General features: G+C 39.0%; 5 long non-coding RNA genes across 8 annotated transcripts in view; 2 read left to right on the forward strand and 3 right to left on the reverse strand.

Moving 5' to 3' along the window:
* Nucleotides 1–4070: 4070 nt before the first annotated feature.
* LOC146706331 (uncharacterized) lies at nucleotides 4071–34290 on the reverse strand. 3 transcript variants are annotated; one of them, XR_014921511.1, is made up of 4 exons: nucleotides 34036–34290; nucleotides 10729–10847; nucleotides 8729–8866; nucleotides 4071–5828 (listed from the first exon to the last, which is right to left on the reverse strand). It is a non-coding gene; the product is annotated as an uncharacterized LOC146706331 (long non-coding RNA). The 3 variants fall into 3 exon arrangements; XR_014921510.1 differs by lacking the exon at nucleotides 34036–34290 and having other exon boundaries at nucleotides 4071–4602; nucleotides 4680–5828; nucleotides 10729–11010; XR_014921509.1 differs by lacking the exon at nucleotides 34036–34290 and having other exon boundaries at nucleotides 10729–11010.
* A 14-nt stretch (nucleotides 34291–34304) lies between these two features.
* LOC146706332 (uncharacterized) lies at nucleotides 34305–36695 on the forward strand. Its single transcript, XR_014921508.1, has 3 exons — nucleotides 34305–35552; nucleotides 35721–35784; nucleotides 36183–36695. It is a non-coding gene; the product is annotated as an uncharacterized LOC146706332 (long non-coding RNA).
* Nucleotides 36696–44077: 7382 nt separating this feature from the next.
* On the reverse strand, nucleotides 44078–50805 carry LOC146706333 (uncharacterized). Of its 2 annotated transcripts, XR_014921514.1 has the most exons (3): nucleotides 49592–50274; nucleotides 47582–47719; nucleotides 44078–44730 (listed from the first exon to the last, which is right to left on the reverse strand). It is a non-coding gene; the product is annotated as an uncharacterized LOC146706333 (long non-coding RNA). The 2 variants fall into 2 exon arrangements; XR_014921513.1 differs by lacking the exon at nucleotides 44078–44730 and having other exon boundaries at nucleotides 47071–47719; nucleotides 49592–50805.
* Nucleotides 50806–64895: 14090 nt separating this feature from the next.
* On the forward strand, nucleotides 64896–67291 carry LOC146706334 (uncharacterized). Its single transcript, XR_014921512.1, has 3 exons — nucleotides 64896–66147; nucleotides 66316–66379; nucleotides 66778–67291. It is a non-coding gene; the product is annotated as an uncharacterized LOC146706334 (long non-coding RNA).
* Nucleotides 67292–71134: 3843 nt separating this feature from the next.
* LOC146706335 (uncharacterized) overlaps nucleotides 71135–72089 on the reverse strand; it is a 2486-nt gene continuing 1531 nt past the window's right edge. Inside the window, exon 2 of the long non-coding RNA XR_014921753.1 lies at nucleotides 71135–72089. This exon is cut by the window's right edge and continues 281 nt beyond it. This is a non-coding gene — a long non-coding RNA (uncharacterized LOC146706335).

Here is a 72089-nt window from a genome sequence, read left to right on the forward strand (position 1 = left end):
GCAAAACTGTTAAATGTAATGGATACTATTGCCCCCATTAAGGTGAAGGTTATCTCTGGAAGGAAAAAGTCTCCATGGAGAAACTCCACACTAGTGAAAAATGAAAAAAGAGAGTGTAGGAAAGCTGAGCGCAGATGGAGAAAAACAAACCTCCAGGTTCACTATGACATCTATAAAGAGAAACTTCACAATTATAATTTACAACTGAGGAGTGCAAGAAGGTCCTACTTCTCTGACATCATCACTAAAAACAGCCATAATGCTCGTGTCTTATTTTCTACAGTTGACAGGCTAACAAACCCTCCTGTGCCAGTGGCAGCTGAACTTCATTCAACCATGGCCTGCAATGACTTTGCCAAATTCTTCACAGACAAAATCCAAAAGATTAGACAAGCAGTTGGTACATCAACAGCAGATCCAGGATATGTACTGTGTCCACTGAAAAACTGTTTAAACACCATCAAAGAGTTTCACCCGATTAACAGCAAAGACCTGGAGGACATCTTAGGTCAACTGAACTCCTCCTCTTGCTGTTTAGATGTCCTGCCAACAAGTTTTTTCAAAAAGGTCTCAAAGACTTTAGAGTCAGACCTGTTACAGATCGTCGACTTTTCCTTAATGTCAGTTGTGTTTCCAGAACCACTAAAAACTGCTGTAATCAAACCTATACTGAAAAAGGACAATCTTGACAAGACACAAATGAAAAACTACAGGCCGATCTCAAATCTCCCATTTTTAAGTAAGATCATTGAAAAAGCAGTTTCTCAACAGCTCAGTTACTTCTTAAAACAGAATAACTGCTATGATGCCTTCCAGTCAGGTTTTAGACAGAACCACAGCACTGAAACCGCTCTGACAAAAGTGTTTAATGACATATGTCTGAACACAGACAGTGGAAAAATGTCAGTCTTAGTTTTACTGGATCTCAGTGCAGCATTTGATACAGTTGACCACAACATATTACTCAAATGACTGGAGAACTGGGCAGGTCTTTCAGGAACTGTACTAAACTGGTTCAAAACATACTTAGAAAACAGGAAATACTTTGTATCAATAGGTAACTTCACATCTGAGCAGACAAGTATCACATGTGGAGTTCCCCAAGGTTCCATCTTGGGACCCCCTCTGTTTAACATTTACATGCTCCCACTGGCACAGATTATAAAGAACAACAAAATAAACTACCACAGCTATGCAGATGACACACAAATATATATCACAATGTCACCAGGAGACCGAGGCCCTGTACAGGCTCTTGGTAAATGCATTGAGGAAATTAATGACTGGTTGTGCCACAATTTTCTCCAACTAAACAAAAACAAAACTGAGGTAATAGTCTTTGGCGCCAAAGAAAAACGATTACAGGTCACCAGAGAACTTCAATCTATACATCTAAAAACCACAAACCAGGCGAGAAATTTGGGTGTAGTGATGGATGCAGACCTAAACTTAGAAAAACACATTAAGACAATAACAAAGTCAGCTTACTATCACCTCAAGAATATTTCAAGGATAAAAGATCTGATGTCTCAACAGGACCTGGAAAAACTAGTCCATGCATTCATCTTTAGTAGGCTTGATTACTGTAACAGCATCTTTACAGGTCTACCTAAAAAATCAGTCAGACAACTACAGCTCATTCAGAACTCTGTTGCTCGAGTCCTCACTAAGACCAAAAAAGTGGACCACATCAGTCCAGCTCTGAGGTCTTTACACTGGCTGCCTGTCCGTCAGAGGATAGACTTTAAAGTTCTGATGCTGGCCTATAAAGCTCTGAATGGTTTAGGACCAAAATACATCAATGACCTCCTGACCCAGTATGAACCTTCCAGATCCCTCAGGTCATCTGGATCTGGTCTTTTATCAGTTCCCAGAGTCAGAACCAGACACGGAGAAGCTGCATTCAGCTTTTATGCTCCTTATATCTGGAACAAACTCCCAGAAAGCCTCAGATCAGCTGAAACACTCAGTTTATTTAAATCCAGGTTGAAGACTCATCTATTCTCAGCTGCATTTGAATAAAGCACCAAATCCACACTTTTAAGCTTAAATTTCAAAACTTACATTAACTACTGATCTTATCTATTTCTGATTTTATCTGTTTTGATTTTATATACTGTTTTGTTTGTTTGTTAATTAGTTAAGCTTAAATTTCAAAACTTACATTAACTACTGATTTTATCTACTGTTCTGATTTTATCTGTTTTGATTTTACATACTGCTTTGTTTGTTTGTTTGTTTGTTAAGTGGGTTAGAGCTCTGGGTAGCTCCCCAGCTGGGTCTAGACTGGGTCTAGAGAGTATTTTAAATTCAGGGAATTTAAAATAGAAAGTAGCTCGTCCACAGAAGGACTGGTAGCTCCCCTTACGATAAGGGTTCAGATCGCGCGAACAGGTGTGAAATGTGTGTGTTTAGTTAGTTAGTTTGTTTGCTTGTTTTAATCAATTTTAAATCATACTTTTTATTTGTTTTTGTTTCTAATGTCTCTCTAAAGCACTTTGAATCACCTTGTTGTTGAATTGTGCTATACAAATAAATTTGCCTTGCCTTGCCTTTGTTCAAAATCACTACCCTTTCAGCTTGTTCGTGGCCACCAACAGATTAGGTCTGTTATTTTCATGTTTATTTTGCCATTTTATCTGCATAAAGCTTTTAAGTAACTTCAGTTCTTTTCATAAATATAAAATAATTATTACTTTTTACATTTTTAACCCTTTAAACACCAGTTTGTTTGTCCACTGCGACTAGCTGGAAGACAACCTCAAATCTTGCAATTTTATATAATTGAGTTGCTACTGAAATTTCTTGTATTATTAATAGTAGAGTATGGGTCATGTAATTGATTCACATCAACATTGATTATAATGCATTGTTATTTTTGTGCAGAGAGAGCAAAAACATGAAAACTCCCTCTCAGCTTGTTCGTGGCCAAAAATGGCCACCCCTTGTTTACAACTACAAAATGCTATAAAATTCATATATATTAAGAAAAATTTCCACTTTTTTTTACTTGATTTTTTAGATTAGCATCAGTGCTGTTCATGAAAATCAAAATTTCATTCAAATTCAGAATTCTAACCCTTTAAATACCAGTTAGATCACATAATCCTAGGAACTCATAAATGGAAAAAATCACAAAACCCCAATTTTTTTCCAAATAAAACATGCAAACTGAATTATTTTCTAACCATGATGGAGGTTAGATGCATAGCAATAAGTAAAAGTATCAATGAGTTTTATGTATCTTTGTTTTTTTTGGTGCAGTAACAGAAAAACAAAAAAACTCCCTCTCAGCTTGTTCGTGGCCAAAAATGGCCACCCCTGTTTACGTTTACAAAATACTATAAAATTAATATATATTAAAACATTTTTCTACTTTCATTGACTTGACATTTCACACCTGAGCCTCAACTCTCGTGGCCCGGTACCAAAGGACTCACGGACCGGGGGTTGGGGACCGCTGATCCAGATGAAGACGTGAGCCAAAGATCCTTTAAGTTTCATCTGATGAACTTACCTTTTCCTACATATGAAAAATGATGTGGTGTGAAGTAAATCGGGTTTGTATATATGTAGCCTCAGATGAGCATGAAATTTCATTTTTGACCTGCTTAATAGCAGTCTCAAATATTAAAGTCTTGGTGTTACAAAATCAATTGACATGTGCAGCAGCTGAAATAAGACACCAAAGGCCACTCTTAATACAGACAGAAGTCGGGTAGTCAAAAATCTCTTATTCTGCTTTTTGTATTCTGAACTTCTTGAGTGGACAGCCAACAATCCTACAAATAGACTAGAGGATGTGCTTGAAATGTTTGTTAAAACAAATAACTGGACCTTACTTGTTAAGCTCAATGTTCTGACTGTCACATGGAGTCTTTCAGGTTGTTTTACGTTTACTATCACAAATGAATGTTTTTTTCCCCTAATGAATATACATTTTAGGTCTAAAGTGTCTAAAATCTGCAGTTTTGGAATTTTTCATGTGGATAACAAAATTAAAAAACAGAAAAAAAACACTCCAAAAAAAAACAAGTGATACATGTCACGAAGGACTGACATAATTTGATTCATAAGACTTTATTTGATATTCACACACACCATATTAACGGTTTCAGATAGTTCATCAGCCATATTGATCAGTCTAAGGCAGGTGGTTTTGTATGCTGAATAAAAATCCTGTCGACAAACGTCAAATGTTACGTACGGTTCAAAATGACTCCCGTACAAGACTGTAGTAAGGTCTACTATTGACCAGTAAGAAACCACCACACTCACACTGCAATGGGGTCCACAAGATTTAGTTTTCTTCGTCCAAGTCAGACTACAGGCTGAGGACACAACTCCGGCCTGGAATCCAAGGCCCAAAGCCATGAACTTCTTCTTTTTGCATGTTGTTGTAAGTTAAAATCCTAATAAAACATCTAATTATATATTTACCTGCTGACTGCAAAACAGCCACCACACCTCCGGCTGTCACTTCTCCTCCATTAGAAGCTGCAGCAGACGACATCATGCCTGCAGCGCAGGAGCCTGCAGCTATTCCAGCTGAGTTGAAACCTGCAGCTCCCAGAAGAGCAGGAGCAGTGACTACAGCACCTACTGCAGGAAGACAAGACATGTATCAGACATGGATCGGGCTTTGATTCAAATTAGTTAAAGATAAATAAACTGCTTACTTGCTCCTGCAGCAGTACACACAGCTGTCACTATAACACAACATAAGAACACACATTAACATCTAACTGGGCCATAGCTCAGCACACAGCTGATCAAGGATTTAGATCAAGTAACTGAGCTACAGAGAAGACGGGGAGGCTCTACGCTACGATGGAGTTTTAGAGCCACAAGAAAAAAGTTGTTGATATGGACATTACTGTCCCACAACAAACTGCTATAATTACTGTTTCTGCTACAAAATTCCTTATTTAGATGAGTTAGTGAAACAAATTGATCAGCCATTGTGTGATACAACATTCAACTTCTTTATTACACGAGGATGTAACCATCGATAACCTTGCATCTGTCCATTAGATCGTGGCTCAAGAGTTGGCAGTTTGTCTTGTAATTGGAAGGTTGCCGGTTCAAGCCACGGCTCGGACAGTCTTGGTCGTTGTGTCCTTGGGCAAGACACTTCACCTACCGCCTACTAGTAGAGGCCAGAGGGCCCGATGGCGTGATATGGCAGCCTCGCTTCTGTCGGCCTGCCTCAGGGCAGCTGTGGCTACAACTGTAGCTTGCCTCCACTAGTGTGTGAATGTGAGAGTGAATGAATAGTGGAATTGTAAAGCGCTTTGAGGGTCTTGAAAAGCGCTATATAAATGCAATCCATTATTATTATTACCAGCCCTTTTTTGGTACAACCTAATACTTATCACCACACTGCGTTTATGAGCTAAAACCAGGGAGTTTTAGCTCATGAGCTAAAACTCCTGGTGAAAAGCATTTTAAAGTTGTGTTCTGGTTATTTTAGCTCATGTTTCCTTCTTGCTAAAACCAATTCTGAAGTACGGTTTCACCAACTCAGATGATATACAGTAGCAACCATGGCAGCTTGCCTTGAGACAGCTGTAATCTCCACATTTTGACTTTATTCTCAAAATGATCGATAATACCTTTCTTAACTTTGCCCTAATACTACATCGTATTATCCTCACTGCAGCACAGTTACATGTAATTGTTTCAGGAAGAAACACTTGGTTACTGATCATCAGGATGCTTCACAATGAATACATGTATTGATATGTATTTATGAGTTTTAGAGACAAAAATAAATAAATAAGCAAATAGGTTTGTTACCTGCCCGGCTGTGATGGCTAAGGCTGTCACTGAAACACAAGAAAGAAAATAAAAGATCTCACCACAGCTCAGTCTGGAATAATTAAGACATTATCTGTAATGCTAGAATCATCAACTCATATAATGTAGAGATGATCTGAAAAAGGCAGCTGTACTCACACTGTATATACATAACACTATTTATACCAATTCCATGTGCAATACTCAACTGTATATACATAACACTATTTATTACATATTACTTACGTCTTGTATATTGTACATTTTATATATATATATGTTTTTCCTCATGTTAATACTGTCCATATGTACATAGCGCTGCAGAACTGTACCCCCCCCCCCCCCCCCCCCCAGCATGTTTACACTGAGTATGAGATGCTCTGTACAACTGTATAGTGACAATAAAGGCATTCTATTCTATTCTATTCTATTCTATTCTATTCTATTCTATTCTATAGACCCATTGTTCCACTCAGGATGAGGAACCTAAGATTGGACTGTGTCTTAAACAGAAGTGAGCATCAGCTGTTATTTCCTGGATAATGAAACTGAATGGGCGTCACTGGGTCTATGAAGTAAATAAACTTCCTTTAGTCATCATAGAACAAGTGATTGTGAGGCTGGATCTCAGGAGGTTTGACATAGTTATTTATTTTATTTATTTTATGTTTTTTATTATGTATTTCACACACGTGTTATTTCAAGGATTGTTCTTTCTATTTTAATCCTTATGTTAAATCAACTGCTTAAAATAAACACAAACAAAAAGGAGGTTATGATACGGAGCGTGTTTGAATGTTATTTGGGTCACTGAAAATGTGTCTGCATTATGTGTGTCCATTCTTTGGGGTGTGGTATGCAACAGAAGAAAGACCGCAGGTACCAATTAGTGTAGAATTTCCTCACATACTTGAGTCATACCTTGATTCTGGTTTAATCTTGTTAAGAAAAATAGTGAGAAACAGAAATGGAAATAAAATGGGTGAGTATAAAAGGCTTATCACAGCAGACACAAGAGCAGAAGGTGAGAGGAGTTATAAAAACAACCAACGTTTGAGAAGCCCTGGACAGGAGATCCTATGAAATGGCAGCACTGGAGATCATGACAAGACACACGTTCAGGAAAGTTTATTACACTGCATTTAATCCCAGTCATTTTCAGAGAGAGATTAAAGGTTGAAGACTGATTTATAACAAGTCCCCACACAAACATAGATAAAGCACTAAAAGTGCCTCACTGACGAGCAAGAAGTGCAATAAATAACTGAGAAGTGATACATGCTGTATGGGCGTCGCACATATGACGAGTTAGGAGTGAGAACGTGTTGATCTGCAGGGAAGCAGGAGACTGTTGTTATAGAGTGGATTGAGGATTTTTATTCTTTATTTCTATTTTTCAAGACTTTGTGAATTGTCTTTTTTTAAATAACTTGGCTTACCCTTTTTGGTTTTGTTAATATTGGCAATAGTGTGAAGTACTATTGTTGGGTTAGAATATATTTATTATATAGGTCATCCAGTTAAGGTAAATGTCATGTTTTGAATTGTTAGAATCTGATGAGCATTATTTTATTTTATTTTTTGTTGTTTTGTTTTTCTGTTTTCCCCCTGAGAGATTACCACCTTAACGTGGTCAGGCGGTGTGATGGCTGCAGTTACAGCCACACAGTGGTAATATCAGTGTAGAGGCTTACACACAACACTGCATTCACATTGGTCTTTCTTTAAATATAAGGTTTAATTTACAGGATAATAAATAACTGGTTTTGGTCTCAGTTAGGTTTTTGTGTGCTTTACCCCTTTTTGTGATTTTTGTGGGCTGATCAGCCACTATTTAAGTTTCCCCCGTTGTCTTCTTTAGTGAGGTCAGTTTGTTTGAGGTATCAGTATTGGTTGTTGCTAACTTTGAGTAGAGTTCTGTTATTTTGACCTCTTTTATGGGCACATATGATTTTTTTTTTTTGTATAATTTAACCAACTATGTTGTTGGGTTAAGTTAAAAAAAACATGGGGGGGGGGGGGGGGGGGGGATGACTGTACTGCAGTGGCCCTGAGAGGCCAAATGCAAACCATCAAAAAGGAAAGTTATGAGTTTAATGTTAAAATACGAGAGCGTTTCTCTCGTATCTGTCCTGATACTGCTATTTCATCTGCTATAAACAATAACCATACACTATTATTGCAATCTATACTACAGCTCAAAAGTCTGTAGAGAATTAGAAATGTCTTATTTTCTGACAACAGTAAAAATCGTTTAGAAGTTTTACTAAATTAATCAGAAGCGTAAAGAAATATAAATAATTAACGGTAACATTTATCATAAATCACAAATGAGATTTAGTGGAATATCTACTTAGTGTTGTTGAGACTCTCCAATTCTTTTTGTCTCGGTAGAGATCACGCAGAGATGTTTCCAAATTTCACACAATCCTTTTATTACCCATTTTCCTTACAGATGCATCTGGAGATCAGCACACTGCATCCTGTGCAGTCCTACTCTAAAGGCTGATCTGAAGAGTTTCACACAACAGCTACAGTTATAGTCTCTGGTCTCCAATTTCTACAGTAAATCCCCCACAATGGAAAAACACTGGTAAAGTGGCCTGGGGTGCTGACACCCTGACCCCCATCTCCTTTTAAGGTAATGTACATTGGCAATTGTCTGCCCCTCACCCTCAGTAAATCTTGCTACTGTCCTGTGTTTGGGGTTAATTGCCCCACTTCCCTGCACCCCAGTTCTTTGTTCCCATCCCAGGACTATTTTCTATTTTCTAATCTTAAATCCTATCAACAACAAAATCATACTACGACACACACTAATAAACTACATTCACTATGACCTCAATACCTATTACACAGTCCATTATTTCTACAGTGTACTGTTATGAAAACAACAGAATGATGATGAGACACTGTGGTAAAGTCTTACAGGTATATTTGCAGATAGTTATCAATACAGGATAAACACTGTGGGCTCCAGGAGACGGGGCAGAGGTAGGGAAGGTTGTCTGGAGGCACACTCAGACACTGTCACAGAAGGTCATGGAGATCCGTAACACTGAAACGTCTGCACAGAAACAAAGAGTGAGCAACCCATCTTGCCTCAATGATTACCGCCCAGTAGCACTCACCCCCATCATCACTAAGTGCTTAGAGCGACTGGTCCTAGCACACTTCAAATCCTGTCTCCCCCCCACCCTGGACCCCCACCAATTCGCATACCGCCGGAACAGGAGCACAGAGGATGCAGTCTCCATCGCAATGCACTCTGTCCTCTCACACCTGGACAACAACAACACCTACGCCAGAATGCTGTTTATAGACTTCAGTTCAGCATTCAATACAATCCACCCCTCACAACTCATCAGGAAACTGACAGACCTGGGTATCAGTTCCCTCATCTGCAAATGGTTACTGGACTTCCTGACCAACCGCCCCCAACATGTCCGGCTGGATAACCGCTGCTCATCTACCATCACAATGAACACCGGTGTACCACAAGGCTGTGTGATGAGCCCTTTCCTCTACTCCCTCTTCACCCACGACTGCAGACCTGCTGATGGTTCCAACACCATCATTAAGTTTGCAGATGACACCACGGTGATTGGCCTCATCAGTGACAACGATGAGGCCGCCTACAGGGAGGAGGTGGATCGTCTGGCTGAGTGGTGCGACAGAAACAACCTGCTGCTTAACACCGAGAAGACCAAGGAGCTCATCGTGGACTACAGGAGGAATGCTGACCCACATCCACCCATCCACATTAAGGGGACGACTGTGGAGCGTGTGAGCAGCTTCAAGTTCCTGGGAGTCCACATCTCCGAGGATCTCACCTGGACGACCAACTGCTCCAAGCTGGTCAAGAAGGCTCACCAGCGCCTCTTCTTCTTGAGGACTCTGAGGAAGAACCACCTGTCCTCAGACATCCTGGTGAACTTCTATCGCTGCACCATCGAGAGCATCCTGACCAACTGTATAACAGTCTGGTACGGGAACTGCTCTGCCTCGGACCGGAAGGCGTTGCAGAGGGTCGTGAAAACTGCCCAGCGCATCGCCGGAGCACCACTTCCTGCCATAAAAGACATCTACAGGAAGCGGTGTCTGAAAAGGGCTGGGAAAATCATCAAAGACCCCAGTCACCCATCACATGGACTCTTCACCCTCCTGCCCTCTGGGAGGCGCCACAGGAGCCTCCGGACTAAGACCACCAGGTACCGGAACAGCTTCTTCCCCACAGCTGTCAGACTCCTGAACTCTGCCTCCTGACATCTGACCCACGTTAAACTCATGGACTGAACATACACACACCCACAATGGACAACTGTACCCTCAAACACAATAATAACATGGACTGAACCACCACTCACAACCACTAGCACTTTATACAGCCTCTGTAGAAACTATCTACACCCTCACTTATCTTAACTGCACTACTGTATAGCTCTGTGTAAATAATCATTCTGTACATTCGATAATTTTTAATCCTACAACTGTTTACAACTTGCATAGTTCCCATTTCTGTATAGCTGTATATCCCAGATTCTGTAAAGTTATTTATTTCATATTCTGTATAGTTTTTCATATTTATATCCTGTTCATATCCTGTACATAGCTTGTACTCACTACAGCCTGTACATACTTATAGTTATAGAATATTCACAACATACTTCATACCGTGTACATTATAACATACCATAATAGACCCATTTCTGTAATATACTCACATATCTATATTATTGCTAATATATATTGTAATATATCTATATCACTAAAGCACTTCTGGATGGATGCAAACTGCATTTCGTTGCCCTGTACCTGTGCATGTGCAATGACAATAAAGTTGAATTCTATTCTATTCTATTCTATTCTATTCAATTCAAAGGCAAGAACTGATGGAAAATGTGAAATGACTGTGGCATAATACGTTACCTTGGTACTGCAATGATCTGGTTGTTTAGAAGCCAGCATGAAGACCTCGCGAGGAACAGGCGAGTAATCAGCTGATTGTTCACAAGTGACTGAGGGACGGGAAGGTGGAGGAGCATCCCCTAAAAAAGACAAGCACACGGACAACAACACAGGCATACACCGAAAGAGGAGAGAGAAAGAAGCAGGCCAGCAAAAGAGAGCAAGGGAACCATGACATCTACTGAGGCCCATTTTTATTTGGTACATCGTATCACCAGATGTCAGTTTGTGATGTTAGATCCCAACTTGCAGGGAAGAAATCTTTTTCCAAAGATATCAGCACAAACCAAAATCATTGTGTGGATTAAAAAGAGCAAATTGTTGAAGTTTGTGATGGATCATTCCATTTTCTGTTTGCACTTGTCAGATGTGTTGCAGGTATATAACCATGTGATCAGTCCATACAGCAGTGATCGTTACTACAAATGGGCCCATGTATAAGTGTGTAGATATTTCCTAATACATCATGGGTGATTTAACATAAATGATTCATTAAACACACATCTGTGTAAACATTACTGATAAATTTCATGTAATATTATGTTAAAGTAAATGTAAATTATTAATTAAAAGATGACTGTTTCAATCTGACCACAAACCTTTGAGCAGTAGTGTCACGCTTATCAGTGGCTCATGATTGCTTAAGGCCTATGTCTGTACTTGACCACAGAGGCAGAGCATCATTCAACCTGCCAGCTGCCTATCTTGGGAGCTTTTCAAGGATGACAGACTCCACTTTCTCTGCAGCAAGACAGCTCATAACTTTTTTACAGTGTCTCCCTGTCCTCAGACTTCTATATATTCTTCTGTAATACATAACTATACACTATCATTGCAATCTACACTACAGCTCAAACGTTTGAAGTCAATTTTCACCTGGTTTATAACCATGTGATCTGTCCACACAGGAGTGATGGTTACTAAAAATGGGCCCATGTATAAGTGTGTAGACATTTCCTAATGCATCATGGGTGATTTAACATAAATGATTCATTTAACACACATCTGTGAAAACATTTCTGATCATTTTCATGTAATATTATGTTAAAAGTAAATGTAAATTATTAATTAAAAAGACGACAGTTTGAATCTGACCACAAACTTTTGAGCAGTAGTGTGTGTTGTATGCATGTGTCTGTCTGTATCTGATCAGGATTTTGTCATCAGTGTCAACAAAACGCTCATTTTTTTTAGCTGTTTCTATCATCAAAATTGAGTTGGAGTGTTTTAACACTGATGGCAATCTCTCCCTAACAAGTCCACTTTATTGCGTGCTCATTTTCTCCTATTAGTGGTTCATAGGAGTCTAACTAATGAACTGTATGCATGTTTCCTAATCTGTCACACTTATCAGTGGCTCATGGTTGCTTAAGGCCTATGTCTGTACTTGACCACAGAGGCAGAGCATCATTCAACCTGCCAGCTGCCTATCTTGGGAGCTTTTCAAGGATGACAGACTCCACTTTCTCTGCAGCAAGACAGCTCATAACTTTTTTACAGTGTCTCCCTGTCCTCAGACTTCTATATGTTCTTCTGTAATAGATAACTATACACTATCATTGCAATCTACACTACAGCTCAAACGTTTGAAGTCAATTTTCACCTGGTTTATAACCATGTGATCTGTCCACACAGCAGTGATGGCTACTAAAAATGGGCCCATGTATAAGTGTGTAGACATTTCCTAATGCATCATGGGTGATTTAACATAAATGATTCATTAAACACACATCTGTGAAAACATTTCTGATAAACTTTGCCTAATTTTATGTTATAGCAAATATAATTTTAAAATTAAGACAAGAATGTTTGAATCTGACCACAAACTTTTGAGCAGTAGTGTGTGTTGTATGCATGTGTCTGTCTGTATCTGATCAGGATTTTGTCATCAGTTTCAACAAAACGCTCATTTTTTAGCTGTTTCTATCATCAAAATTGAGTTGGAGTGTTTTAACTCTGGTGGCAATCTCTCCCTAACAAGTCCACTTTATTGCATGCTCATTTTCTCCTATTAGTGGCTCATACGTATATAATTAGGAAACATGCATTAAGTCAGTGGTCCTCAACCTTTTTTGCGCCACGGACCGGTTTATGCCCAAAAATATTTTCACGGACCGGCCTTTAAGGTGTCGCGGATAAATACAACAAAATAAAACTAGTACCGTTACCGAAAAAAAGAAGATTTATTCATAACACACTTGAAAAGACCCAGGGACAACGAGTTAATGATAAAAACGATAACAAAATAACGCTGAATACCGATAAAAACCCTGAAAACCATACATTTCACACCTGAGCCTCAACTCTCGCGGCCCGGTACCAAACGACTCACGGACCGGTACCGGTCCGAGGCCCGGGGGTTGGGGACCGCTGCATTAAGTGCACTAATTTCTCACACTTATCAGTGGCTCATGGTTGCTTAAGGCCTATGTCTGTACTTGACCACAGAGGCAGAGCATCATTCAACCTGCCAGCTGCCTATCTTGGGAGCTTTTCAAGGATGACAGACTCCACTTTCTCTGCAGCAAGACAGCTCATAACTTTTTTACAGTGTCTCCCTGTCCTCAGACTTCTATATATTCTTCTGTAATAGATAACTATACACTATCATTGCAGTCAATCTACACTACAGCTCAAAAGTTTGAAGTCAATTTTCACCTGGTTTATAACCATGTGATCTGTCCACACAGGAGTGATTGTTTCTAAAATTTGGCGCACGTATAAGTGTGTTGACATTTCCTAATGCATCATGGGTGATTTAACATAAATGATTCATTAAACACACATCTGTGAAAACATTTCTGATAATTTTCATGTAATATTATGTTAAAAGTAAATGTAAATTATTAATTAAAAGACAACTGTTTGAATCTGACCACAAACCTTTGAGCAGTAGTGTGTGTTGTATGCATGTGTCTGTCTGTATCTGATCAGGATTTTGTCATCAGTTTCAACAAGACGCTCATTTTTTAGCTGTTTCTATCATCAAAATTGAGTTGGAGTGTTTTAACTCTGATGGCAATCTCTCCCTAACAAGTCCACTTTATTGCGTGCTCATTTTCTCCTATTAGTGGCTCATACGTATATAATTAGGAAACATGCATTAAGTCAGTGGTCCTCAACCTTTTTTGCGCCACGGACCGGTTTATGCCCGACAATATTTTCACGGACCGGCCTTTAAGGTGTCGCGGATAAATACAACAAAATAAAACTAGTACCGGTACCGGAAAAAAGAGAAGATTTATTTATGACACACTTGAAAAGACCCAGGGACATCGAGTTAACGATAAAAACGATAACAAAATAACGCTGAATACCGATAAAAACCCTGAAAACCATACATTTCACACCTGAGCCTCAACTCTCGCGGCCCGGCACCAAACGACTCACGGACCGGCACCTTTCCGAGGCCCGGGGGTTGGGGACCGCTGCATTAAGTGCACTAATTTCTCACACTTATCAGTGGCTCATGGTTGCTTAAGGCCTATGTCTGTACTTGACCACAGAGGCAGAGCATCATTCAACCTGCCAGCTGCCTATCTTGGGAGCTTTTCAAGGATGACAGACTTCACTTTCTCTGCAGCAAGACAGCTCATAACTTTTTTACAGTGTCTCCCTGTCCTCAGACTTGTATATATTCTTCTGTAATACATAACTATACACTATCATTGCAATCTACACTACAGCTCAAACGTTTGAAGTCAGTTTTCACCTGGTTTATAACCATGTGATCTGTCCACACAGGAGTGATGGTTACTAAAAATGGGCCCATGTATAAGTGTGTAGACATTTCCTAATGCATCATGGGTGATTTAACATAAATGATTCATTAAACACACATCTGTGAAAACATTTCTGATATACTTTGCCTAATTTTATGTTATAGCAAATATAATTTTAAAATTAAGACAAGAATGTTTGAATCTGACCACAAACTTTTGAGCAGTAGTGTGTGTTGTATGCATGTGTCTGTCTGTATCTGATCAGGATTTTGTCATCAGTTTCAACAAAACGCTCATTTTTTAGCTGTTTCTGTCATCAAAATTGAGTTGGAGTGTTTTAACTCTGGTGGAAATCTCTCCCTAACAAGTCCACTTTATTGCATGCTCATTTTCTCCTATTAGTGGCTCATACGTATATAATTAGGAAACATGCATTAAGTCAGTAGTCCTCAACCTTTTTTGCGCCACGGACCGGTTTATGCCCAAAAATATTTTCACGGACCGGCCTTTAAGGTGTCGTGGATAAATACAACAAAATAAAACTAGTACCGGTACCGAAAAAAAGAAGATTTATTCATAACACACTTGAAAAGACCCAGGGACACCGAGTTAACGATAAAAACGATAACAAAATAACTCTGAATACCGATAAAAACCCTGAAAACCATACATTTCACAACTGAGCCTCAACTCTCGCGGACCGGTACCGGTCCGAGGCCCGGGGGTTGGGGACCGCTGCATTAAGTGCACTAATTTCTCACACTTATCAGTGGCTCATGGTTGCTTAAGGCCTATGTCTGTACTTGACCACAGAGGCAGAGCATCATTCAACCTGCCAGCTGCCTATCTTGGGAGCTTTTCAAGGATGACAGACTCCACTTTCTCTGCAGCAAGACAGCTCATAACTTTTTTACAGTGTCTCCCTGTCCTCAGACTTCTATATATTCTTCTGTAATAGATAACTATACACTATCATTGCAATCTACACTACAGCTCAAACGTTTGAAGTCAATTTTCACCTGGTTTATAACCATGTGATCTGTCCACACAGCAGTGATGGCTACTAAAAATGGGCCCATGTATAAGTGTGTAGACATTTCCTAATGCATCATGGGTGATTTAACATAAATGATTCATTAAACACACATCTGTGAAAACATTTCTGATAAACTTTGCCTAATTTTATGTTATAGCAAATATAATTTTAAAATTAAAACAAGAATGTTTGAATCTGACCACAAACCTTTGAGCAGTAGTGTGTGTTGTATGCATGTGTCTGTCTGTATCTGATAAGGATTTTGTCATCAGTGTCAACAAAACGCTAATTTTTTAGCTGGTTCTATCATCAAAATTGAGTTGGAGTGTTTTAACTCTGGTGGCAATCTCTCCCTAACAAGTCCACTTTATTGCGTGCTCATTTTCTCCTATTAGTTGCTCATACGTATATAATTAGGAAACATGCATTAAGTCAGTGGTCCTCAACCTTTTTTGCGCCACGGACCGGTTTATGCCCAACAATATTTTCACGGACCGGCCTTTAAGGTGTCGCGGATAAATACAACAAAATAAAACTAGTACCGGTACCGGAAAAAAAGAAGATTTATTTATGACACACTTGAACAGACCCAGGGACACCGAGTTAACGATAAAAACGATAACAAAATAACGCTGAATACCGATAAAAACCCTGAAAACCATACATTTCACACCTGAGCCTCAACTCTCGCGGCCCGGTACCAAACGACTCACGGACCGGCACCTTTCCGAGGCCCGGGGGTTGGGGACCGCTGCATTAAGTGCACTAATTTCTCACACTTATCAGTGGCTCATGGTTGCTTAAGGCCTATGTCTGTACTTGACCACAGAGGCAGAGCATCATTCAACCTGCCAGCTGCCTATCTTGGGAGCTTTTCAAGGATGACAGACTCCACTTTCTCTGCAGCAAGACAGCTCATAACTTTTTTACAGTGTCTCCCTGTCCTCAGACTTCTATATATTCTTCTGTAATAGATAACTATACACTATCATTGCAATCTACACTTCAGCTCAAAGGTTTGAAGTCAGTTTTCACCTGGTTTATAACCATGTGATCTGTCCACACAGCAGTGATGGTTACTAAAAATGGGCCCATGTATATGTGTGTAGACATTTCCTAATGCATCATGGGTGATTTAACATAAATGATTCATTAAACAAACATCTGTGAAAACATTTCTGATCATTTTCATGTAATATTATGTTAAAAGTAAATGTAAATTATTAATTAAAAAGACGACAGTTTGAATCTGACCACAAACCTTTGAGCAGTAGTGTGTGTTGTATGCATGTGTCTGTCTGTATCTGATCAGGATTTTGTCATCAGTGTCAACAAAACGCTCATTTTTTAGCTGTTTCTGTCATCAAAATTGAGTTGGAGTGTTTTAACTCTGGTGGCAATCTCTCCCTAACAAGTCCACTTTATTGCGTGCTCATTTTCTCCTATTAGTGGTTCATAGGAGTCTAACTAATGAACTGTATGCATGTTTCCTAATCTGTCACACTTATCAGTGGCTCATGGTTGCTTAAGGCCTATGTCTGTACTTGACCACAGAGGCAGAGCATCATTCAACCTGCCAGCTGCCTATCTTGGGAGCTTTTCAAGGATGACAGACTCCACTTTCTCTGCAGCAAGACAGCTCATAACTTTTTTACAGTGTCTCCCTGTCCTCAGACTTCTATATATTCTTCTGTAATAGATAACTATACACTATCATTGCAATCTACACTACAGCTCAAACGTTTGAAGTCAATTTTCACCTGGTTTATAACCATGTGATCTGTCCACACAGGAGTGATGGTTACTAAAAATGGGCCCATGTATAAGTGTGTAGACATTTCCTAATGCATCATGGGTGATTTAACATAAATGATTCATTAAACACACATCTGTGAAAACATTTCTGATAAACTTTGCCTAATTTTATGTTATAGCAAATATAATTTTAAAATTAAGACAAGAATGTTTGAATCTGACCACAAACTTTTGAGCAGTAGTGTGTGTTGTATGCATGTGTCTGTCTGTATCTGATCAGGATTTTGTCATCAGTTTCAACAAAACGCTCATTTTTTAGCTGTTTCTGTCATCAAAATTGAGTTGGAGTGTTTTAACTCTTGTGGCAATCTCTCCCTAACAAGTCCACTTTATTGCGTGCTCATTTTCTCCTACTAGTGGCTCATACGTATATAATTAGGAAACATGCATTAAGTCAGTAGTCCTCAACCTTTTTTGCGCCACGGACCGGTTTATGCCCAAAAATATTTTCACGGACCGGCCTTTAAGGTGTCGTGGATAAATACAACAAAATAAAACTAGTACCGGTACCGAAAAAAAGAAGATTTATTCATAACACACTTGAAAAGACCCAGGGACACCGAGTTAACGATAAAAACGATAACAAAATAACGCTGAATACCGATAAAAACCCTGAAAACCATACATTTCACACCTGAGCCTCAACTCTCGCGGCCCGGCACCAAACGACTCACGGACCGGCACCGATCCGAGGCCCGGGGGTTGGGGACCGCTGCATTAAGTGCACTAATTTCTCACACTTATCAGTGGCTCATGGTTGCTTAAGGCCTATGTCTGTACTTGACCACAGAGGCAGAGCATCATTCAACCTGCCAGCTGCCTATCTTGGGAGCTTTTCAAGGATGACAGACTCCACTTTCTCTGCAGCAAGACAGCTCATAACTTTTTTACAGTGTCTCCATGTCCTCATACTTCTATATATTCTTCTGTAATACATAACTATACACTATCATTGCAATCTACACTACAGCTCAAACGTTTGAAGTCAGTTTTCACCTGGTTTATAACCATGTGATCTGTCCACACAGCAGTGATGGTTACTAAAAATGGGCCCATGTATAAGTGTGTAGACATTTCCTAATGCATCATGGGTGATTTAACATAAATGATTCATTTAACACACATCTGTGAAAACATTTCTGATCATTTTCATGTAATATTATGTTAAAAGTAAATGTAAATTATTAATTAAAAAGACGACAGTTTGAATTTGACCACAAACCTTTGAGCAGTAGTGTGTGCTGTATGCATGTGTCTGTCTGTATCTGATCAGGATTTTGTCATCAGTGTCAACAAAACGCTCATTTTTTAGCTGTTTCTGTCATCAAAATTTGAGTTGGAGTGTTTTTACACTGATGGCAATCTCTCCCTAACAAGTCCACTTTATTGCGTGCTCATTTTCTCCTATTAGTGGTTCATAGGAGTCTAACTAATGAACTGTATGCATGTTTCCTAATCTGTCACACTTATCAGTGGCTCATGGTTGCTTAAGGCCTATGTCTGTACTTGACCACAGAGGCAGAGCATCATTCAACCTGCCAGCTGCCTATCTTGGGAGCTTTTCAAGGATGACAGACTCCACTTTCTCTGCAGCAAGACAGCTCATAACTTTTTTACAGTGTCTCCCTGTCCTCAGACTTCTATATATTCTTCTGTAATAGATAACTATACACTATCATTGCAATCTACACTACAGCTCAAACGTTTGAAGTCAATTTTCACCTGGTTTATAACCATGTGATCTGTCCACACAGCAGTGATGGCTACTAAAAATGGGCCCATGTATAAGTGTGTAGACATTTCCTAATGCATCATGGGTGATTTAACATAAATGATTCATTAAACACACATCTGTGAAAACATTTCTGATAAACTTTGCCTAATTTTATGTTATAGCAAATATAATTTTAAAATTAAGACAAGAATGTTTGAATCTGACCACAAACTTTTGAGCAGTAGTGTGTGTTGTATGCATGTGTCTGTCTGTATCTGATCAGGATTTTGTCATCAGTTTCAACAAAACGCTAATTTTTTAGCTGTTTCTGTCATCAAAATTGAGTTGGAGTGTTTTAACTCTGATGGCAATCTCTCCCTAACAAGTCCACTTTATTGCGTGCTCATTTTCTCCTATTAGTGGCTCATACGTATATAATTAGGAAACATGCATTAAGTCAGTGGTCCTCAACCTTTTTTGCGCCACGGACCGGTTTATGCCCGACAATATTTTCACAGACCGGCCTTTAAGGTGTCGCGGATAAATACAACAAAATAAAACTAGTACCGGTACCGAAAAAAAGAAGATTTATTTATGACACACTTGAAAAGACCCAGGGACACCGAGTTAACGATAAAAACGATAACAAAATAACGCTGAATACCGATAAAAACCCTGAAAACCATACATTTCACACCTGAGCCTCAACTCTCGCGGCCCGGTACCAAACGACTCACGGACCGGCACCTTTCCGAGGCCCGGGGGTTGGGGACCGCTGCATTAAGTGCACTAATTTCTCACACTTATCAGTGGCTCATGGTTGCTTAAGGCCTATGTCTGTACTTGACCACAGAGGCAGAGCATCATTCAACCTGCCAGCTGCCTATCTTGGGAGCTTTTCAAGGATGACAGACTCCACTTTCTCTGCAGCAAGACAGCTCATAACTTTTTTACAGTGTCTCCCTGTCCTCAGACTTCTATATATTCTTCTGTAATAGATAACTATACACTATCATTGCAATCTACACTACAGCTCAAAGGTTTGAAGTCAATTTTCACCTGGTTTATAACCATGTGATCTGTCCACACAGCAGTGATGGTTACTAAAAATGGGCCCATGTATAAGTGTGTAGACATTTCCTAATGCATCATGGGTGATTTAACATAAATGATTCATTAAACACACATCTGTGAAAACATTTCTGATCATTTTCATGTAATATTATGTTAAAAGTAAATGTAAATTATTAATTAAAAAGACGACAGTTTGAATCTGACCACAAACCTTTGAGCAGTAGTGTGTGTTGTATGCATGTGTCTGTCTGTATCTGATCAGGATTTTGTCATCAGTGTCAACAAAACGCTCATTTTTTAGCTGTTTCTGTCATCAAAATTTGAGTTGGAGTGTTTTTACACTGATGGCAATCTCTCCCTAACAAGTCCACTTTATTGCGTGCTCATTTTCTCCTATTAGTGGTTCATAGGAGTCTAACTAATGAACTGTATGCATGTTTCCTAATCTGTCACACTTATCAGTGGCTCATGGTTGCTTAAGGCCTATGTCTGTACTTGACCACAGAGGCAGAGCATCATTCAACCTGCCAGCTGCCTATCTTGGGAGCTTTTCAAGGATGACAGACTCCACTTTCTCTGCAGCAAGACAGCTCATAACTTTTTTACAGTGTCTCCCTGTCCTCAGACTTCTATATATTCTTCTGTAATAGATAACTATACACTGTCATTGCAATCTACACTACAGCTCAAACGTTTGAAGTCAATTTTCACCTGGTTTATAACCATGTGATCTGTCCACACAGGAGTGATGGCTACTAAAAATGGGCCCATGTATAAGTGTGTAGACATTTCCTAATGCATCATGGGTGATTTAACATAAATGATTCATTAAACACACATCTGTGAAAACATTTCTGATAAACTTTGCCTAATTTTATGTTATAGCAAATATAATTTTAAAATTAAAACAAGAATATTTGATTCTGACCACAAACTTTTGAGCTGTAGTGTGTGTTGTATGCATGTGTCTGTCTGTATCTGATCAGGATTTTGTCATCAGTGTCAACAAAACGCTCATTTTTTAGCTGTTTCTATCATCAAAATTGAGTTGGAGTGTTTTAACTCTGGTGGCAATCTCTCCCTAACAAGTCCACTTTATTGCGTGCTCATTTTCTCCTATTAGTGGCTCATACGTATATAATTAGGAAACATGCATTAAGTCAGTAGTCCTCAACCTTTTTTGCGCCACGGACCGGTTTATGCCCGACAATATTTTCATGGACCGGCCTTAAGGTGTCGCGGATAAATACAACAAAATAAAACTAGTACCGGTACCAGAAAAAAAGAAGATTTATTTATGACACACTTGAAAAGACCCAGGGACACCGAGTTAACGATAAAAACGATAACAAAATAACGCTGAATACCGATAAAAACCCTGAAAACCATACATTTCACACCTGAGCCTCAACTCTCGCGGCCCGGTACCAAACGACTCACGGACCGGCACCTTTCCGAGGCCCGGGGGTTGGGGACCGCTGCATTAAGTGCACTAATTTCTCACACTTATCAGTGGCTCATGGTTGCTTAAGGCCTATGTCTGTACTTGACCACAGAGGCAGAGCATCATTCAACCTGCCAGCTGCCTATCTTGGGAGCTTTTCAAGGATGACAGACTCCACTTTCTCTGCAGCAAGACAGCTCATAACTTTTTTACAGTGTCTCCCTGTCCTCATACTTCTATATATTCTTCTGTAATAGATAACTATACACTATCATTGCAATCTACACTACAGCTCAAAGGTTTGAAGTCAGTTTTCACCTGGTTTATAACCATGTGATCTGTCCACACAGCAGTGATGGTTACTAAAAATGGGCCCATGTATATGTGTGTAGACATTTCCTAATGCATCATGGGTGATTTAACATAAATGATTCATTAAACACACATCTGTGAAAACATTTCTGATCATTTTCATGTAATATTATGTTAAAAGTAAATGTAAATTATTAATTAAAAAGACGACAGTTTGAATCTGACCACAAACCTTTGAGCAGTAGTGTGTGTTGTATGCATGTGTCTGTCTGTATCTGATCAGGATTTTGTCATCAGTGTCAACAAAACGCTCATTTTTTAGCTGTTTCTATCATCAAAATTGAGTTGGAGTGTTTTAACTCTGATGGCAATCTCTCCCTAACAAGTCCACTTTATTGCGTGCTCATTTTCTCCTATTAGTGGTTCATAGGAGTCTAACTAATGAACTGTATGCATGTTTCCTAATCTGTCACACTTATCAGTGGCTCATGGTTGCTTAAGGCCTATGTCTGTACTTGACCACAGAGGCAGAGCATCATTCAACCTGCCAGCTGCCTATCTTGGGAGCTTTTCAAGGATGACAGACTCCACTTTCTCTGCAGCAAGACAGCTCATAACTTTTTTACAGTGTCTCCCTGTCCTCAGACTTCTATATATTCTTCTGTAATAGATAACTATACACTATCATTGCAATCTACACTACAGCTCAAACGTTTGAAGTCAATTTTCACCTGGTTTATAACCATGTGATCTGTCCACACAGCAGTGATGGCTACTAAAAATGGGCCCATGTATAAGTGTGTAGACATTTCCTAATGCATCATGGGTGATTTAACATAAATGATTCATTAAACACACATCTGTGAAAACATTTCTGATAAACTTTGCCTAATTTTATGTTATAGCAAATATAATTTTAAAATTAAGACAAGAATGTTTGAATCTGACCACAAACTTTTGAGCAGTAGTGTGTGTTGTATGCATGTGTCTGTCTGTATCTGATCAGGATTTTGTCATCAGTTTCAACAAAACGCTCATTTTTTAGCTGTTTCTGTCATCAAAATTGAGTTGGAGTGTTTTAACTCTGATGGCAATCTCTCCCTAACAAGTCCACTTTATTGCGTGCTCATTTTCTCCTATTAGTGGCTCATACGTATATAATTAGGAAACATGCATTAAGTCAGTGGTCCTCAACCTTTTTTGCGCCACGGACCGGTTTATGCCCGACAATATTTTCATGGACCGGCCTTTAAGGTGTCGCGGATAAATACAACAAAATAAAACTAGTACCGGTACCGGAAAAAAAGAAGATTTATTTATGACACACTTGAAAAGACCCAGGGACACCGAGTTAACGATAAAAACGATAACAAAATAACTCTGAATACCGATAAAAACCCTGAAAACCATACATTTCACACCTGAGCCTCAACTCTCGCGGCCCGGTACCAAACGACTCACGGACCGGCACCTTTCCGAGGCCCGGGGGTTGGGGACCGCTGCATTAAGTGCACTAATTTCTCACACTTATCAGTGGCTCATGGTTGCTTAAGGCCTATGTCTGTACTTGACCACAGAGGCAGAGCATCATTCAACCTGCCAGCTGCCTATCTTGGGAGCTTTTCAAGGATGACAGACTCCACTTTCTCTGCAGCAAGACAGCTCATAACTTTTTTACAGTGTCTCCATGTCCTCATACTTCTATATGTTCTTCTGTAATACATAACTATACACTATCATTGCAATCTACACTACAGCTCAAACGTTTGAAGTCAGTTTTCACCTGGTTTATAACCATGTGATCTGTCCACACAGCAGTGATGGATACTAAAAATGGGCCCATGTATAAGTGTGTAGACATTTCCTAATGCATCATGGGTGATTTAACATAAATGATTCATTTAACACACATCTGTGAAAACATTTCTGATCATTTTCATGTAATATTATGTTAAAAGTAAATGTAAATTATTAATTAAAAAGACGACAGTTTGAATCTGACCACAAACCTTTGAGCAGTAGTGTGTGTTGTATGCATGTGTCTGTCTGTATCTGATCAGGATTTTGTCATCAGTGTCAACAAAACGCTCATTTTTTAGCTGTTTCTGTCATCAAAATTGAGTTGGAGTGTTTTAACTCTGGTGGCAATCTCTCCCTAACAAGTCCACTTTATTGCGTGCTCATTTTCTCCTATTAGTGGTTCATAGGAGTCTAACTAATGAACTGTATGCATGTTTCCTAATCTGTCACACTTATCAGTGGCTCATGGTTGCTTAAGGCCTATGTCTGTACTTGACCACAGAGGCAGAGCATCATTCAACCTGCCAGCTGCCTATCTTGGGAGCTTTTCAAGGATGACAGACTCCACTTTCTCTGCAGCAAGACAGCTCATAACTTTTTTACAGTGTCTCCCTGTCCTCAGACTTCTATATATTCTTCTGTAATAGATAACTATACACTGTCATTGCAATCTACACTACAGCTCAAACGTTTGAAGTCAATTTTCACCTGGTTTATAACCATGTGATCTGTCCACACAGGAGTGATGGCTACTAAAAATGGGCCCATGTATAAGTGTGTAGACATTTCCTAATGCATCATGGGTGATTTAACATAAATGATTCATTAAACACACATCTGTGAAAACATTTCTGATAAACTTTGCCTAATTTTATGTTATAGCAAATATAATTTTAAAATTAAAACAAGAATGTTTGAAACTGACCACAAACTTTTGAGCAGTAGTGTGTGTTGTATGCGTGTGTCTGTCTGTATCTGATCAGGATTTTGTCATCAGTGTCAACAAAACGCTCATTTTTTAGCTGTTTCTATCATCAAAATTGAGTTGGAGTGTTTTAACTCTGGTGGCAATCTCTCCCTAACAAGTCCACTTTATTGCGTGCTCATTTTCTCCTATTAGTGGCTCATACGTATATAATTAGGAAACATGCATTAAGTCAGTGGTCCTCAACATTTTTTGCGCCACGGACCGGTTTATGCCCGACAATATTTTCATGGACCGGCCTTAAGGTGTCGCGGATAAATACAACAAAATAAAACTAGTACCGGTACCGGAAAAAAAGAAGATTTATTTATGACACACTTGAAAAGACCCAGGGACACCGAGTTAACGATAAAAACGATAACAAAATAACTCTGAATACCGATAAAAACCCTGAAAACCATACATTTCACAACTGAGCCTCAACTCTCGCGGACCGGCACCTTTCCGAGGCCCGGGGGTTGGTGACCGCTGCATTAAGTGCACTAATTTCTCACACTTATCAGTGGCTCATGGTTGCTTAAGGCCTATGTCTGTACTTGACCACAGAGGCAGAGCATCATTCAACCTGCCAGCTGCCTATCTTGGGAGCTTTTCAAGGATGACAGACTCCACTTTCTCTGCAGCAAGACAGCTCATAACTTTTTTACAGTGTCTCCCTGTCCTCAGACTTGTATATGTTCTTCTGTAATAGATAACTATACACTATCATTGCAATCTACACTACAGCTCAAACGTTTGAAGTCAATTTTCACCTGGTTTATAACCATGTGATCTGTCCACACAGCAGTGATGGCTACTAAAAATGGGCCCATGTATAAGTGTGTAGACATTTCCTAATGCATCATGGGTGATTTAACATAAATGATTCATTAAACACACATCTGTGAAAACATTTCTGATAAACTTTGCCTAATTTTATGTTATAGCAAATATAATTTTAAAATTAAAACAAGAATGTTTGAAACTGACCACAAACTTTTGAGCAGTAGTGTGTGTTGTATGCATGTGTCTGTCTGTATCTGATCAGGATTTTGTCATCAGTGTCAACAAAACGCTCATTTTTTAGCTGTTTCTATCATCAAAAATTGAGTTGGAGTGTTTTAACTCTGATGGCAATCTCTCCCTAACAAGTCCACTTTATTGCGTGCTCATTTTCTCCTATTAGTGGTTCATAGGAGTCTAACTAATGAACTGTATGCATGTTTCCTAATCTGTCACACTTATCAGTGGCTCATGGTTGCTTAAGGCCTATGTCTGTACTTGACCACAGAGGCAGAGCATCATTCAACCTGCCAGCTGCCTATCTTGGGAGCTTTTCAAGGATGACAGACTCCACTTTCTCTGCAGCAAGACAGCTCATAACTTTTTTACAGTGTCTCCCTGTCCTCATACTTCTATATGTTCTTCTGTAATAGATAACTATACACTATCATTGCAATCTACACTACAGCTCAAAGGTTTGAAGTCAGTTTTCAGCTGGTTTATAACCATGTGATCTGTCCACACAGGAGTGATGGCTACTAAAAATGGGCCCATGTATAAGTGTGTAGACATTTCCTAATGCATCATGGGTGATTTAACATAAATGATTCATTAAACACACATCTGTGAAAACATTTCTGATAAACTTTGCCTAATTTTATGTTATAGCAAATATAATTTTAAAATTAAGACAAGAATGTTTGAATCTGACCACAAACTTTTGAGCAGTAGTGTGTGTTGTATGCATGTGTCTGTCTGTATCTGATCAGGATTTTGTCATCAGTTTCAACAAAACGCTCATTTTTTAGCTGTTTCTATCATCAAAATATAGTTGGAGTGTTTTAACTCTGGTGGCAATCTCTCCCTAACAAGTCCACTTTATTGCGTGCTCATTTTCTCCTATTAGTGGCTCATACGTATATAATTAGGAAACATGCATTAAGTCAGTAGTCCTCAACCTTTTTTGCGCCACGGACCGGTTTATGCCAAAAAATATTTTCACGGACCGGCCTTTAAGGTGTCGCGGATAAATACAACAAAATAAAACTAGTACCGGTACCGAAAAAAAGATTTATTCATAACACACTTGAAAAGACCCAGGGACACCGAGTTAACGATAAAAACGATAACAAAATAACGCTGAATACCGATAAAAACCCTGAAAACCATACATTTCACACCTGAGCCTCAACTCTCGCGGCCCGGTACCAAACGACTCACGGACCGGCACCGATCCGAGGCCCGGGGGTTGGGGACCGCTGCATTAAGTGCACTAATTTCTCACACTTATCAGTGGCTCATGGTTGCTTAAGGCCTATGTCTGTACTTGACCACAGAGGCAGAGCATCATTCAACCTGCCAGCTGCCTATCTTGGGAGCTTTTCAAGGATGACAGACTCCACTTTCTCTGCAGCAAGACAGCTCATAACTTTTTTACAGTGTCTCCCTGTCCTCAGACTTCTATATATTCTTCTGTAATAGATAACTATACACTATCATTGCAATCTACACTACAGCTCAAACGTTTGAAGTCAATTTTCACCTGGTTTATAACCATGTGATCTGTCCACACAGCAGTGATGGCTACTAAAAATGGGCCCATGTATAAGTGTGTAGACATTTCCTAATGCATCATGGGTGATTTAACATAAATGATTCATTAAACACACATCTGTGAAAACATTTCTGATAAACTTTGCCTAATTTTATGTTATAGCAAATATAATTTTAAAATTAAGACAAGAATGTTTGAATCTGACCACAAACTTTTGAGCAGTAGTGTGTGTTGTATGCATGTGTCTGTCTGTATCTGATCAGGATTTTGTCATCAGTTTCAACAAAACGCTCATTTTTTAGCTGTTTCTGTCATCAAAATTGAGTTGGAGTGTTTTAACTCTGATGGCAATCTCTCCCTAACAAGTCCACTTTATTGCGTGCTCATTTTCTCCTATTAGTGGCTCATACGTATATAATTAGGAAACATGCATTAAGTCAGTGGTCCTCAACCTTTTTTGCGCCACGGACCGGTTTATGCCCGACAATATTTTCATGGACCGGCCTTTAAGGTGTCGCGGATAAATACAACAAAATAAAACTAGTACCGGTACCGGAAAAAAAGAAGATTTATTTATGACACACTTGAAAAGACCCAGGGACACCGAGTTAACGATAAAAACGATAACAAAATAACTCTGAATACCGATAAAAACCCTGAAAACCATACATTTCACAACTGAGCCTCAACTCTCGCGGCCCGGTACCAAACGACTCACGGACTGGCACCTTTCCGAGGCCCGGGGGTTGGGGACCGCTGCATTAAGTGCACTAATTTCTCACACTTATCAGTGGCTCATGGTTGCTTAAGGCCTATGTCTGTACTTGACCACAGAGGCAGAGCATCATTCAACCTGCCAGCTGCCTATCTTGGGAGCTTTTCAAGGATGACAGACTCCACTTTCTCTGCAGCAAGACAGCTCATAACTTTTTTACAGTGTCTCCATGTCCTCATACATCTATATGTTCTTCTGTAATACATAACTATACACTATCATTGCAATCTACACTACAGCTCAAACGTTTGAAGTCAGTTTTCACCTGGTTTATAACCATGTGATCTGTCCACACAGCAGTGATGGATACTAAAAATGGGCCCATGTATAAGTGTGTAGACATTTCCTAATGCATCATGGGTGATTTAACATAAATGATTCATTTAACACACATCTGTGAAAACATTTCTGATCATTTTCATGTAATATTATGTTAAAAGTAAATGTAAATTATTAATTAAAAAGACGACAGTTTGAATCTGACCACAAACCTTTGAGCAGTAGTGTGTGTTGTATGCATGTGTCTGTCTGTATCTGATCAGGATTTTGTCATCAGTGTCAACAAAACGCTCATTTTTTAGCTGTTTCTGTCATCAAAATTTGAGTTGGAGTGTTTTTACACTGATGGCAATCTCTCCCTAACAAGTCCACTTTATTGCGTGCTCATTTTCTCCTATTAGTGGTTCATAGGAGTCTAACTAATGAACTGTATGCATGTTTCCTAATCTGTCACACTTATCAGTGGCTCATGGTTGCTTAAGGCCTATGTCTGTACTTGACCACAGAGGCAGAGCATCATTCAACCTGCCAGCTGCCTATCTTGGGAGCTTTTCAAGGATGACAGACTCCACTTTCTCTGCAGCAAGACAGCTCATAACTTTTTTACAGTGTCTCCCTGTCCTCAGACTTCTATATATTCTTCTGTAATAGATAACTATACACTATCATTGCAATCTACACTACAGCTCAAAGGTTTGAAGTCAATTTTCACCTGGTTTATAACCATGTGATCTGTCCACACAGCAGTGATGGCTACTAAAAATGGGCCCATGTATAAGTGTGTAGACATTTCCTAATGCATCATGGGTGATTTAACATAAATGATTCATTAAACACACATCTGTGAAAACATTTCTGATAAACTTTGCCTAATTTTATGTTATAGCAAATATAATTTTAAAATTAAAACGAGAATGTTTGAATCTGACCACAAACCTTTGAGCAGTAGTGTGTGTTGTATGCATGTGTCTGTCTGTATCTGATCAGGATTTTGTCATCAGTGTCAACAAAACGCTAATTTTTTAGCTGGTTCTATCATCAAAATTGAGTTGGAGTGTTTTAACTCTGGTGGCAATCTCTCCCTAACAAGTCCACTTTATTGCGTGCTCATTTTCTCCTATTAGTTGCTCATACGTATATAATTAGGAAACATGCATTAAGTCAGTGGTCCTCAACCTTTTTTGCGCCACGGACCGGTTTATGCCCGACAATATTTTCACGGACCGGCCTTTAAGGTGTCGCGGATAAATACAACAAAATAAAACTAGTACCGGTACCGGAAAAAAAGAAGATTTATTTATGACACACTTGAACAGACCCAGGGACACCGAGTTAACGATAAAAACGATAACAAAATAACGCTGAATACCGATAAAAACCCTGAAAACCATACATTTCACACCTGAGCCTCAACTCTCGCGGCCCGGTACCAAACGACTCACGGACCGGTATCGGTCCGAGGCCCGGGGGATGGGGACCGCTGCATTAAGTGCACTAATTTCTCACACTTATCAGTGGCTCATGGTTGCTTAAGGCCTATGTCTGTACTTGACCACAGAGGCAGAGCATCATTCAACCTGCCAGCTGCCTATCTTGGGAGCTTTTCAAGGATGACAGACTCCACTTTCTCTGCAGCAAGACAGCTCATAACTTTTTTACAGTGTCTCCCTGTCCTCAGACTTCTATATATTCTTCTGTAATAGATAACTATACACTATCATTGCAATCTACACTACAGCTCAAAGGTTTGAAGTCAGTTTTCACCTGGTTTATAACCATGTGATCTGTCCACACAGCAGTGATGGATACTAAAAATGGGCCCATGTATATGTGTGTAGACATTTCCTAATGCATCATGGGTGATTTAACATAAATGATTCATTAAACACACATCTGTGAAAACATTTCTGATCATTTTCATGTAATATTATGTTAAAAGTAAATGTAAATTATTAATTAAAAAGACGACAGTTTGAATCTGACCACAAACCTTTGAGCAGTAGTGTGTGTTGTATGCATGTGTCTGTCTGTATCTGATCAGGATTTTGTCATCAGTGTCAACAAAACGCTCATTTTTTAGCTGTTTCTGTCATCAAAATTGAGTTGGAGTGTTTTAAAACTGATGGCAATCTCTCCCTAACAAGTCCACTTTATTGCGTGCTCATTTTCTCCTATTAGTGGTTCATAGGAGTCTAACTAATGAACTGTATGCATGTTTCCTAATCTGTCACACTTATCAGTGGCTCATGGTTGCTTAAGGCCTATGTCTGTACTTGACCACAGAGGCAGAGCATCATTCAACCTGCCAGCTGCCTATCTTGGGAGCTTTTCAAGGATGACAGACTCCACTTTCTCTGCAGCAAGACAGCTCATAACTTTTTTACAGTGTCTCCCTGTCCTCAGACTTGTATATGTTCTTCTGTAATAGATAACTATACGCTATCATTGCAATCTACACTACAGCTCAAACGTTTGAAGTCAGTTTTCACCTGGTTTATAACCATGTGATCTGTCCACACAGGAGTGATGGCTACTAAAAATGGGCCCATGTATAAGTGTGTAGACATTTCCTAATGCATCATGGGTGATTTAACATAAATGATTCATTAAACACACATCTGTGAAAACATTTCTGATAAACTTTGCCTAATTTTATGTTATAGCAAATATAATTTTAAAATTAAAACAAGAATGTTTGAATCTGACCACAAACTTTTGAGCAGTAGTGTGTGTTGTATGCATGTGTCTGTCTGTATCTGATCAGGATTTTGTCATCAGTGTCAACAAAACGCTCATTTTTTAGCTGGTTCTATCATCAAAATTGAGTTGGAGTGTTTTAACTCTGATGGCAATCTCTCCCTAACAAGTCCACTTTATTGCGTGCTCATTTTCTCCTATTAGTTGCTCATACGTATATAATTAGGAAACATGCATTAAGTCAGTGGTCCTCAACCTTTTTTGCGCCACGGACCGGTTTATGCCCGACAATATTTTCACGGACCGGCCTTTAAGGTGTCGCGGATAAATACAACAAAATAAAACTAGTACCGGTACCGGAAAAAAAGAAGATTTATTTATAACACACTTGAAAAGACCCAGGGACACCGAGTTAACGATAAAAACGATAACAAAATAACGCTGAATACCGATAAAAACCCTGAAAACCATACATTTCACACCTGAGCCTCAACTCTCGCGGACCAGCACCTTTCCGAGGCCCGGGGGTTGGGGACCGCTGCATTAAGTGCACTAATTTCTCACACTTATCAGTGGCTCATGGTTGCTTAAGGCCTATGTCTGTACTTGACCACAGAGGCAGAGCATCATTCAACCTGCCAGCTGCCTATCTTGGGAGCTTTTCAAGGATGACAGACTCCACTTTCTCTGCAGCAAGACAGCTCATAACTTTTTTACAGTGTCTCCCTGTCCTCATACTTCTATATATTCTTCTGTAATAGATAACTATACACTATCATTGCAATCTACACTACAGCTCAAACGTTTGAAGTCAGTTTTCACCTGGTTTATAACCATGTGATCTGTCCACACAGCAGTGATGGCTACTAAAAATGGGCCCATGTATAAGTGTGTAGACATTTCCTAATGCATCATGGGTGATTTAACATAAATGATTCATTAAACACACATCTGTGAAAACATTTCTGATAAACTTTGCCTAATTTTATGTTATAGCAAATATAATTTTAAAATTAAGACAAGAATGTTTGAATCTGACCACAAACTTTTGAGCAGTAGTGTGTGTTGTATGCATGTGTCTGTCTGTATCTGATCAGGATTTTGTCATCAGTTTCAACAAGACGCTCATTTTTTAGCTGTTCCTATCATGAAAAATTGAGTTGGAGTGTTTTAACTCTGATGGCAATCTCTCCCTAACAAGTCCACTTTATTGCGTGCTCATTTTCTCCTATTAGTGGCTCATAGGAGTCTAACTAATGAACTGTATGCATGTTTCCTAATCTGTCACACTTATCAGTGGCTCATGGTTGCTTAAGGCCTATGTCTGTACTTGACCACAGAGGCAGAGCATCATTCAACCTGCCAGCTGCCTATCTTGGGAGCTTTTCAAGGATGACAGACTCCACTTTCTCTGCAGCAAGACAGCTCATAACTTTTTTACAGTGTCTCCCTGTCCTCAGACTTCTATATATTCTTCTGTAATAGATAACTATACACTGTCATTGCAATCTACACTACAGCTCAAAAGTTTTAAGTCAATTTTCACCTGGTTTATAACCATGTGATCGGTCCACACAGGAGTGATGGTTACTAAAAATGGGCCCATGTATAAGTGTGTAGACATTTCCTAATGCATCATGGGTGATTTAACATAAATGATTCATTAAACACACATCTGTGAAAACATTTCTGATAAACTTTGCCTAATTTTATGTTATAGCAAATATAATTTTAAAATTAAGACAAGAATGTTTGAATCTGACCACAAACTTTTGAGCAGTAGTGTGTGTTGTATGCATGTGTCTGTCTGTATCTGATCAGGATTTTGTCATCAGTGTCAACAAAACGCTCATTTTTTAGCTGTTTCTGTCATCAAAATTGAGTTGGAGTGTTTTAACTCTGATGGCAATCTCTCCCTAACAAGTCCACTTTATTGCGTGCTCATTTTCTCCTATTAGTGGTTCATAGGAGTCTAACTAATGAACTGTATGCATGTTTCCTAATCTGCCACACTTATCAGTGGCTCATGGTTGCTTAAGGCCTATGTCTGTACTTGACCACAGAGGCAGAGCATCATTCAACCTCAATTCAAATATTATTCCTTAAAACTTGCATAGATCACCAATTATGAATGACGATTGATTAAATATTAACTGGTGTATGGATTGCAACAATAATAGCGAGTGTGTAGATTATATTACCTTTCCTCAGTTTATCACATTAAATCTCAGCTTACTAGTGACCCAGCATTTTTCTAAGTACAGAAGTGCTAAACAACATCATTTTTTCAAGTAATATAAAAATCATCTTTATATATTACCTTTTTAAACATCCCATTTTTCTTTCTAATGTCATTAAAACAATTTTGCACATTTGAATAACAGTAGTCAGACCTCCAGATCTTTTAAGCTTTCAGTTTTTTTCTCAGTGTCACACATGGATTAGTTTTCGTCTCTTTCAATAAGAAAGTCAAATCTTCAAACCCTAAAGCAATCTTTGTTTCTTTCAATCATTCCAATATTTTTCATCTTCTGTTATATAATTGCAGTTAACCAGGGCTTAGCTACTCTGATCTACAGGAATTTTGGGGGTGTGGATACCCATTTTCTTTTTTTCATAGGTGCGGAGCCTTTTTCTACAAAATTACGAATAAACTGCATTTTTTAAAATTACCTTTAACATAAATGTAGACTGACAAGTAACTCAACCGATCACACAGTGATCAGTAGAGAAGAAAGAAAATAACCCATTTCAAAATTTCTAGTTCAGATCAAACTTATTGTTCTGATTAAGGAAACAGTAAATCTGGCCACATTATTGTCCCGATCCTCCAATTTTCCCTTTCCAATGTGACTAAATTAAATTAAATTTTTTTTTAAATAAAAGCAGTTGCACACCCAGATATTTCTTACAGTAAAAATCCTCCAACAACCTTTCAAAAGAAATTTTTTTGTCTTTCCTCAATTTTGAGACCAACTGAACCCACAAACCTGAAGCTGCAGACCCCAAACTAACCAAATTTAATGTTTCCTTAATCAGCACAGTAATTTTTAAGTCTTTATGTGTTATGTTTACTCACAGTTTTGATGCTTGCTTCTTCGACTTGACCCACGATTAGCTCTGCACCATCGCTCTGCTGTTTCCTCTCTCCTCATGCTTCTCCTTCATGCGTCCTATCCTCAAATATAATCCAACCTGCCTCCTTGTTTCCTCCTTGACTTGTATTCGCAAAATTTCCAGTTAAATTAAGAGTAATCCAGAAAAGTTTTCCTGCTTCAAAAGCTCTTCCAGTTGCCTGTCTTCTTGTCCTCCTTCAAATGTGCATTTTATGAATTTGTATTTATTTGACTTCATATTGCCATGACAACATAACACAGAGCATCATGGTAGATTAAAGCAGGTGGTTCTGTCCGCTACAGAAATGCTGATAAACTCAATTTATTTGAGTTGTCTTAACTTAGAAAAACTAAGTAAGATGGAAGTTTTTCTTCTCAGTGTGGAAGGATGAAAGATGTGTTTTGAAAATGCCACGTCACTACCGTCCTCCTCCCTAGCACGGATCAGTCCGCATGTTCATGGTGCCAGCATTTTTTATGGAATATGTTGAGCAAACCTAGAAAAGCGTCAGCTCAAGGGATTATTGTTGTCATTGCTGTGGATCTTTACCTGATACACTGACTTGGTGAGTAAATGTTTACTCTTATTCAAACTGATTTTGTGGCTTCTCTTAGTTTAGCACCAGGTTTATAATCGTGCTAGCTAGTTAGTGTTAGCCTAGCGTTGCTGCTGCGGCTGGGCTCATGTTACTTAAAAATTAACACCACAGCCTTAAAAACCTTATATAAAAATATGTCTGTGAAATTTTCTGTTGATTGTTTGAAATAAAAAAGTGAGATAAGAGCCCAGACAAAATTCTTCGGGGGTGTGAAAACAATAAGCCAAGAGTTAGCTGTGCTTGCGGACTCTTATCAAGCCTTGACCTCCCGGTCAGCTGGGTAACAGAGCTCTCCGAAAACGTGGAAGCACTTTTGCAAATATGTGATATTTTGATAAATTAAGTAGATATTTGAGCATTACACAGCTACATTCTCCGCTGAAAATATCTTAAAAGGTTATTTTGTGACCCAGAAAGGGTAATCTAGGGGAAAGGAGGATCGCATATGTCGGCCATGGTTTTCGGAGCCTGTGCGTACTTGTAAGCTCGCCAATGGCGGAGGAGCGCGGCTTATTGCTTTTTCTGGGTCACAAAATCAACTTTTAAGATATTTTCAGGCGAGAATGTAGCTGTCGAAAGTTCAAATATCTGCTCGATTTATCAAGACATCACATATTTGCAAAAATGCCCCGACGTTTTCTGAGACGTCCATTTTTTTCATGCTTTGTGGCACCTTGAACATCTGTGGCATCTATTAATGTCAAATCTAGCCTTTATTTAACAACATAAGCAAACTCTATGTTACAATGATTGCACAGCCATTAAGGATCAAATCGGTTTCTGAAAAATGTTCTGTTTTTTCTCCCTCTGCTTGCTTCTTACTGTCTTTGAGGCTCGGGACCAGCACTCCTGCTGTTGGACAGAAAGACATCAACTCAGTGGTAAGTATTTTGGTTTTCCAATATATTAGCAACTGTCAGTGACATTTATATTAATCAGGCTGAACTTTAATCATACTTTAGATCAGCCTGTTTTACTTATTGTTTTATTTGTTTTTTGGTTTGGGGAAGTTGTTTCTTTACTGATCTTTTCCTGTCTTCTGTTATTAGACTTGAGATATGACTGCACTAGGCTGTTGCTGGTGACTCCAGTTAATTCTACAAGACATGCTGTGTAAGTAAACAAACAACAACAGTTTGGTCTGCATTTCTTGAAAGATCACATCCCCCAAACTTAGTTTAGAGGGTCTACACTGAATATAGTGAAGTCTGCAAGTTTTCTAACAGCAAAATTTGTTTTGTGCCCAAATCATTTTGCACATCATTAGAATGAAAGTTATTGGCCATGTTTGCATAGCCCTTTTTAAAATGATGCTTTCATGACATTATTGTGTGTCGGGTGGGGGTCAGGGCTATCCAGACTGACAATTGGGACATTGAATGTCACCTCTCCGGTGGGGAAGGAGCCTGAGATTGTCCAAATTGGAGTCTGTTTTATACCAAATGCAGAAAAAAATGTTTTAAGAAAGCAATTAAGTTCATGTTCCAAAAAATATGATTGTTTGCTTGCAGGACACCAGGAGAGATGAGTCCTCCGTCACAGATGGTGTGGTCAGTGAAGATGGTCGCCTGCAGGTTCAAGCTCATTGCATCTCCAACCCACATCCACTGCCACTGTACTTAAGGGAAGTTAAAGACTTTCTTCTGCACCTACATTTGGATCACCTCGATCCATGATAGTCATTCAGGCAGTAATGCCTGGACTGGAAACAAGCCATCCTTAAAATATTACAACATTCCAGCTCATGTGTTGGAATGCAAAACAAATGTGTTGTTTAAATTAGAGACTGCACTTGTGACAGAACAACACATATTTTTATTTTGATTATATAAGTAATGTAAGTACAAAACAAAGTTGTGGTAGGCCTAAACTTATTTTCAGAATAATTACATCTGCGACTTTGTTTCATTGTAAGATTATAACAGTGATGGCAATATAATTGTTTGTTGTTCAGCAGAACAGTGTCCAGTATGTTGGCTGTTATACTTTGTTGTGTTTGAAAATAAAAGTTGGTCTGATTTTAACATCCTTACAAAAAGTGTTGTTAATTATTTTTAATCATATTCAGGTTACCACAAATTTTTTCATTTAGTTGAACTTGAAATGTTTGTCAGTAAGTAAACAATTAGCACTGTACAGTCAGAAATATCAAGTTATTCTTAATACTGCAGACTTGCACTGTATAAGTTGTCCTAACAGGCATCTTAAGTAAGCTTTACTTAGTTTTTTTGAGGCAATGAGTTTCCTTAATTTTTTTGAGTTCTGGGAACTAACAAGGCTTTACAGTGTACTCAAAATGAGTAAGTTGCCCTAACTTGGTCAACTTACGTAAACTTGATCCAATTTTCTTGAGTTCTGGGAACAAATGAGCTTGTACAGAGTACTCAAAATAAATAAGTTGTCCTAATTTAGTCATTTTTAGCTAAGCTTTACTCAATTTTTTTGAGGCAACGAGTTTCCTCAATTTTTTTGAGTTCTAACTAATTAGATTTTACAGTGTGTAAGAGCAGGAATTTAACTACAAACTCTCATAGTTCCCGTCAGTATCATTCATTCTGCTCTGCCTCAATGGTCACAGTGGCTAGTTTAAGTACGTTTGCCCCATAGAAATCCACTGATGTTCAGTGAGTCCCTTTGATACATGTTTAGACCTTCATAATTTTCAGGGTGCATGAGTGTTACATCTCCATCTCATCCTAAACATTTTACCAACATGTAAAAGGCATACGTCCACAAGATTTTGATTTGTTTAATTGAAACTTGTTTTATTCTGAATAAACGTGTGAGATGGCCCTCGGGCCTCTAAATCCACGTCCAGGTTTGGGTGACTACTTGGATTAGGGGAGTATTATTTAGAGCAATGTTTGTCACTTTGGTTAATTGCTAAACTCAGGCCGTTTTTGTTCAGTCTTTTTCTAACTGAACTTTCACATTTAACATGCTAACTGAAGCCTGTAGAGTCTGAGCTGTAGCTCTTTTATTTTCTGTATTGTACAGTCTGACTTAGGGGTGGATTTGCTGGGATTGGTGACTGCGTTGCATGTTTTGAATAATCTTCTTCAGAGTAGACTTTTGGTGTAAGCTGATAGTGAATGAAAAAAGCTATAAAAAGCTGCTGTGGTTTTAATTTTCCAAGAGAGGTAATGCACATAATGCAGAGACGAGCGCACGGGGGATATCCAAATTCTAGGAAGCCTGCTGCTGTACACAGGCGGATTCTTCTCAGTCAGAGTTCTTAACAACTTGACTGTTTTCTCCAACCACACACAGAGTGCTGTTTCCATTCTGGGAAGTCTACTCATTGGTGTAGGCAGCTCTTCAAATTATAAGTAGCTATATATGAGCAGCTATATTAGCTTTGACTTATCATATGTTAAATATTATACTTTCCTGGTTTAAAATTTATGATGGCTCAAAATTCAAACCTTACAAATTAAAACCCTGAATCATCACCACCTGTGTGAACTACAAGGGTGCCATCCTTTTTCTTTTCAATCCATTAAGTACCACATTTTACACACTGAGCAAGAAAGGAAGTGAGCTCTTCATGGTGACCCCAGAAATGTTAATGTATCACTTTCTAGCATACTACTGACACTGCTCGACATCTTCTTTTCTTTTTTTTTTTGCCTGTCCCGTTTGGTTCTTTTGCCATCAGAATTATTGTGTAAAGACAAAGAAAGATGCCCAACAGATTTACTTTACCAAATGGACCATCCCAGCCTTGCCTTAATGATCTATTTGATTCACCTTTGCTTTTATTGTTTATTTTGTTTTATTTTCACTTGCTAAACATGGGACAGATTTGACTGCGGGAAAGAAAATGGAGAAAGAAAGAGGGAAAGAAAAACAGCGGGGAAGAGGAACGTGATAAAGGACAAAAAAGAAAAACAAACAGACAAAAAAATACATATATCAATCACCTGGATCACCTGTCAGGAAAGAAAAAAGAGAAAACGAGCAAAAAAAAAAGAGAGCAATATAATAAATAACATCATCGCGATGATCTATGTGAATATAACAGTAAATACTAAATATTGAATATTATTGTGCAGCACGTAAGATCGACAGCGCACAGTGTGCTTTGAGGTAGGAGCCAGAGTGACGGGGGGGGGGGGGGGGGGGGTGTCACTGCTCGACATCTCACAGTACAGTATAAGAGTCCCGCCACAAGGAGACACAAAAGGCTTTCAAACCAACAGTTTCTGCTTCCAAAGTGGCGCCAGCCGTCACCACTGATCATCGTACTTATGTAACATAGACTGTGGATGCATGTTTAAGTTGATACATCACTTAAAGCCACCACTGTTCAGGCATCACATCTGTCCATTAGGTTTCCCTTTCATACTCAACATTTTTATCCCTGGGTACTAACTTTTTTGTTTTTGCTGACTGTTTATTTATTTGTTTGTTTGTCTAATGCTCTTGTTGCACTGCTAAATAGGCTGTAGCCAACATGATTTATAAAGGGATTATAAAATCTAAGAAATTACTGCATTATTTCACCTACTCTTATTAAACTCACTTTCCTAAAAACTGATTGCAGCTTCTACTTTGTTTAGTCAATGTTATGTCTCTAAATTATTTCATATCATTCATGGGAGATATGCTTGATAAATGATAAGTTAACAAGTCACTGCTACCAGCCTAATCAATTCATTGGGGCGACCTGCGTGTTGTGTTGCATTGTCTGATTTGGTCATAGTGTGTAAACACCTCTAGAGGCCACTGTTGTATAGCTGCTGCAAACTGAACGTGCCCGTACCAGAGGTTATACTTAAAATGGCAGCTGCCAGGAAGTCTCTTTGGACATTTGTGTTCGCCCTTTATGAAATAGATATGTTGTATTACAAGGTACTAATGCACCCTTGCATTGGTAAAATAAATTCTACTAGAATAGCTGATACTCCCTTACAGAAGATTTATTTTGACCTTTCTAAAGCCTTCTTTAAAAATTAGAAAATAAAATGAAAACAGGCATATGAAAAAAAGCCTACTAGAAATACTACTCTGCATTACATCCTAACACTTGGCTAAATCCTAATATGTAATTATGGTTTAATAGTTTATTTCACTAAATGTGATTATGCACTGAAAAAAAACATGTTGGTTTAGATAATTCAATAGTGGACACTGGTTGCACACAGATGTTTTGCTTTGGCACGAACTTAAACTATTGAGGTGAATTAACACAAGTTATTCATATTCAATAAACCTGTGCAATTTGTGTTGATAAAATATGATTGAAACATGTTTTGGTGAAGTAATTTGAGCTCCTGGATATTTTAATCCTTCACAATTTTCACACTTTATTCCAACACTATTCAGTAACTTTTACCCAAATACTATTTGGTCACTGAAATACTATGTTATCTTGTCTGTGAAGGTTCTCAGTCATCCAGGTCATCGTAGTCAAAGGAGCTTGCAACTTCTTTAAGTTACGTCTTCAAGTAACTTAAAGAAGTCCAGATGCTTTTCTTTGCAAGTTTCTTTGACTACATGTTATCTTCAAATTACATGTTGGTATTACATTCCAAATATTTTCCAGTGAAAGCCTTATAACAGATTGTATTGTTCTCTTCCAAGATGGTTGCCAGCATCCACTAGTAACCTTTCAAAACAAAAACGCTAATATCACTGCAGTGACAGTAGGTAAACCAGGGGTCTCAAACTCACGGCTCAGGGGCCACCTGCGGCCCACGTCACCCCTACTTGCCACCCTTACTGTTGACGTGAAGAAAGGAAATGCAATTTGGCCCTTGAAGTTAGTTTTTGTTACGGGGGATTTTGTGGAAATTGAAAATAAGTTGTTTAAAAAGCAAAAATGTTTTAAAATGAGGGCAATATGAGCAGAGAGTAAAAACATGTTGAGGGATTGGCTGTATTAGTTCAGTGAGAGAGTTATATGTAAAGAAAACAATTTTCACTAGCAGTCAAAAACTAATGTGTTCACTTATGTCTGCATTTTTATTTTGTTAAATATGGACAAAACTATTGTAGAAATGCTTCCACGTGTCTGGCCAGAAAGAGAGTATCTTTCCTTTTTATTTGTTAGTTCAATAACAAGGTTTCAGTTAGTTAAGAGTGAGAAGTGTTTTGCATTCACATTTGCAGTTTTGTTATACAATATTTGAAACTTAAAACAAACAAACAAAACACTACATTTTCTGAAAGATTTGTGGGTGTTTTCTTGTTTGTTTGTTTTTGTACTACTTGAACACTAAAGTGGCCCTCCAATGACATGACAGTACCAGCAGTGGCCCACAGCTCATTTAAGATTGACACCCCTGCTTTAAGGTGTTATTATGTGGATATGTTGGTTTTATTTAGTTGCTGTCAACAAGTGGAAGGTAACCTAATGAAGCCTGTTATGTCTTTCTGTGGCTCAGAAGTTGGAAATTTCAATAACAGTGCGTTATCCAATTACTCAGATTGTCAGAGGAGTTCACATTTCCCTATATACTCGATTAAAATACCCCATCTTCGATCCATCCCATACAGGTCACCCTGACAACACTGAGCAGTCCCTTCAGTGACAGGCTGCTGCTCCTGCCAGACTGTACACTGCACAACAGCAGTGAATGTACACCACATATGAACACACTGGGGTCTTTACATATATCAGTGTGCAATACTAAATACCTGCTACTATTAACACCCAAACACTGCACTATGTTTCATTCTTCTTCTACTAGTAATCTGTATAATTGCATCATATATGTGTATATATGTATGTCTGTATATGTATGTGTGTGTATTTGTGTGTGTGTGTGTGTACGTGTGTGTGTGTATGTGTAGATAGATAGATAGATAGATAGATAGAGTGATTTACATATATAAGTACATATCTATTCATTGTACCTGCATAGTCTATATTTCTTCTATTTTTGCAAAGCATTATTGCTGTTAGGTATGCTGCATGTGTTCATTTGTTCCTGCCTTGTGTACTCTGCTGCAGTAACAATTTGAATTTCCCAACTTATCTGAACTGTATCTAAACCCAGCTGATATCTGGCTACATTTTCTGCTGAGCATCCAAATCACACTGGACTGAAGTTTACACTGTATAATGCCTGATTTCTTGTAAATATTTAACGAAATCTATCTGACCCCAGTAGGCACTCCCACACTCCGCGACCCGCCAGGGAAAGGGGGCCCAGGCCCATCCAGACCGGGCCCAGTGCAGCAGCGCCTCCCGGCCCCACAGAGCCCGGGACAGTCCACCCAACCCCACCACAGAGAAAACTGCACCCACCCCACCATCCACTCATCTTCCAGACTACATAAGACAATAAACGCCCAGGCTGAGATCTTCCTCCACCTCTCCTGTATCTCCCCCTCCTGCAGAGAGAGTTCCTGAAGAGAGGAAAGCTCCTGCAAGATGTGACTATCTCCCCCACCAGTTGAAGAGCCCCCCAGGTGGCTCGACGCACCGGCGGCACCCTGCTCCAGGGCTGGGCCCCCATGCACCCACCCGCCCACAACCCCGGCAACACACCAACCAGGACCCAAGCCCCCGAGGCCCGGCCCGGGCCCCAGCCCAGAGACGGAGCGCCCCCAGAACCTCACGCCCATCCCGGACCCACCCAGGGGCAGCAAAGGCCACTCTTAATACAGACAGAAGTCAGGTAGTCAAAAATCTCTTATTCTGCTTTTTGTATTCTGAACTTCTTGAGTGGACAGCCAACAATCCTACAAATAGACTAGAGGATGTGCCTGAAATGTTTGTTAAAACAAATAACTGGACCTTAGTTGTTAAGCTCAATGTTCTGACTGTCACATGGAGTCTTTCAGGTTGTTTTACGTTTTCTATCACAAATGAATGTTTTTTCCCCTAATGAATATACATTTTAGGTCTAAAGTGTCTAAAATCTGCAGTTTTGGAATTTTTCATGTGGATAACAAAATTAAAAAACAAAGAAAAAAAAACACTCCAAAAAAACAAGTGATACATGTGATGAAGGACTGACATAATTTGATTCATAAGACTTTATTTGATATTCACATACTGTAAGCAGAAAACAGCTTTAACAAAGCAAACTTGATGGAAAGGACTAACACCAAGCTTATCCATCGTTAAAACTGAAAAATCAAACCAAAGTAATAAATTACAGATCTCCCTTAAATGTAAAGTGAACTTTCTAATAGGCTCTTCTGGCCTTTGTCTGCAGTCATAAAACATGGCACGCAAGGTACCCACAGCTGTTTTGTCCCCGTACAGTTCTTTAAGTTGAAGAAAGATCTTATCTGGCGTATCCCGCTCCACTTGCTCCAAAATAAGAATTTCACGTTGTGGTTCTCCTAATGCACTCAGCACAAAATCACACTGCTGTTCTATAGACCACTTTTGAGCATGGAGCATTGCACTAATCTGGCTCTCCCGGTCTTCGTAATTCGTGTTAAGCCACAAAATTCTGGTACACAGGGTGCACCAATAAAAAATGGTGACACCATATTAACGGTTTCAGATAGTTCATCAGCCATATTGATCAGTCTAAGGCAGGTGGTTTTGTATGCTGGTCAAAAATCCTGTCGACAAACGTCAAATGTTACGTATGGTTCACAATGACTCCCGTACAAGACTGTAGTAAGGTCTACTATTGACCAGTAAGAAACCACCACACTCACACTGCAATGGGGTCCACAAGATTTAGTTTTCTTCCTCCAAGTCAGACTACAGGCTGAGGACACAACTCCGGCCTGGAATCCAAGGCCCAAAGCCATGAACTTCTTCTTTTTGCATGTTGTTGTAAGTTAAAATCCTAATAAAACGTCTAATTATTTATTTACCTGCTGACTGCAAAACAGCCACCACACTTCCGGCTGTCACTTCTCCTCCATTAGAAGCTGCAGCAGACGACATCATGCCTGCAGTGCAGGAGCCTGCAGCTATTCCAGCTGAATTGAAACCTGCAACTCCCAGAAGAGCAGGAGCAGTGACTACAGCACCTACTGCAGGAAGACAAGACATGTATCAGACATGGATTGGGCTTTGATTCAAATTAGCTTACTTGCTCCTGCAGCAGTACACACAGCTGTCACTATAACACAACATAAGAACACACATTAACATCTAACTGGGCCATAGCTCAGCACACAGCTGATCAAGGATTTAGATCAAGTAACTGAGCTACAGAGAAGACGGGGAGGCTCTACGCTACGATGGAGTATTAGAGCCACAAGAAAAAAGTTGTTGATATGGACATTACTGTTCCACAACAAACTGCTATAATTACTGTTTCTGCTACAAAATTCCTTATTTAGATGAGTTAGTGACACAAATTGATCAGCCATTGTGTGATACAACATTCAACCTCTTTATTGCACGAGGATGTAACCATCGATAACCTTGCATCTGTCCATTAGATCGTGGCTCAAGACTTGGCAATTTGTCTTGTAATTGGAAGGTTGCCGGTTCAAGCCGCGGCTCGGACAGTCTTGGTCGTTGTGTCCTTGGGCAAGACACTTCACCTACCGCCTACTAGTGGAGGCCAGAGGGCCCGATGGCGTGATATGGCAGCCTCGCTTCTGTCGGCCTGCCTCAGGGCAGCTGTGGCTACAACTGTAAAAAAAAGTGCTATATAAATGCAATCCATTATTACTAGCCCTTTTTTTGGTACAACCTAATACTTATCACCACACTGTGTTTATGAGCTAAAACTCCTGGTGAAAAGCATTTTAAAGTTGTGTTCTGGTTATTTTAGCTCATGTTTCCTTCTTGCTAAAACCAATTCTGAAGTACGGTTTCACCAACTCAGATGATATACAGTAGCAACCATGGCAGCTTGCCTTGAGACAGCTGTAATCTCCACATTTTGACTTTATTCTCAAAATGATCGATAATACCTTTCTTAACTTTGCCCTAATACTACATCGTATTATCCTCACTGCAGCACAGTTACATGTAATTGTTTCAGGAAGAAACACTTGGTTACTGATCATCAGGATGCTTCACAATGAATACATGTATTGATATGTATTTATGAGTTTTAGAGACAAAAATAAATAAATAAGCAAATAGGTTTGTTACCTGCCCGGCTGTGATGGCTAAGGCTGTCACTGAAACACAAGAAAGAAAATAAAAGATCTCACCTTAGCTCTGTCTGGAATAATTAAGACATTATCTGTAATGCTAGAATCATCAACTCATATAATGTAGAGATGATCTGAAAAAGGCAGCTGTACTCACACTGTATATACATAACACTATTTATACCAATTCCATGTGCAATACTCAACTGTATATACATAACACTATTTATTACATATTACTTACGTCTTGTATATTGTACATTTTATATATATATATGTTTTTCCTCATGTTAATACTGTCCATATGTACATAGCGCTGCAGAACTGTACCCCCCCCCCCCAGCATGTTTACACTGAGTATGAGATGCTCTGTACAACTGTATAGTGACAATAAAGGCATTCTATTCTATTCTATTCTATAGACCCATTGTTCCACTCAGGATGAGGAACCTAAGATTGGACTGTGTCTTAAACAGAAGTGAGCATCAGCTGTTATTTCCTGGATAATGAAACTGAATGGGCGTCACTGGGTCTATGAAGTAAATAAACTTCCTTTAGTCATCATAGAACAAGTGATTGTGAGGCTGGATCTCAGGAGGTTTGACATATTTATTTATTTTATGTTTTTTATTATGTATTTCACACACATGTGTTATTTCAAGGATTGTTCTTTCTATTTTAATCCTTATGTTAAATCAACTGCTTAAAATAAACACAAACAAAAAGGAGGTTATGATACGGAGCGTGTTTGAATGTTATTTGGGTCACTGAAAATGTGTCTGCATTATGTGTGTCCATTCTTTGGGGTGTGGTATGCAACAGAAGAAAGACCGCAGGTACCAATTAGTGTAGAATTTCCTCACATACTTGAGTCATACCTTGATTCTGGTTTAATCTTGTTAAGAAAAATAGTGAGAAACAGAAATGGAAATAAAATGGGTGAGTATAAAAGGCTTATCACAGCAGACACAAGAGCAGAAGGTGAGAGGAGTTATAAAAACAACCAACGTCTGAGAAGCCCTGGACAGGAGATCCTATGAAATGGCAGCACTGGAGATCATGACAAGACACACGTTCAGGAAAGTTTATTACACTGCATTTAATCCCAGTCATTTTCAGAGAGAGATTAAAGGTTGAAGACTGATTTATAACAAGTCCCCACACAAACATAGATAAAGCACTAAAAGTGCCTCACTGACGAGCAAGAAGTGCAATAAATAACTGAGAAGTGATACATGCTGTATGGGCGTCGCACATATGACGAGTTAGGAGTGAGAACGTGTTGATCTGCAGGGAAGCAGGAGACTGTTGTTATAGAGTGGATTGAGGATTTTTATTCTTTATTTCTATTTTTCAAGACTTTGTGAATTGTCTTTTTTTTAAATAACTTGGCTTACCCTTTTTGGTTTTGTTAATATTGGCAATAGTGTGAAGTACTATTGTTGGGTTCGAATATATTTATTATATAGGTCATCCAGTTAAGGTAAATGTCATGTTTTGAATTGTTAGAATCTGATGAACATTATTTTATTTTCTTTTTTGTTGTTTTGTTTTTCTGTTTTCCCCCTGAGAGATTACCACCTTAACGTGGTCAGGCGATGTGATGGCTGCAGTTACAGCCACACAGTGGTAATATCAGTGTAGAGGCTTACACACAACACTGCATCCACATTGGTCTTTCTTTAAATATAAGGTTTAATTTACAGGATAATAAATAACTGGTTTTGGTCTCAGTTAGGTTTTTGTGTGCTTTACCCCTTTTTGTGATTTTTGTGGGCTGATCAGCCACTATTTAAGTTTCCCCCGTTGTCTTCTTTAGTGAGGTCAGTTTGTTTGAGGTATCAGTATTGGTTGTTGCTAACTTTGAGTAGAGTTCTGTTATTTTGACCTCTTTTATGGGCACATATGATTTTTTTTGTATAATTTAACCAACTATGTTGTTGGGTTAAATAAATAAAAAAATGGGGGGGGGGGGGCTGTACTGCAGTGGCCCTGAGAGGCCAAATGCAAACCATCAAAAAGGAAAGTTATGAGTTTAATGTTAAAATACGAGAGCGTTTCTCTCGTATCTGTCCTGATACTGCTATTTCATCTGCTATAAACAATAACCATACACTATTATTGCAATCTATACTACAGCTCAAAAGTCTGTAGAGAATTAGAAATGTCTTATTTTCTGACAACAGTAAAAATCGTTTAGAAGTTTTACTAAATTAATCAGAAGCGTAAAGAAATATAAATAATTAACGGTAACATTTATCATAAATCACAAATGAGATTTAGTGGAATATCTACTTAGTGTTGTTGAGACGTCGGTCTCTCCAATTCTTTTTGTCTCGGTAGAGATCACGCAGAGATGTTTCCAAATTTCACACAATCCTTTTATTACCCATTTTCCTTACAGATGCATCTGGAGATCAGCACACTGCATCCTGTGCAGTCCTACTCTAAAGGCTGATCTGAAGAGTTTCACACAACAGCTACAGTTATAGTCTCTGGTCTCCAATTTCTACAGTAAATCCCCCACAATGGAAAAACACTGGTAAAGTGGCCTGGGGTGCTGACACCCTGACCCCCATCTCCTTTTAAGGTAATGTACATTGGCAATTGTCTGCCCCTCACCCTCAGTAAATCTTGCTACTGTCCTGTGTTTGGGGTTAATTGCCCCACTTCCCTGCACCCCAGTTCTTTGTTCCCATCCCAGGACTATTTTCTATTTTCTAATCTTAAATCCTATAAACAACAAAATCATACTACGACACACACTAATAAACTACATTCACTATGACCTCAATACCTATTAGACAGTCCATTATTTCTACAGTGTACTGTTATGAAAACAACAGAATGATGATGAGACACTGTGGTAAAGTCTTACAGGTATATTTGCAGATAGTTATCAATACAGGATAAACACTGTGGGCTCCAGGAGACGGGGCAGAGGTAGGGAAGGTTGTCTGGAGGCACACTCAGACACTGTCACAGAAGGTCATGGAGATCCGTAACACTGAAACGTCTGCACAGAAACAAAGAGTGAGCAACCCATCTTGCCTCAATGATTACCGCCCAGTAGCACTCACCCCCATCATCACTAAGTGCTTAGAGCGACTGGTCCTAGCACACTTCAAATCCTGTCTCCCCCCCACCCTGGACCCCCACCAATTCGCATACCGCCGGAACAGGAGCACAGAGGATGCAGTCTCCATCGCAATGCACTCTGTCCTCTCACACCTGGACAACAACAACACCTACGCCAGAATGCTGTTTATAGACTTCAGTTCAGCATTCAATACAATCCACCCCTCACAACTCATCAGGAAACTGACAGACCTGGGTATCAGTTCCCTCATCTGCAAATGGTTACTGGACTTCCTGACCAACCGCCCCCAACATGTCCGGCTGGATAACCGCTGCTCATCTACCATCACAATGAACACCGGTGTACCACAAGGCTGTGTGATGAGCCCTTTCCTCTACTCCCTCTTCACCCACGACTGCAGACCTGCTGATGGTTCCAACACCATCATTAAGTTTGCAGATGACACCACGGTGATTGGCCTCATCAGCGACAACGATGAGGCCGCCTACAGGGAGGAGGTGGATCGTCTGGCTGAGTGGTGCGACAGAAACAACCTGCTGCTTAACACCGAGAAGACCAAGGAGCTCATCGTGGACTACAGGAGGAATGCTGACCCACATCCACCCATCCACATTAAGGGGACGGCTGTGGAGCGTGTGAGCAGCTTCAAGTTCCTGGGAGTCCACATCTCCGAGGATCTCACCTGGACGACCAACTGCTCCAAGCTGGTCAAGAAGGCTCACCAGCGCCTCTTCTTCTTGAGGACTCTGAGGAAGAACCACCTGTCCTCAGACATCCTGGTGAACTTCTATCGCTGCACCATCGAGAGCATCCTGACCAACTGTATAACAGTCTGGTACGGGAACTGCTCTGCCTCGGACCGGAAGGCGTTGCAGAGGGTCGTGAAAACTGCCCAGCGCATCGCCGGAGCACCACTTCCTGCCATAAAAGACATCTACAGGAAGCGGTGTCTGAAAAGGGCTGGGAAAATCATCAAAGACCCCAGTCACCCATCACATGGACTCTTCACCCTCCTGCCCTCTGGGAGGCGCCACAGGAGCCTCCGGACTAAGACCACCAGGTACCGGAACAGCTTCTTCCCCACAGCTGTCAGACTCCTGAACTCTGCCTCCTGACATCTGACCCACGTTAAACTCATGGACTGAACATACACACACCCACAATGGACAACTGTACCCTCAAACACAATAATAACATGGACTGAACCACCACTCACAACCACTAGCACTTTATACAGCCTCTGTAGAAACTATCTACACCCTCACTTATCTTAACTGCACTACTGTATAGCTCTGTGTAAATAATCATTCTGTACATTCGATAATTTTTAATCCTACAACTGTTTACAACTTGCATAGTTCCCATTTCTGTATAGCTGTATATCCCAGATTCTGTAAAGTTATTTATTTCATATTCTGTATAGTTTTTCATATTTATATCCTGTTCATATCCTGTACATAGCTTGTACTCACTACAGCCTGTACATACTTATAGTTATAGAATATTCACAACCTACTTCATACCGTGTACATTATAACATACCATAATAGACCCATTTCTGTAATATACTCACATATCTATATTATTGCTAATATATATTGTAATATATCTATATCACTAAAGCACTTCTGGATGGATGCAAACTGCATTTCGTTGCCCTGTACCTGTGCATGTGCAATGACAATAAAGTTGAATTCTATTCTATTCTATTCTATTCTATTCTATTCTATTCAATTCAAAGGCAAGAACTGATGGAAAATGTGACATGACTGTGGCATAATACGTTACCTTGGTACTGCAATGATCTGGTTGTTTAGAAGCCAGCATGAAGACCTCGCGAGGAACAGGCGAGTAATCAGCTGATTGTTCACAAGTGACTGAGGGACGGGAAGATGGAGGAGCATCCCCTAAAAAAGACAAGCACACGGACAACAACACAGGCATACACCGAAAGAGGAGAGAGAAAGAAGCAGGCCAGCAAAAGAGAGCAAGGGAACCATGACATCTACTGAGGCCCATTTTTATTTGGTACATCGTATCACCAGATGTCAGTTTGTGATGTTAGATCCCAACTTGTCAGTGAAGAAATCTTTTTCCAAAGATATAAGCACAAACCAAAATCATTGTGTGGATTAAAAAGAGCAAATTGTTGAAGTTTGTGATGGATCATTCCATTTTCTGTTTGCACTTGTCAGATGTGTTGCAGGTATATAACCATGTGATCAGTCCATACAGCAGTGATCGTTACTACAAATGGGCCCATGTATAAGTGTGTAGATATTTCCTAATACATCATGGGTGATTTAACATAAATGATTCATTAAACACACATCTGTGAAAACATTTCTGATAAACTTTGCCTAATTTTATGTTATAGCAAATATAATTTAAAAATTAAAACAAGAATGTTTGAATCTGACCACAAACTTTTGAGCAGTAGTGTGTGTTGTATGCATGTGTCTGTCTGTATCTGATCAGGATTTTGTCATCAGTTTCAACAAGACGCTCATTTTTTAGCTGTTTCTATCATCAAAATTGAGTTGGAGTGTTTTAACTCTGGTGGCAATCTCTCCCTAACAAGTCCACTTTATTGCGTGCTCATTTTCTCCTATTAGTTGCTCATACGTATATAATTAGGAAACATGCATTAAGTCAGCGGTCCTCAACCTTTTTTGCGCCACGGACCGGTTTATGCCCGACAATATTTTCACAGACCGGCCTTTAAGGTGTCGCGGATAAATACAACAAAATAAAACTAGTACCGGTACCGAAAAAAAGAAGATTTATTCATAACACACTTGAAAAGGCCCAGGGACACCGAGTTAACAATAAAAACGATAACAAAATAACGCTGAAAACCGCTAAAAACCCTGAAAACCATACATTTCACACCTGAGCCTCAACTCTCGCGGCCCGGTACCAAACGACTCACGGACCGGCAGCGGTCCGAGGCCCGGGGGTTGGGGACCGCTGCATTAAGTGCACTAATTTCTCACACTTATCAGTGGCTCATGGTTGCTTAAGGCCTATGTCTGTACTTGACCACAGAGGCAGAGCATCATTCAACCTGCCAGCTGCCTATCTTGGGAGCTTTTCAAGGATGACAGACTCCACTTTCTCTGCAGCAAGACAGCTCATAACTTTTTTACAGTGTCTCCCTGTCCTCAGACTTCTATATATTCTTCTGTAATAGATAACTATACACTATCATTGCAATCTACACTACAGCTCAAACGTTTGAAGTCAATTTTCACCTGTTTATAACCATGTGATCTGTCCACACAGGAGTGATTGTTTCTAAAATTTGGCGCACGTATAAGTGTGTTGACATTTCCTAATGCATCATGGGTGATTTAACATAAATGATTAATTAAACAAACATCTGTGAAAACATTTATGATCATTTTCATGTAATATTATGTTAAAAGTAAATGTAAATTATTAATTAAAAGACAACTGTTTGAAACTGACCACAAACTTTTGAGCAGTAGTGTGTGTTGTATGCATGTGTCTGTCTGTATCTGATCAGGATTTTGTCATCAGTTTCAACAAAACGCTCATTTTTTAGCTGTTTCTATCATCAAAATTGAGTTGGAGTGTTTTAACTCTGATGGCAATCTCTCCCTAACAAGTCCACTTTATTGCGTGCTCATTTTCTCCTATTAGTGGCTCATAGGAGTCTAACTAATGAACTGTATGCATGTTTCCTAATCTGTCACACTTATCAGTGGCTCATGGTTGCTTAAGGCCTATGTCTGTACTTGACCACAGAGGCAGAGCATCATTCAACCTGCCAGCTGCCTATCTTGGGAGCTTTTCAAGGATGACAGACTCCACTTTCTCTGCAGCAAGACAGCTCATAACTTTTTTACAGTGTCTCCCTGTCCTCAGACTTCTATATATTCTTCTGTAATAGATAACTATACACTATCATTGCAATCCACACTACAGCTCAAACGTTTGAAGTCAATTTTCACCTGGTTTATAACCATGTGATCTGTCCACACAGGAGTGATGGTTACTAAAAATGGGCCCATGTATAAGTGTGTAGACATTTCCTAATGCATCATGGGTGATTTAACATAAATGATTCATTAAACACACATCTGTGAAAACATTTCTGATAAACTTTGCCTAATTTTATGTTATAGCAAATATAATTTTAAAATTAAGACAAGAATGTTTGATTCTGACCACAAACTTTTGAGCAGTAGTGTGTGTTGTATGCATGTGTCTGTCTGTATCTGATCAGGATTTTGTCATCAGTTTCAACAAGACGCTCATTTTTTAGCTGTTTCTGTCATCAAAAATTGAGTTGGAGTGTTTTAACTCTGATGGCAATCTCTCCCTAACAAGTCCACTTTATTGCGTGCTCATTTTCTCCTATTAGTTGCTCATACATATATAATTAGGAAACATGCATTAAGTCAGTAGTCCTCAACCTTTTTTGCGCCACGGACCGGTTTATGCCCAACAATATTTTCACGGACGGGCCTTTAAGGTGTCGCGGATAAATACAACAAAATAAAACTAGTACCGGTACCGGAAAAAAAGAAGATTTATTTATGACACACTTGAAAAGACCCAGGGACACTGAGTTAACGATAAAAACGATAACAAAATAACGCTGAATACCGATAAAAACCCTGAAAACCATACATTTCACACCTGAGCCTCAACTCTCGCGGCCCGGCACCAAACGACTCACGGACCGGCACCTTTCCGAGGCCCGGGGGTTGGGGACCGCTGCATTAAGTGCACTAATTTCTCACACTTATCAGTGGCTCATGGTTGCTTAAGGCCTATGTCTGTACTTGACCACAGAGGCAGAGCATCATTCAACCTGCCAGCTGCCTATCTTGGGAGCTTTTCAAGGATGACAGACTCCACTTTCTCTGCAGCAAGACAGCTCATAACTTTTTTACAGTGTCTCCCTGTCCTCATACTTCTATATATTCTTCTGTAATAGATAACTATACACTATCATTGCAATCTACACTACAGCTCAAACGTTTGAAGTCAATTTTCACCTGGTTTATAACCATGTGATCGGTCCACACAGGAGTGATTGTTTCTAAAATTTGGCGCACGTATAAGTGTGTTGACATTTCCTAATGCATCATGGGTGATTTAACTTCAATGATTAATTAAACAAACATCTGTGAAAACATTTATGATCATTTTCATGTAATATTATGTTAAAAGTAAATGTAAATTATTAATTAAAAGACAACTGTTTGAAACTGACCACAAACTTTTGAGCAGTAGTGTGTGTTGTATGCATGTGTCTGTCTGTATCTGATCAGGATTTTGTCATCAGTTTCAACAAAACGCTCATTTTTTAGCTGTTTCTATCATCAAAATTGAGTTGGAGTGTTTTAACTCTGATGGCAATCTCTCCCTAACAAGTCCACTTTATTGCGTGCTCATTTTCTCCTATTAGTGGCTCATAGGAGTCTAACTAATGAACTGTATGCATGTTTCCTAATCTGTCACACTTATCAGTGGCTCATGGTTGCTTAAGGCCTATGTCTGTACTTGACCACAGAGGCAGAGCATCATTCAACCTGCCAGCTGCCTATCTTGGGAGCTTTTCAAGGATGACAGACTCCACTTTCTCTGCAGCAAGACAGCTCATAACTTTTTTACAGTGTCTCCCTGTCCTCAGACTTCTATATATTCTTCTGTAATAGATAACTATACACTATCATTGCAATCCACACTACAGCTCAAACGTTTGAAGTCAATTTTCACCTGGTTTATAACCATGTGATCTGTCCACACAGGAGTGATGGTTACTAAAAATGGGCCCATGTATAAGTGTGTAGACATTTCCTAATGCATCATGGGTGATTTAACATAAATGATTCATTAAACACACATCTGTGAAAACATTTCTGATAAACTTTGCCTAATTTTATGTTATAGCAAATATAATTTTAAAATTAAGACAAGAATGTTTGATTCTGACCACAAACTTTTGAGCAGTAGTGTGTGTTGTATGCATGTGTCTGTCTGTATCTGATCAGGATTTTGTCATCAGTTTCAACAAGACGCTCATTTTTTAGCTGTTTCTGTCATCAAAAATTGAGTTGGAGTGTTTTAACTCTGATGGCAATCTCTCCCTAACAAGTCCACTTTATTGCGTGCTCATTTTCTCCTATTAGTTGCTCATACGTATATAATTAGGAAACATGCATTAAGTCAGTAGTCCTCAACCTTTTTTGCGCCACGGACCGGTTTATGCCCAACAATATTTTCACGGACCGGCCTTTAAGGTGTCGCGGATAAATACAACAAAATAAAACTAGTACCGGTACCGGAAAAAAAGAAGATTTATTTATGACACACTTGAAAAGACCCAGGGACACCGAGTTAACGATAAAAACGATAACAAAATAACGCTGAAAACCGATAAAAACCCTGAAAACCATACATTTCACACCTGAGCCTCAACTCTCGCGGCCCGGTACCAAACGACTCACGGACCGGCACCTTTCCGAGGCCCGGGGGTTGGGGACCGCTGCATTAAGTGCACTAATTTCTCACACTTATCAGTGGCTCATGGTTGCTTAAGGCCTATGTCTGTACTTGACCACAGAGGCAGAGCATCATTCAACCTGCCAGCTGCCTATCTTGGGAGCTTTTCAAGGATGACAGACTCCACTTTCTCTGCAGCAAGACAGCTCATAACTTTTTTACAGCGTCTCCCTGTCCTCAGACTTGTATATGTTCTTCTGTAATAGATAACTATACACTATCATTGCAATCTACACTACAGCTCAAACGTTTGAAGTCAATTTTCACCTGGTTTATAACCATGTGATCTGTCCACACAGCAGTGATGGCTACTAAAAATGGGCCCATGTATAAGTGTGTAGACATTTCCTAATGCATCATGGGTGATTTAACATAAATGATTCATTAAACACACATCTGTGAAAACATTTCTGATAAACTTTGCCTAATTTTATGTTATAGCAAATATAATTTTAAAATTAACACAAGAATGTTTGAAACTGACCACAAATTTTTGAGCAGTAGTGTGTGTTGTATGCATGTGTCTGTCTGTATCTGATCAGGATTTTGTCATCAGTTTCAACAAAACGCTCATTTTTTAGCTGGTTCTATCATCAAAATTGAGTTGGAGTGTTTTAACTCTGGTGGCAATCTCTCCCTAACAAGTCCACTTTATTGCGTGCTCATTTTCTCCTATTAGTGGCTCATACGTATATAATTAGGAAACATGCATTAAGTCAGTGGTCCTCAACCTTTTTTGCGCCACGGACCGGTTTTTGCCCGACAATATTTTCACGGACCGGCCTTTAAGGTGTCGCGGATAAATACAACAAAATAAAACTAGTACCGGTACCGGAAAAAAAGAAGATTTATTTATGACACACTTGAAAAGACCCAGGGACACCGAGTTAACGATAAAAACGATAACAAAATAACGCTGAATACCGATAAAAACCCTGAAAACCATACATTTCACACCTGAGCCTCAACTCTCGCGGACCGGCACCTTTCCGAGGCCCGGGGGTTGGGGACCGCTGCATTAAGTGCACTAATTTCTCACACTTATCAGTGGCTCATGGTTGCTTAAGGCCTATGTCTGTACTTGACCACAGAGGCAGAGCATCATTCAACCTGCCAGCTGCCTATCTTGGGAGCTTTTCAAGGATGACAGACTCCACTTTCTCTGCAGCAAGACAGCTCATAACTTTTTTACAGTGTCTCCCTGTCCTCAGACTTCTATATATTCTTCTGTAATAGATAACTATACACTATCATTGCAATCTACACTACAGCTCAAAGGTTTGAAGTCAATTTTCACCTGGTTTATAACCATGTGATCTGTCCACACAGCAGTGATGGCTACTAAAAATGGGCCCATGTATAAGTGTGTTGACATTTCCTAATGCATCATGGGTGATTTAACATAAATGATTCATTAAACACACATCTGTGAAAACATTTCTGATAAACTTTGCCTAATTTTATGTTATAGCAAATATAATTTTAAAATTAAAACAAGAATGTTTGAATCTGACCACAAACTTTTGAGCAGTAGTGTGTGTTGTATGCATGTGTCTGTCTGTATCTGATCAGGATTTTGTCATCAGTTTCAACAAGACGCTCATTTTTTAGCTGTTTCTATCATCAAAATTGAGTTGGAGTGTTTTAACTCTGATGGCAATCTCTCCCTAACAAGTCCACTTTATTGCGTGCTCATTTTCTCCTTTTAGTGGCCCATACGTATATAATTAGGAAACATGCATTAAGTCAGTGGTCCTCAACCTTTTTTGCGCCACGGACCGGTTTATGCCCGACAATATTTTCATGTACCGGCCTTTAAGGTGTCGCGGATAAATACAACAAAATAAAACTAGTACCGGTACCGGAAAAAAAGAAGATTTATTTATGACACACTTGAAAAGACCCAGGGACACCGAGTTAACGATAAAAACGATAACAAAATAACGCTGAATACCGATAAAAACCCTGAAAACCATACATTTCACACCTGAGCCTCAACTCTCGCGGACCGGCACCAAACGACTCACGGACCGGCACCTTTCCGAGGCCCGGGCGTTGGGGACCGCTGCATTAAGTGCACTAATTTCTCACACTTATCAGTGGCTCATGGTTGCTTAAGGCCTATGTCTGTACTTGACCACAGAGGCAGAGCATCATTCAACCTGCCAGCTGCCTATCTTGGGAGCTTTTCAAGGATGACAGACTCCACTTTCTCTGCAGCAAGACAGCTCATAACTTTTTTACAGTGTCTCCATGTCCTCAGACTTCTATATATTCTTCTGTAATAGATAACTATACACTATCATTGCAATCCACACTACAGCTCAAACGTTTGAAGTCAATTTTCACCTGTTTATAACCATGTGATCTGTCCACACAGGAGTGATTGTTTCTAAAATTTGGCGCACGTATAAGTGTGTTGACATTTCCTAATGCATCATGGGTGATTTAACTTCAATGATTAATTAAACAAACATCTGTGAAAACATTTATGATCATTTTCATGTAATATTATGTTAAAAGTAAATGTAAATTATTAATTAAAAGACAACTGTTTGAAACTGACCACAAACTTTTGAGCAGTAGTGTGTGTTGTATGCATGTGTCTGTCTGTATCTGATCAGGATTTTGTCATCAGTTTCAACAAGACGCTCATTTTTTAGCTGTTTCTGTCATCAAAAATTGAGTTGGAGTGTTTTAACTCTGATGGCAATCTCTCCCTAACAAGTCCACTTTATTGCGTGCTCATTTTCTCCTATTAGTGGTTCATAGGAGTCTAACTAATGAACTGTATGCATGTTTCCTAATCTGTCACACTTATCAGTGGCTCATGGTTGCTTAAGGCCTATGTCTGTACTTGACCACAGAGGCAGAGCATCATTCAACCTGCCAGCTGCCTATCTTGGGAGCTTTTCAAGGATGACAGACTCCACTTTCTCTGCAGCAAGACAGCTCATAACTTTTTTACAGTGTCTCCCTGTCCTCATACTTCTATATATTCTTCTGTAATAGATAACTATACACTATCATTGCAATCAAGCTATACTACAGCTCAAACGTTTGAAGTCAATTTTCACCTGGTTTATAACCATGTGATCTGTCCACACAGCAGTGATGGCTACTAAAAATGGGCCCATGTATAAGTGTGTAGACATTTCCTAATGCATCATGGGTGATTTAACATAAATGATTCATTAAACACACATCTGTGAAAACATTTCTGATAAACTTTACCTAATTTTATGTTATAGCAAATATAATTTTAAAATTAAAACAAGAATGTTTGAATCTGACCACAAACTTTTGAGCAGTAGTGTGTGCTGTATGCATGTGTCTGTCTGTATCTGATCAGGATTTTGTCATCAGTTTCAACAAAACGCTCATTTTTTAGCTGTTTCTGTCATCAAAATTGAGTTGGAGTGTTTTAACTCTGATGGCAATCTCTCCCTAACAAGTCCACTTTATTGCGTGCTCATTTTCTCCTATTAGTGGCTCATACGTATATAATTAGGAAACATGCATTAAGTCAGTGGTCCTCAACCTTTTTTGCGCCACGGACCGGTTTATGCCCGACAATATTTTCACGGACCGGCCTTTAAGGTGTCGCGGATAAATACAACAAAATAAAACTAGTACCGGTACCGGAAAAAAAGAAGATTTATTTATGACACACTTGAAAAGACCCAGGGACACCGAGTTAACGATAAAAATGATAACAAAATAACTCTGAATACCGATAAAAACCCTGAAAACCATACATTTCACACCTGAGCCTCAACTCTCGCGGCCCGCCACCAAACGACTCACGGACCGGCACCGGTCCAAGGCCCGGGGGTTGGGGACCGCTGCATTAAGTGCACTAATTTCTCACACTTATCAGTGGCTCATGGTTGCTTAAGGCCTATGTCTGTACTTGACCACAGAGGCAGAGCATCATTCAACCTGCCAGCTGCCTATCTTGGGAGCTTTTCAAGGATGACAGACTCCACTTTCTCTGCAGCAAGACAGCTCATAACTTTTTTACAGTGTCTCCCTGTCCTCATACTTCTATATATTCTTCTGTAATAGATAACTATACACTATCATTGCAATCTACACTACAGCTCAAACGTTTGAAGTCAATTTTCACCTGTTTATAACCATGTGATCTGTCCACACAGCAGTGATGGCTACTAAAAATGGGCCCATGTATAAGTGTGTAGACATTTCCTAATGCATCATGGGTGATTTAACATAAATGATTCATTAAACACACATCTGTGAAAACATTTCTGATAAACTTTGCCTAATTTTATGTTATAGCAAATATAATTTTAAAATTAAGACAAGAATCTTTGAATCTGACCACAAACTTTTGAGCAGTAGTGTGTGTTGTATGCATGTGTCTGTCTGTATCTGATCAGGATTTTGTCATCAGTGTCAACAAAACGCTCATTTTTTAGCTGTTTCTATCATCAAAATTGAGTTGGAGTGTTTTAACTCTGGTGGCAATCTCTCCCTAACAAGTCCACTTTATTGCGTGCTCATTTTCTCCTTTTAGTGGCCCATACGTATATAATTAGGAAACATGCATTAAGTCAGTGGTCCTCAACCTTTTTTGCGCCACGGACCGGTTTATGCCCGACAATATTTTCATGGACCGGCCTTTAAGGTGTCGCGGATAAATACAACAAAATAAAACTAGTACCGGTACCGGAAAAAAAGAAGATTTATTTATGACACACTTGAAAAGACCCAGGGACACCGAGTTAACGATAAAAACGATAACAAAATAACTCTGAATACCGATAAAAACCCTGAAAACCATACATTTCACAACTGAGCCTCAACTCTCGCGGACCGGCACCTTTCCGAGGCCCGGGGGTTGGGGACCGCTGCATTAAGTGCACTAATTTCTCACACTTATCAGTGGCTCATGGTTGCTTAAGGCCTATGTCTGTACTTGACCACAGAGGCAGAGCATCATTCAACCTGCCAGCTGCCTATCTTGGGAGCTTTTCAAGGATGACAGACTCCACTTTCTCTGCAGCAAGACAGCTCATAACTTTTTTACAGTGTCTCCCTGTCCTCAGACTTCTATATATTCTTCTGTAATAGATAACTATACACTATCATTGCAATCTACACTACAGCTCAAAGGTTTGAAGTCAATTTTCACCTGGTTTATAACCATGTGATCTGTCCACACAGCAGTGATGGTTACTAAAAATGGGCCCATGTATAAGTGTGTAGACATTTCCTAATGCATCATGGGTGATTTAACATAAATGATTCATTAAACACACATCTGTGAAAACATTTCTGATCATTTTCATGTAATATTATGTTAAAAGTAAATGTAAATTATTAATTAAAAAGACGACAGTTTGAATCTGACCACAAACCTTTGAGCAGTAGTGTGTGTTGTATGCATGTGTCTGTCTGTATCTGATCAGGATTTTGTCATCAGTGTCAACAAAATGCTCATTTTTTAGCTGTTTCTGTCATCAAAATTGAGTTGGAGTGTTTTAACTCTGATGGCAATCTCTCCCTAACAAGTCCACTTTATTGCGTGCTCATTTTCTCCTTTTAGTGGCCCATACGTATATAATTAGGAAACATGCATTAAGTCAGTGGTCCTCAACCTTTTTTGCGCCACGGACCGGTTTATGCCCGACAATATTTTCATGGACCGGCCTTTAAGGTGTCGCGGATAAATACAACAAAATAAAACTAGTACCGGTACCGGAAAAAAAGAAGATTTATTTATGACACACTTGAAAAGACCCAGGGACACCGAGTTAACGATAAAAACGATAACAAAATAACTCTGAATACCGATAAAAACCCTGAAAACCATACATTTCACAACTGAGCCTCAACTCTCGCGGACCGGCACCTTTCCGAGGCCCGGGGGTTGGGGACCGCTGCATTAAGTGCACTAATTTCTCACACTTATCAGTGGCTCATGGTTGCTTAAGGCCTATGTCTGTACTTGACCACAGAGGTAGAGCATCATTCAACCTGCCAGCTGCCTATCTTGGGAGCTTTTCAAGGATGACAGACTCCACTTTCTCTGCAGCAAGACAGCTCATAACTTTTTTACAGTGTCTCTCTGTCCTCAGACTTCTATATATTCTTCTGTAATAGATAACTATACACTATCATTGCAATCTACACTACAGCTCAAACGTTTGAAGTCAGTTTTCAGCTGGTTTATAACCATGTTATCTGTCCACACAGCAGTGATGGCTACTAAAAATGGGCCCATGTATAAGTGTGTAGACATTTCCTAATGCATCATGGGTGATTTAACATAAATGATTCATTAAACACACATCTGTGAAAACATTTCTGATAAACTTTGCCTAATTTTATGTTATAGCAAATATAATTTTAAAATTAAGACAAGAATGTTTGAATCTGACCACAAACTTTTGAGCAGTAGTGTGTGTTGTATGCATGTGTCTGTCTGTATCTGATCAGGATTTTGTCATCAGTTTCAACAAGACGCTCATTTTTTAGCTGTTTCTGTCATCAAAATTGAGTTGGAGTGTTTTAACTCTGATGGCAATCTCTCCCTAACAAGTCCACTTTATTGCGTGCTCATTTTCTCCTATTAGTGGCTCATAGGAGTCTAACTAATGAACTGTATGCATGTTTCCTAATCTGTCACACTTATCAGTGGCTCATGGTTGCTTAAGGCCTATGTCTGTACTTGACCACAGAGGCAGAGCATCATTCAACCTGCCAGCTGCCTATCTTGGGAGCTTTTCAAGGATGACAGACTCCACTTTCTCTGCAGCAAGACAGCTCATAACTTTTTTACAGTGTCTCCCTGTCCTCAGACTTCTATATATTCTTCTGTAATAGATAACTATACACTATCATTGCAATCTACACTACAGCTCAAACGTTTGAAGTCAATTTTCACCTGGTTTATAACCATGTGATCGGTCCACACAGGAGTGATGGCTACTAAAAATGGGCCCATGTATATGTGTGTAGACATTTCCTAATGCATCATGGGTGATTTAACATAAATGATTCATTAAACACACATCTGTGAAAACATTTCTGATCATTTTCATGTAATATTATGTTAAAAGTAAATGTAAATTATTAATTAAAAAGACGACTGTTTGAATCTGACCACAAACCTTTGAGCAGTAGTGTGTGCTGTATGCATGTGTCTGTCTGTATCTGATCAGGATTTTGTCATCAGTGTCAACAAAACGCTCATTTTTTAGCTGTTTCTATCATCAAAAATTGAGTTGGAGTGTTTTAACACTGATGGCAATCTCTCCCTAACAAGTCCACTTTATTGCGTGCTCATTTTCTCCTATTAGTGGTTCATAGGAGTCTAACTAATGAACTGTATGCATGTTTCCTAATCTGTCACACTTATCAGTGGCTCATGGTTGCTTAAGGCCTATGTCTGTACTTGACCACAGAGGCAGAGCATCATTCAACCTGCCAGCTGCCTATCTTGGGAGCTTTTCAAGGATGACAGACTCCACTTTCTCTGCAGCAAGACAGCTCATAACTTTTTTACAGTGTCTCCCTGTCCTCAGACTTCTATATATTCTTCTGTAATAGATAACTATACACTATCATTGCAATCTACACTACAGCTCAAAGGTTTGAAGTCAATTTTCACCTGGTTTATAACCATGTGATCTGTCCACACAGCAGTGATGGCTACTAAAAATGGGCCCATGTATAAGTGTGTAGACATTTCCTAATGCATCATGGGTGATTTAACATAAATGATTCATTAAACACACATCTGTGAAAACATTTCTGATAAACTTTGCCTAATTTTATGTTATAGCAAATATAATTTTAAAATTAAAACAAGAATGTTTGAATCTGACCACAAACTTTTGAGCAGTAGTGTGTGTTGTATGCATGTGTCTGTCTGTATCTGATCAGGATTTTGTCATCAGTGTCAACAAAACGCTCATTTTTTAGCTGTTTCTATCATCAAAATTGAGTTGGAGTGTTTTAACTCTGATGGCAATCTCTCCCTAACAAGTCCACTTTATTGCGTGCTCATTTTCTCCTATTAGTGGCTCATACGTATATAATTAGGAAACATGCATTAAGTCAGTGGTCCTCAACCTTTTTTGCGCCACGGACCGGTTTATGCCCGACAATATTTTCACAGACCGGCCTTTAAGGTGTCGCGGATAAATACAACAAAATAAAACTAGTACCGGTACCGGAAAAAAATAAGATTTATTTATGACACACTTGAACAGACCCAGGGACACCGAGTTAACGATAAAAACGATAACAAAATAACTCTGAATACCGATAAAAACCCTGAAAACCATACATTTCACAACTGAGCCTCAACTCTCGCGGACCGGTACCAAACGACTCACGGACCGGCACCTTTCCGAGGCCCGGGGGTTGGGGACCGCTGCATTAAGTGCACTAATTTCTCACACTTATCAGTGGCTCATGGTTGCTTAAGGCCTATGTCTGTACTTGACCACAGAGGCAGAGCATCATCCAACCTGCCAGCTGCCTATCTTGGGAGCTTTTCAAGGATGACAGACTCCACTTTCTCTGCAGCAAGACAGCTCATAACTTTTTTACAGTGTCTCCCTGTCCTCAGACTTGTATATGTTCTTCTGTAATAGATAACTATACACTATCATTGCAATCTACACTACAGCTCAAACGTTTGAAGTCAATTTTCACCTGGTTTATAACCATGTAGTGTGTGTTGTATGCATGTGTCTGTCTGTATCTGATCAGGATTTTGTCATCAGTTTCAACAAAACGCTCATTTTTTAGCTGTTTCTGTCATCAAAATTGAGTTGGAGTGTTTTAACTCTGATGGCAATCTCTCCCTAACAAGTCCACTTTATTGCGTGCTCATTTTCTCCTATTAGTGGCTCATAGGAGTCTAACTAATGAACTGTATGCATGTTTCCTAATCTGCCACACTTATCAGTGGCTCATGGTTGCTTAAGGCCTATGTCTGTACTTGACCACAGAGGCAGAGCATCATTCAACCTGCCAGCTGCCTATCTTGGGAGCTTTTCAAGGATGACAGACTCCACTTTCTCTGCAGCAAGACAGCTCATAACTTTTTTACAGTGTCTCCCTGTCCTCAGACTTCTATATATTCTTCTGTAATAGATAACTATACACTATCATTGCAATCTACACTACAGCTCAAACGTTTGAAGTCAATTTTCACCTGGTTTATAACCATGTAGTGTGTGTTGTATGCATGTGTCTGTCTGTATCTGATCAGGATTTTGTCATCAGTTTCAACAAAACGCTCATTTTTTAGCAATTCAAATATTATTCCTTAAAACTTGCATAGATCACCAATTATGAATGACGATTGATTAAATATTAACTGGTGTATGGATTGCAACAATAATAGCGAGTGTGTAGATTATATTACCTTTCCTCAGTTTATCACATTAAATCTCAGCTTACTAGTGACCCAGCATTTTTCTAAGTACAGAAGCGCTAAACAACATCATTTTTTCAAGTAATATAAAAATCATCTTTATATATTACCTTTTTAAACATCCCATTTTTCTTTCTAATGTCATTAAAACAATTTTGCACATTTGAATAACAGTAGTCAGACCTCCAGATCTTTTAAGCTTTCAGTTTTTTTCTCAGTGTCACACATGGATTAGTTTTCGTCTCTTTCAATAAGAAAGTCAAATCTTCAAACCCTAAAGCAATCTTTGTTTCTTTCAATCATTCCAATATTTTTCATCTTCTGTTATATAATTGCAGTTAACCAGGGCTTAGCTACTCTGATCTACAGGAATTTTGGGGGTGTGGATACCCATTTTCTTTTTTTCATAGGTGCGGAGCCTTTTTCTACAAAATTACGAATAAACTGCATTTTTTAAAATTACCTTTAACATAAATGTAGACTGACAAGTAACTCAACCGATCACACAGTGATCAGTAGAGAAGAAAGAAAATAACCCATTTCAAAATTTCTAGTTCAGATCAAAATTATTGTTCTGATTAAGGAAACAGTAAATCTGGCCACATTATTGTCCCGATCCTCCAATTTTCCCTTTCCAATGTGACTAAATTAAATTAAATTTTTTTTTAAATAAAAGCAGTTGCACACCCAGATATTTCTTACAGTAAAAATCCTCCAACAACCTTTCAAAAGAAATTTTTTTGTCTTTCCTCAATTTTGAGACCAACTGAACCCACAAACCTGAAGCTGCAGACCCCAAACTAACCAAATTTAATGTTTCCTTAATCAGCACAGTAATTTTTAAGTCTTTATGTGTTATGTTTACTCACAGTTTTGATGCTTGCTTCTTCGACTTGACCCACGATTAGCTCTGCACCATCGCTCTGCTGTTTCCTCTCTCCTCATGCTTCTCCTTCGTGCGTCCTGTCCTCAAATATAATCCAACCTGCCTCCTTGTTTCCTCCTTGACTTGTATTCGCAAAATTTCCAGTTAAATTAAGAGTAATCCAGAAAAGTTTTCCTGCTTCAAAAGCTCTTCCAGTTGCCTGTCTTCTTGTCCTCCTTCAAATGTGCATTTTATGAATTTGTATTTATTTGACTTCATATTGCCATGACAACATAACACAGAGCATCATGGTAGATTAAAGCAGGTGGTTCTGTCCGCTACAGAAATGCTGATAAACTCAATTTATTTGAGTTGTCTTAACTTAGAAAAACTAAGTAAGATGGAAGTTTTTCTTCTCAGTGTGGAAGGATGAAAGATGTGTTTTGAAAATGCCACGTCACTACCGTCCTCCTCCCTAGCACGGATCAGTCCGCATGTTCATGGTGCCAGCATTTTTTATGGAATATGTTGAGCAAACCTAGAAAAGCGTCAGCTCAAGGGATTATTGTTGTCATTGCTGTGGATCTTTACCTGATACACTGACTTGGTGAGTAAATGTTTACTCTTATTCAAACTGATTTTGTGGCTTCTCTTAGTTTAGCACCAGGTTTATAATCGTGCTAGCTAGTTAGTGTTAGCCTAGCGTTGCTGCTGCGGCTAGGCTCATGTTACTTAAAAATTAACACCACAGCCTTAAAAACCTTATATAAAAATATGTCTGTGAAATTTTCTGTTGATTGTTTGAAATAAAAAAGTGAGATAAGAGCCCAGACAAAATTCTTCGGGGGGGTGAAAACAATAAGCCAGGAGTTAGCTGTGCTTGCGGACTCTTATCAAGCCTTGACCTCCCGGTCAGCTGGGTAACAGAGCTCTCCGAAAACGTGGAAGCACTTTTGCAAATATGTGATATTTTGATAAATTAAGTAGATATTTGAGCATTACACAGCTACATTCTCCACTGAAAATATCTTAAAAGGTTATTTTGTGACCCAGAAAGGGTAATCTAGGGGAAAGGAGGATCGCATATGTCGGCCATGGTTGTCGGAGCCTGTGCGTACTTGTAAGCTCGCCAATGGCGGAGGAGCGCGGCTTATTGCTTTTTCTGGGTCACAAAATCAACTTTTAAGATATTTTCAGGCGAGAATGTAGCTGTCGAAAGTTCAAATATCTGCTCGATTTATCAAGACATCACATATTTGCAAAAATGCCCCGACGTTTTCTGAGATGTCCATTTTTTTCATGCTTTGTGGCACCTTGAACATCTGTGGCATCTATTAATGTCAAATCTAGCCTTTATTTAACAACATAAGCAAACTCTATGTTACAATGATTGCACAGCCATTAAGGATCAAATCGGTTTCTGAAAAATGTTCTGTTTTTTCTCCCTCTGCTTGCTTCTTACTGTCTTTGAGGCTCGGGACCAGCACTCCTGCTGTTGGACAGAAAGACATCAACTCAGTGGTAAGTATTTTGGTTTTCCAATATATTAGCAACTGTCAGTGACATTTATATTAATCAGGCTGAACTTTAATCATACTTTAGATCAGCCTGTTTTACTTATTGTTTTATTTGTTTTTTGGTTTGGGGAAGTTGTTTCTTTACTGATCTTTTCCTGTCTTCTGTTATTAGACTTGAGATATGACTGCACTAGGCTGTTGCTGGTGACTCCAGTTAATTCTACAAGACATGCTGTGTAAGTAAACAAACAACAACAGTTTGGTCTGCATTTCTTGAAAGATCACATCCCCCAAACTTAGTTTAGAGGGTCTACACTGAATATAGTGAAGTCTGCAAGTTTTCTAACAGCAAAATTTGTTTTGTGCCCAAATCATTTTGCACATCATTAGAATGAAAGTTATTGGCCATGTTTGCATAGCCCTTTTTAAAATGATGCTTTCATGACATTATTGTGTGTCGGGTGGGGGTCAGGGCTATCCAGACTGACAATTGGGACATTGAATGTCACCTCTCCGGTGGGGAAGGAGCCTGAGATTGTCCAAATTGGAGTCTGTTTTATACCAAATGCAGAAAAAAATGTTTTAAGAAAGCAATTAAGTTCATGTTCCAAAAAATATGATTGTTTGCTTGCAGGACACCAGGAGAGATGAGTCCTCCGTCACAGATGGTGTGGTCAGTGAAGATGGTCGCCTGCAGGTTCAAGCTCACTGCATCTCCAACCCACATCCACTGCCACTGTACTTAAGGGAAGTTAAAGACTTTCTTCTGCACCTACATTTGGATCACCTCGATCCATGATAGTCATTCAGGCAGTAATGCCTGGACTGGAAACAAGCCATCCTTAAAATATTACAACATTCCAGCTCATGTGTTGGAATGCAAAACAAATGTGTTGTTTAAATTAGAGACTGCACTTGTGACAGAACAACAAATATTTTATTTTGATTATATAAGTAATGTAAGTACAAAACAAAGTTGTGGTAGGCCTAAACTTATTTTCAGAATAATTACATCTGCGACCTTGTTTCATTGTAAGATTATAACAGTGATGGCAATATAATTGTTTGTTGTTCAGCAGAACAGTGTCCAGTATGTTGGCTGTTATACTTTGTTGTGTTTGAAAATAAAAGTTGGTCTGATTTTAACATCAAGACAAAAAGTGTTGTTAATTATTTTTAATCATATTCAGGTTACCACAAATTGTTTTTTCATTTAGTTGAACTTGAAATGTTTGTCAGTAAGTAAACAATTAGCACTGTACAGTCAGAAATATCAAGTTATTCTTAATACTGCAGACTTGCACTGTATAAGTTGTCCTAACAGTCATCTTAAGTAAGCTTTACTTAGTTTTTTTGAGGCAATGAGTTTCCTTAATTTTTTTGAGTTCTGGGAACTAACAAGGCTTTACAGTGTACTCAAAATGAGTAAGTTGCCCTAACTTGGTCAACTTACGTAAACTTGATCCAATTTTCTTGAGTTCTGGGAACAAATGAGCTTGTACAGAGTACTCAAAATAAATAAGTTGTCCTAATTTAGTCATTTTTAGCTAAGCTTTACTCAATTTTTTTGAGGCAACGAGTTTCCTCAATTATTTTGAGTTCTAACTAATTAGATTTTACAGTGTGTAAGAGCAGGAATTTAACTACAAACTCTCATAGTTCCCGTCAGTATCATTCATTCTGCTCTGCCTCAATGGTCACAGTGGCTAGTTTAAGTACGTTTGCCCCATAGAAATCCACTGATGTTCAGTGAGTCCCTTTGATACATGTTTAGACCTTCATAATTTTCAGGGTGCATGAGTGTTACATCTCCATCTCATCCTAAACATTTTACCAACATGTAAAAGGCATACGTCCACAAGATTTTGATTTTTTTAATTGAAACTTGTTTTATTCTGAATAAATGTGTGAGATGGCCCTCGGGCCTCTAAATCCACGTCCAGGTTTGGGTGACTACTTGGATTAGGGGAGTATTATTTAGAGCAATGTTTGTCACTTTGGTTAATTGCTAAACTCAGGCCGTTTTTGTTCAGTCTTTTTCTAACTGAACTTTCACATTTAACATGCTAACTGAAGCCTGTAGAGTCTGAGCTGTAGCTCTTTTATTTTCTGTATTGTACAGTCTGACTTAGGGGTGGATTTGCTGGGATTGGTGACTGTGTTGCATGTTTTGAATAATCTTCTTCAGAGTAGACTTTTGGTGTAAGCTGATAGTGAATGAAGAAAACTATAAAAAGCTGCTGTGGTTTTAATTTTCCAAGAGAGGTAATGCACATAATGCAGAGACAAGCGCACGGGGGATATCCAAATTCTAGGAAGGCAGCCTGCTGCTGTACACGGGCGGATTCTTCTCAGTCAGAGTTCTTAACAACTTGACTGTTTTCTCCAACCACACAAAGAGTGCTGTTTCCATTCTGGGAAGTCTACTCATTGGTGTAGGCAGCTCTTCAAATTATAAGTAGCTATATATGAGCAGCTATATTAGCTTTGACTTATCATGTGTTAAATATTATACTTTCCTGGTTTAAAATTTATGATGGCTCAAAATTCAAACCTTACAAATTAAAACCCTGAATCATCACCACCTGTGTGAACTACAAGGGTGCCATCCTTTTTCTTTTCAATCCATTAAGTACCACATTTTACACACTGAGCAAGAAAGGAAGTGAGCTCTTCATGGTGACCCCAGAAATGTTAATGTATCACTTTCTAGCATACTACTGACACTGCTCGACATCTTCTTTTCTTTTTTTTGCGTGTCCCGTTTGGTTCTTTTGCCATCAGAATTATTGTGTAAAGACAAAGAAAGATGCCCAACAGATTTACTTTACCAAATGGACCATCCCAGCCTTGCCTTAATGATCTATTTGATTCACCTTTGCTTTTATTGTTTATTTTGTTTTATTTTCACTTGCTAAACATGGGACAGATTTGACTGCGGGAAAGAAAACGGAGAAAGAAAGAGGGAAAGAAAAACAGCGGGGAAGAGGAACGTGATAAAGGACAAAAAAGAAAAACAAACAGACAAAAAAATACATATATCAATCACCTGGATCACCTGTCAGGAAAGAAAAAAGAGAAAACGAGCAAAAAAAAAGAGCAATATAATAAATAACATCATCGCGATGATCTATGTGAATATAACAGTAAATACTAAATATTGAATATTATTGTGCAGCACGTAAGATCGACAGCACACAGTGTGCTTTGAGGTAGGAGCCAGAGTGACAGGGGGGGGTCACTGCTCGACATCTCACAGTACAGTATAAGAGTCCCGCCACAAGGAGACACTAAAGGCTTTCAAACCAACAGTCTCTGCTTCCAAAGTGGCGCCAGCCGTCACCACTGATCATCGTACTTATGTAACATAGACTGTGGATGCATGTTTAAGTTGATACATCACTTAAAGCCACCACTGTTCAGGCATCACATCTGTCCATTAGGTTTCCCTTTCATACTCAACATTTTTATCCCTGGGTACTAACTTTTTTGTTTTTGCTGACTGTTTATTTATTTGTTTGTTTGTCTAACGCTCTTGTTGCACTGCTAAATAGGCAGTAGCCAACATGATTTATAAAGGGATTATAAAATCTAAGAAATTACTGCATTATTTTACTCTTATTAAACTCACTTTCCTAAAAACTGATTGCAGCTTCTACTTTGTTTAGTCAATGTTATGTCTCTAAATTATTTCATATCATTCATGGGAGATATGCTTGACAAATGATAAGTTAACAAGTCACTGCTTCCAGCTTAATCAATTCATTGGGGCAACCTGCGTGTTGTGCTGCATTGTCTGATTTGGTCATAGTGTGTAAACACCTCTAGAGGCCACTGTTGTATAGCTGCTGCAAACTGAACGTGCCCGTACCAGAGGTTATACTTAAAATGGCAGCTGCCAGGAAGTCTCTTTGGACATTTGTGTTCACCCTTTATGAAATAGATATGTTGTATTACAAGGTACTAATGCACCCTTGCATTGGTAAAATAAATTCTACTAGAATAGCTGATACTCCCTTACAGAAGATTTATTTTGACCTTTCTAAAGCCTTCTTTAAAAATTAGAAAATAAAATGAAAACAGGCATATCAAAAAAAGCCTACTAGAAATACTACTCTGCATTACATCCTAACACTTGGCTAAATCCTAATATGTAATTCTGGTTTAATAGTTTATTTCACTAAATGTGATTATGCACTAAAAAAGAACATGTTGGGTTTACTTAATTCAATAGTGGACACTGGTTGCACACAGATGTTTTGCTTTGGCAGGAGCTTAAACAACTGAGGTGAAGTTATTCATATTCAATAAACCTGTGCAATTTGTGTTGATAAAATATGATTGAAACATGTTTTGGTGAAGTAATTTGAGCTCCTGGATATTTTAATTCTTCACAAATTTCACACTTTATTCCAACACTATTCAGTGACTTTTACCCAAATACTATTTGGTCACTGAAGTACTATGTTATCTTCAAATGACATGTTGGTATTATATTCTAAATACACAATTTTCCAGTGAAGGCCTTACAACAGATTGTATTGTTCTCTTCCAAGATGGTTGCCAGCATCCACTAGTAACCTTTCAAAACAAAAACAGTAATTTCACTATAGTGACAGTAGGTGAATCAGCGGTCTGAAACACACGGCCCGGGGCCGACTTGCGTGAGGCCCACATCACCCCTACTTGCCACCCGTACTGTTGACGTGAGGAAATATTGTGCATTTTGGTCCTTGAAGTTAGTTTTTGTTACGGGGGATTTTGTTGTTGAGTGCAATGTGAAAATAACTTCTATAAAAAGCAAAAAATGATTTAATATGAAGGCAATATGAGCAGAGAGTAAAACCATGTTGAGGGATTGGCTGTGTTAGTTCAGTGAGAGTTATTTGTAAAGAAAACAATTTTCACTAGTAGACATAAATGTACACTTATGTCTGCATTTTTATTTTGTTAAATAAAACAAAAATTATAGCAAAGTGCTGCCACATGTCTGAGTGCCAATTCTTTTTTTATTCAATGAAAGGTTTTAGTTAATTAAGATTGAGGAAAAAGAATTTGCATTCACATTTGCAGTTTTGCCTTGTTATACAATATTTGAAAATTAAAACAAAACACTACATTTTCTGAAATATTAGTGAGTTTTTTCTTGTTTAAAGACAAACGTTTTTATACTACTTGAACACTAAAGTGACCCTCCAATGTGATGACAGTGCCAGCAGTGGCCCACAGCTCATTTAATGCTTTCTCCTAATTGGCTCATAATGGTCTCTCATATGTATGAACTATGTAGGCTATCTCTATTTTAAAATAATGGGTGGGCAATGAGAGCATCTCCTCGATGTGTACAACAGGACAACAGGGAATACAGAGAACTGACTGAGGACTTTGTCAACTGGTGCCAGCAGAACCACTTCCAGATCAACACTCCGAAAACCAAGGAGCAGGTAGTGGACTCCACCTACACCAGTGAACATCCAGAGAATGGGCATTAAGATAGCTGACTCATATAAGTGATCTGATTAATAAACGGATCTGGAGTAACAACAGAGTGTACATCTACACAAAAGGATAAAGACGGTTGTATTTGCAACAGAGAAGTCTTTTGGAAGGGAGCAGGGAGAGCTCCTGAAGACCTCAGACGCTGTGGTGGTATTGTCCATGTTTTATGGTGTGGTCTGCTGGGGATAGGAAGAAACTGAACAGGTTCATCAAGAAAACTAGCTCTGTTCTGGGATGTCCTCTTGACCCAGTGGAGGTAGTTATCCCTGTCAGATAACAGCTCCCACCCCATACAGGTCACCCTTCAGTGACAGGCCGTGTTCCAAGTGGACATTTTGGAGGCCTTTCCCTCCAGCTGCTGTCAGACTGTACACTGCACAACAGCAATGAATGTACACCACATATTCACACACTGGGGTCTTTGCATATATCAGTGTGCAATACCTG

This window comes from Copadichromis virginalis, linkage group LG7 (assembly GCF_057382275.1).
Source record: "Copadichromis virginalis isolate Kocher_CV1m ecotype Utaka linkage group LG7, C_Virginalis_male_GT1.1, whole genome shotgun sequence".
Taxonomy (NCBI): domain Eukaryota; kingdom Metazoa; phylum Chordata; class Actinopteri; order Cichliformes; family Cichlidae; genus Copadichromis; species Copadichromis virginalis.